Source organism: Cupressus sempervirens, chromosome 4 (genome assembly GCF_028749045.1).
Source record: "Cupressus sempervirens isolate cs-2001-9-10 chromosome 4, ASM2874904v1, whole genome shotgun sequence".
Classification (NCBI taxonomy): domain Eukaryota; kingdom Viridiplantae; phylum Streptophyta; class Pinopsida; order Cupressales; family Cupressaceae; genus Cupressus; species Cupressus sempervirens.
Window position 1 is genome coordinate 491,411,190 of NC_143121.1, and position 72,089 is coordinate 491,483,278.

The window sequence follows — 72,089 nt, forward strand, 5'->3', positions numbered from 1 at the left end:
TCTACAGTTTACTAAAGGCTTGTATGAAGATCTGATAATTAGAAGAATTATGAAGTACAAAAAGTGATCCAATATTCTATGTATATCTATTACTTTGAAGAACTTAACTGTATAGGTGCATGTTAGGGCAGTGGGCTCTTCTTGCACACATTTGTATATGATCTACCAATTCCTAATAGGGACTCAAGATGCTATACATTCTTCATGGACTCCTACCAGGATCAATATCCTTAACCAAATTCTTTATATAGTGAGTCATCTAGTGGGTTTCATCCCCACCAAAGTTTTCTCTTGGCCAAAAATGGTGTTATGAGCTCTCTTTGTGTATGGTTGTTTATATTGTTCAACATTATTGGTTTACTTTCTTATGCATTTGGAAAAGTAATTGTGAACAAATATCTCATTCATTTGGTTTACTTTCTTATGCATTTGGTTTACTTTCACCAAATATTTTATAGTAGAATTGTCAGTGTGAACAAATATCTCATATCTAGTAATATAATGCCTAAACTTATTGAGGGCATAGATGACCACAATTAATTCCTTTTTATTGACTATGTAATTAAATTATGCACCTTGCAAATTCTTATTCATGAATTAAATGGCATGTTCAATAGAGTCTACCTTTTGTCCCAACACAACACCAACAGCACAGTCTGAGGCATCTGTATGAATGTGAAAAAGAAGGCCCCAATTGAGTCCTCTCAAAATAGGCACTGTGGTAAGAACTTCCTTAAGCTACAGGAAGGATGTTGCATAGTTAGAATCTTAGACAAATTTATAATCCTTTTTTGAGCATGTTGTAGAGAGGTGTTGCAAGTTGATTGAAGTTTTTAATAAATCTTCTATAATATCCAACATGTCCCAAAAAATTGCGTACATCCTTCTACTTCTCTAGTGTCGGCAAGGTACTAATAACTTCAATCTTTGCTGGATCTACTTGGATGCCTTTTGATGAAATCTTCCATCATCATAAAACATTTCTCACTATTTAAAGAAAGGTTATAGTCCTGACATCTTTTAAGTACTATTTTTTAAAAATCTTTTGGGGCTATTTGAATTTTATTATAACCACTAAAACCATCCAGAAAAGAAAAAAGATTTTTACTAGCTAGGTTGTCAAGGACTTGGTCTATAAATGGCAATGCAAAATGGTCCTTCTTAGTGGCTGAATTGAGCTCCTTATAATCTTCACAAACTTGCCATTTTCATCCCAACCTGGATACTATGACCAAGGGTGAGACCCATTGACTATTGGAGATGGGGTATATAAAACCAACACTTAATAGTTTTTGTAATTCATTCTTAACTCTCCTCTGAGGTTGTCTAATAGGTTTGGAGTTAGGGCTGATATAGATCTTGTGGGTGTAGAGCATAGGATCTAAACTTTTCATATCCATGTAATCCCAAGCAAAATGCATTTTGATTTTCCTGTAGTAAATGCAACATAGCGATGCAAGAGCATCCAGAGGTATAAGGGCAATCATGTGTCACCCAAAAAATGTACTTAGACTTAGTTTCTGTTTCATGTGTTTTCATTTTTGGACACCCATTTGGGTCAAATAAAGGTTCCAACTCTCACAGTTCCACTATCAGTGTGCTAGAAAATCCTGAAAAAATAGGAGTATGTAATTGGGCCATCATTTTGGTAAACTAGAAGGTGTGAATTGGATAGATGAATGTAATTGTGATTTAGAGCATTCCAGAAAAAGAATCAGGTCAAAAGACCCCACGTTTTGAAAGTTATTACAATTTTTTGGGTTTTGGAGACCTCCTAAGAATGCTTCAAGGTCAAGTTAGGGGCATTAAATGACCTCAAAAAGGGTCAAAAAATGGGGGATGAGTGAAGCTATCCATAGGGCTATAGAACGCTTCGAGAGCTTTCCAAAAATGTAAACGGTTCATCAATCGGAGGTACGGTTCAAAAGTTATGCCTCCCAAAAGTTCGATTACCATTTTTGGATTCTTCTAGATTTGCGCCAACTTCTAACGTAGCTTCTGGAGCCTTCTATTTGGTCGGTGGATGCCTACTAGCACTTTCTAGAATGTATTCCTAGTCCTTAACCCTTTGAGTTTAAGGAGATTCCTGGCATTGTAAAAGACAGTTCGAAGTGGAGTTTGAGAGGAGGTACTGAAAGGAGAAATTATCTCCACATTTATGCTATTGTAAGCCCTTAGTGTTTTGAAGTTTATTTTCTCTGTACTGAATGTACTAGCTTATTTTTCAGTTAATACAATATTCCTTTTCTATTGTGTCCATTCTTTTCTTGGGTTGTGTCCCCATCAAGTGGTATCAGAGCTGGTTTTCTTGAGTGTGTAGACAGAGCACCGACTGTGAGGCAGTTTGCACCGGGACTGTGTGGTTGTGGGTTTGAGTTAAAAAGATGCCTCCACAAAGAGAGCGTGGCAGAAGGGCTAGAGCTATTAATCTTGAGGAGGTTAGAGCCCTCTAAAGGTAGGTACAAGCATTGCAGGAGGAGCTTCGTAGAGGAGCAACTATGGCCGCAGGTGATGAAAGTGAAGATGACAACGAAGAAGATGAAGTTGGACCAGAAGAGGAATTTGACGGGGAAGTTCTGAATCATGCAGAGGAAAGGTTTTTTAGGGCCATTACTAAGTTTGGGAAAAGACCTACAATTGAAGTGGGTGTATTTTCAGGAAATCTGAAACCAGATGAGTTGATCGATTGGATCAATGAACTGGAAGAATACTTTGAGTATGAGGATATCAGGGACCCAGATAGGGTTAAGTTTGCAAAGGCCAAACTGAAAGGCCATGCAAAAATCTGGTGGCAAGAGGTCCAATTGGAAAGAAACAGAAGAGGAAAGGAGAAGATCACAAGGTGGGATCGCATGGTGGACAAATTGAAGAAGCAGTTCATTCTTGTGGACTACGAGCTTGATTTGTTTAAGACGATGCATGGGTTAAAGCAAGCAATAAGATCAGTCCAAGAATATACAAAGGAATTTTACCGACTCTTGATTAGAGTGGGGCATGCAGAAGCAAATAAGGAGAAGGTTGCTCGTTATATCAGTGGGTTGCGACCTAGCATCCAGGAGGAATTAAGTCTGGTAAGAATGACCAGCATTGAAGAGGCATACCAGTTTGCCCTACGAGTTGAAGAGAAGCTGAACAAAAGGTTTGAAGGAAGACAAAGAGGGCACGGTCAAGGAGGAAAGGGAAGCGGTAGATCCTCTGGAGGCCGAAATGAAACCCAAAAGAAAAATGAAGATGTGGGTACTGGCAGGAACCAGAGGAATGAGGGTTTCAATCGCTCTCATGATCAAGACTTTGGAAATCAAAGAGGAAGAGGTAGAGGACATGGACAAGGAAGAGGAGGATTCCGTGGTACCTATTTCCATTGTAATGAAGAAGGTCATCGTGCCTTTGAATGCCCTCAATGCCAAGGAAGGACAGATAGGAGAGCTGAGGGCCAAGCTAGGGTTGCTCATGTGGATGAAGATGCACAATCATCATATTCAAAGGATGCAGAAAGAGGAGAGACCTTGGTAAATGAAAGAGTCCTACTAAGTGGTGAGATTGAAGTAGGACAACGGAGGAGTTTGTTCCGTACCAGATGCAAGTGTGAGGATAAATGTTGTGACGTGATCATTGATGGTGGTAGCACTGATAACTTGGTATCAGAAGAGATGGTCTCTAAGCTGAAGCTCAAGAGGGAGAAACATCCCCAGCCCTATTAGATTGCTTGGGTAAAAGATGATCATAAGGTCATGGTAAGTGAACAATGTTTAGTGAAATTCAAAATTGGGAGTTACCATGATGAAGTTCTTTGTGATGTTATTTCGATGGATGTTATTGTTGGGTAGACCATGGCAGTTTGATAGACATGCAGTACATGATGGACATGCAAACACATACTTTCTGACAAAGGATGGAGTTCGACACAAATTGAAGCCCATGAAAAAGGATGGTGAAAAGGCATGTAGCAGTGCTAGGATTTGTCTTATTGATAGAAGGAAGTTTTTAGATGGCATGAAACATCAGCATATGTGCTATGCTTTGATTCCTAGGAAAGATAAAGAAGGTAGTAGTGAAATACCACTTGAAGTTTCAGATTTACTAGGGGAATTTGGAGATATTATCTCTGATAATGTTCCAGATGGATTGCCACTAGTAAGGCAAATCAGTCATTAGATAGATTTGATTCCAGGAGCTAGTTTGCCTAATAAGGCTGCTCACAGGATGACTCCTACTGAAACAAAGGAGCTAAATAGACAAGTTCAGGAGCTGTTGAGGAAGGGCTTGATTCAAGAGAGCCTGAGTCAATGTGTAATACCTACAGTACTCACACCAAAGAAGGATGGAGAGGGGAGGATGTGTACAGATTCTCGAGCTATAAATAGGATAACCATCAAGTACCAATTTCCTTTGCTAAGGATGGATGATCTTATGGACTACTTGAGTGGAGCTCAGTACTTCACAAAGATAGATCTGAAGAGTGGTTATCACCAGATACGGATTCGGGAAGGAGATGAGTGGAAAACAACCTTCAAGACCAAGGAGGGTCTTTATGAGTGGTTAGTCATGCCCTTTGGATTGATGAACACCCCAAGTACCTTCATGCGGCTCATGAATGAGGTACTTAAGAAGTTCTTGGGAAAATTTGTTATTGTTTATTTGGATGATATTTTAATTTTTAGCAAGACTTTGGAAGAAAATTTATTGCATATTCGTAGTGTCCCTTAAAGGCTAAGGGAAGAGAAACTGTTAATTACTCTAAAGAAGTGTATCTTTGCAAAAAGGGATTTAGTCTATTTGGAGTTTGTTATATCACCTGAAGGTCTCAAAATAGATTCAGAGAAGGTAAAAGCCATCTTGGAATGGCCTACTCCAAGGTCTGCTACTGAGGTAAGATCATTTCATGGTCTGGTTAGTTTTTATAGGAAGTTTATTAAGAATTTCAGTGGCATATGTGCACCCCTAACTGATACAATAAGAGGGGATAGAAAAGAGTTCAAATGGACTGCAACAGCTGTGAGAAGTTTGAATTGCTGAAGAAGAAGGTAACAGAACAACCTGTGTTGGCACTTTTAGATTTTAGAGAAGTGTTCCAGGTGGATTGTGATGCTGGCAGTGCTATTGGGGCTGTATTAAGCCAAGAAGGTAAGCCTTTTTGCATATTTTAGTGAAAAATTGAATGATGCAAAGAAGAAGTATTTTGTTTATGATCAAGAGTTCTATGCAATAGTTCAAGCCTTAAAGAAATGGAGGCATTATTTACTGCCAAAGGAATTTTTTTGTATACTGATCATCAGGCATTACAGTACCTAAATAGCCAAGGTAAATTAGATCAGAGGCATATGAAGTGGGTAGAGTTCTTGCAGAGCTATACATTTGTGTTGAAGCATAGAAGTGGAAAATCTAATAGGGTTGCAGATGCAATAAGTAGGAGACAGTTGTTGCTTACAGTAATACAAGTTGAAGTAGTTGGGTTTGATGAACTCAAAAAATTGTACCCCGAGGATCCTGATTTTACTGAAGCATGGAAAGCTTGTAAAGAACCTGTTGCTATAGATAGAACCAAGTGGTTAGACTATTTGATTCAAGATGGCATGTTGTCCAAGTAGTCAATTGTGCAATCCAAGGAGTTCCATGAGGGAAAATCTGATTAAGGAGAAACACAGTGGAGGGATGGCAGGAAATTTTGGTCGAGATAAGACCATTGCCATTCTTAGAGAACATTATTTTTGGCCTCAAATTTCATAGGATGTGAAGAAGTTTGTACAGAGTTGCCAAGTTTGTCAAGTTGCCAAGGGGTTTAGTCACAATACTGGCCTATATCAGCCATTGCGTGTTCCATCAAGGCCATGGGAGGACATAAGTATGGATTTTGTTCTTGGATTTCCAAGGACACAAAGGGGTAATGACTCAGTATTCGTGGTGGTTGATAGGTTCTCCAAAATGGCACATTTCATTCCATGCCATAAAACTCATGATGTTGTCCATATTGCAGACTTGTTTTTGGTAAGAATACATGGTCTTCCAAGGAGCATAGTTTCTAATAGAGAAGGAGGACATTGTGGAAAAATTTAAAAATCGATTTGAAATTCAGTTCCACGCATCACCCACAAACTGATGGCCAAACAGAAGTCTAGGCAATTTGCTGAGATGTTTAGTTGGGGATAAGCCCAAGGGATGGGATTTGATTCTACCACAAGTAGAGTTTGCTTACAATAAATCTATAAATAGGAGTACTAAAAAATCACCATTCCAAATTGTATATGGGAATAGCCCAAGGACTGCACCAGAATTGAGGAAGATAGAGCAAGGGGAGAGGACAAGTGCTGAAGTGGAAGAATTTGCTGAACATATCAAGCGTCTACATGAGGAGGTTCAAGCACACATTACCAAGATGAATCAAGAGTATAAAGCTAGGGCTGATCAAACAAGAAGACATAAGGAATTCCAAGTAGGGGATCTAGTCATGGTGCACTTACGAAAAGAAAGATTTTCAGTCGATACTTACAACAAGCTGAAAATGAAGAAATTTGGCCCCTGCAAAGTTTTGAAGAAACATGACTCAGGAAATGCATATGAGGTGGAGCTGCCAGATGGTATTCACATTTCTCCCATTTTCAACATTATAGATTTAACAGAGTATCATGATGATGGTGCAGATGAGGAGCTAGTGTTAGAGCCATGTTTGATTCCTACTTCTAAAAAGGAGGAGATAGAAGACATTTTAGATAATCATGTGGGTAGGAGTACCAGAAACAAGCAATATGAAGAGTATTTGGTCAAATGGAAAGGATGAATGACCGAGGACTCAACTTGGATTTCAGCAGCTGAGGTTTCCCATTTGGGATTTCCTCTACCATTCATAAAGTGACAAGGTCACTTTTCAATCTACCCTGGGTGTCTGATGCAGGAGCATCCAGAGGTATAAGGGCAATCTTGTGTCACCCAAAAAATATACTTAGAATTAGTTTCTATTTCATGTGTTTTCATTTTTGGACACCCATTTGGGTCAAATAAAGGTTTCAACTCTCACAGTTCCACTATGAGTGTGCTAGAAAATCTTGAAAAAATAGGAGTATGTAATTGGGGCATCATTTCGGTAAACTAGAAGGTGTGAATTGGCTAGATGAATGTAATTGTGATTTAGAGCATTCTAGAAAAAGAATCAGGTCAAAAGACCCCACAGTTTGAAAGTTATTGCAGTTTTTCGGGTTTTGGAGATCTCCTAAGAATGCTTCAAAGTCAAGTTAAGGGCATTAAATGACCTCAAAAGGGTTGAAAAATGGAGGATGAGTGAAGTTGGTCCATAGGGCTATAGAGCACTTTGAGAGCTTTTCGAAAATGTAAACGGTTCGTCAATCGAAGCTACGATTCAAAAGTTATGCCTCCCGGAAGTTTGGTTACTGTTTCTGGATTCTTCTAGATTTGCGTCGACTTCTAATGCAGCTTCTGGAGCCTTTTTTTTGGTCGATGGATGCCTACTAGCATTTTCTAGAATGTATTCCTAGTCCTTAACCCTCCGGGGTCTATTTAAGGAGATTCCTGGCATTGTAAAAGGCAGTTCAGAGTGGAGTTTGAGAGGAGGTACTGAAAGGAGAAATTATCTCCACATTTATGCTATTGTAAGCCCTTAGGGCATGTTTTGAAGTTTATTTTCTCTGTACTGAATGTACTAGCTTATTTTTTAGTTAATACAATTTCCCTTTTCTGTTGTGTCAATTCTGTTCTTGGGTTGTGTCCCCATCACATAGCTTCTTGTTGGGAATGTGATAAGGCATTGTTTACATTCAGTTCCTTACCTAGACCAATTTCTATCTTAATAACCTTATTTTCCATGAATAATTAAGCAATAGGAGAATAATCCATCTCATGAGGTAATAATGAATGGATAAACTATGAAGCTTTTGAATGATTGAGCGAATACAAAGGTGGTACAATGTTTTCTAAGATGCATTGAACTTTGGGACACATTGGAGATTTTGTTCCATATTCATTCAGAATAATTGATGAAATTATTTCATCTTCTTCTCGAGTAGCTGACCATGGTCTCCCTAAGATTAAAGGATATCCTCCCATATTAGTATTTGGGGAGAGAACAAAAAAATCAACTGGATATCCCCAGGAATTTTTGGGTGACTATAACATCTTCGATCATCCCATCTAGTTTAATTGTAGAGCTATCAACAAGTTTAACGATGGTGGGTGTCTCTCTAAGGCCAACAATATGCAACTGAGATAGTTTCAAACTTGGATGCCATGAATAGAAATTGTAACTACAAGACTCCTAGGGTCAGAGTATTTGGGTACAACTAATTTCTCTTGCATTAAGTTAGATAACTATCCTAGGACATCAATGATTTTTAGATCTTTCCTCTTCGTTCCTGGTTTCTTACTACATGCTTCCTTAATAGCTTTAGTATAGGCAAGGACTTCTTTAATAGCATCCAAAAATGGTATTTTTACTATCATCTGTTTTAGCTAATTAAGCAATTCAATGACTACATGGTTCTCCTTGGACTGGCCTTGTTCTAACAACCTATGGGGAAATGGAGGTTCTTTGGCTATAGGAAAGGTATGCTAATTTGATTCATCTATGCTTAGTTGGAGGATCCTCAACTTTAGTTATTATAAGTCCTTGGGGTGTAGGAAGAGTGGTCTCTAACCTTAGGTGAATATTATTCAATAAGATGGCATAGCTTTGTTGTTTAGTATTGTTCAGATTCGGTTTAGGTTGAACTAGTAGTTGGGTCTACTTGGAAGGAGTATTAGTGGCTATAGGAGGAGGCATTAGAGCTTGCTCCTAAGTTGGTGACAATAAGGTTGGTTGCCTAGATTGGGTACCCATTTCTGAGGTTGCTACCAACCTTGTTGGGGTTGTTGCCAACTATGACTTCCACTAAAACTAGTATTTTAAATTTTTTGCCATTGATTATTATTATGATAACTTTGAAATGGATCTTGTGGCATACCTCATCTTTGAGCCCATGGCCTTCTTTGAGCGACATAGAGTACCTCCTCATTTTCATCAATGGCTTTGAACTTGGTTGGCATTGGTTGTGTATCCATACTTGCAACAGACTTACATCTACGATACATTTTCTTTTCTCTACAATGTGGGCAGTATTTAGTGAACATGGCATCAACTTCATCTTTCTTTCTTTGGGCTTGCATGGTGTCTAGCTGAGTGGCTACATCATTAATTATGTCTTGCATGAAGTTTGATAGCAAATAAGATAACTCCATCATGGATACTCCTGAACTACCATTGGACTTATGTGGGAGGTCTTTAAGTTCCCTACCTTTCTTCATAGTAGCTCTGGAATAATTCAAGCATATACTCTGAATCTCAGTCCAAGTCTTTTGAGTAATGTCCCCTCCCACCATAAGGTCTAGAGCTTCAATGCTTCCTTCATTCACACCTCTCAGACTCCTCATTCAATTGATTTTGTGTGTTATGTTGTAGGTTGAAAATGAACCTAGAAACATAGTCTTCCAAGGTTTCATCATCCTTTTAAGAAATTTTGAAAATGTCATCCCCTTTTAAATCTCGACCCCTACACTATTTCTTACACTTTGTGAGAAATAGATTGCTCATTGCAGGCTAGTCCGCTACAACATTGGCACCCCCATGAACCATCTCAAAGCAACTTCTTTGAGGGTTGAAGGAAGCAACTTTAATTTGTGGGCATTAGTTGTAAAGTCATAACTTCTACATAGTATGTCAAACTCAAAGAGAAATGTTTTAAGGTATTCAGTGATCAAGCCATAAAACTTGGCAAGTGCAGTAGCACGTATGTTTTTCAAATTTTGGTTGCCTTGCTGAGGAGGGATCAAAAAAGGAAAAGTTGGTTGAGGTTGAGGCTGAGCCATTCCTAGAGGAGGTGCTATTAGTGGTGCTTGATATATGACAATCCACTATCTTGGTATTCAGGTTCAGCAAAGAGATCATTCAATTGCAAGGATTCATCAGAGGATGAGGGTATTCATTTTTTAGCATCAACATATGGATTTTCAAAAGGTTCTTCTTCATTCTCACTATGTGGTTCTTCAAGTTCAGGATTAAAATTATCTTCTTGAATATTACGGGGAAGAAATCTCCCAAATAGGTCTCTTCTTCTATGCATGCAAAATAATGCAAAATCTAATCTAACATAATGACTTTAGGGTTGAATTAGATTGACACCTTCCCTAGTAACAGTGCCAAAAATGGTCGGTGAGCTAAATACCTTAGTAATAAAGGATTGGACATCCTTCTACATTGACTCCATGACTAGACAAAATCATGTATTTTTCCTAAGAATTACATACTGACTTCATTTTATTTCTCAACTTGGGAGCATAAGCTTGAGAGGGTGGTTGTAAAGTATATGCTCTAATTCCTCTTTAATTCATTACTACTACAACAGGAAAGAAATGCTGAAAGAAAATAAGCTAAGAACTAAAATGACATTTTCCTTAAAGCTTAGAGTAATGCTGCAAACGATAAATCTATTTATGGACCTATGTTGCAAGAACTATTTAATGATTTTGTTATCAATGGCTATAGGAACAACAGAAGTCTACTTTAAAAAGAAACAAACAAAGGAAGAAAATCTATTCTAACAAAGCAGTTCACTCACCAAGTGGCCCCCCCTGAATGAATGAACTGAAAACAATCAAGTCTAAAGGTGAAAATTTGAACTCAGTATTCTATTCATTCACAATACAAGATTACATTTGAAAACAAGATTATACTCTACTAAATAGAACAATCTAATCTATCTTCCTTCCAGTCAAAACCAAGAAAAGATCAAAAATCCCTTTTCAAGGTTACAACATAAATTATTTAAAGAAAAGCTTTAACAACTTCCTACTCCTATGATCACTCCATCAACAAGGATCACTTACAGATCATAAAGTTTATAATAGAAACACTATAAACTGCATTTTGACTCCTCCAAGAATATAGTAGGTTGAGCAAGCTATCTTTGCATGCTGCCATAACATAATTTGAACCATAATCTGCCTACACAATGATTCATCAATCATCTAGTTGACTTTGACTCAATGCTGAAATGTTGTCTTTAATATGTGCAGCAACACCTACAAAACATTAAATGCAACAACTTCTAATGTTAGAAAAGGTATAATGTTCAAATTATCACTCTTGCAAATCCTATGGCTGTAGGAAGGAACCTACCCAAACATAGCATGGATGAGAAAATATTTATTACCATGTAATATTCCTTTATTAAAAACCATATAAAACCATAGATTCAAGCAAACACAACATATCTAAACAATCTATACTTCAATCTTCATGTCTTAACATATAGATAGTATATTCATAAAACATGAGTTATTTTGCTTAAACCATAGAGTCATAAAATGTTTCTTGCAAGATAATTGTTTAAAATAAGATAAAAGGTTCTCAAAATAATGGCCTTTTAGAGGCTCATCACTTAATCAAATTGCCAACTTGCAATTTCAGCTACATGTTGAAAATGGATTTGCAAGATGAATCAAGTGAACTCCACAAAGTTAAAGCATTTAAAGGACCAACATATGCCTTGTTGGGGGTCTCTGTAGAGGATTTCCAATTGCTACTTGTAGAAGCCGATGCTGGTAAAGAAAATTTTGACGAAGTCATAAATTCTCAATATATTCGATGGACAAAATACTCAAACCATCATTATGACAACCTTTAAAATAGTGTAAGATTTAATAGACCTTTATGTGGTTTACTACAAAGTGTAATGTACAACCTTTATTTTGTCGCAACTATTAAGGGTAATCTAATGTACATAACATTTTATTTGGCTCAATAAAAAAGTTTACATATCTATGTAAATAGGCAACAAAGTATTTTGCTTCTTAATATGTCATTTCAAACTCAAATTTAGAATTACTATATGACATGTTGAATAGCTCATTTTTTTGATACTATACTATGTAAGCAAATCTAATTATGCTTCAAATTAGAAGTCATAATTTTAAAAACATATTTTTTCCCTTCAACTTTCAAGTTATGTTTTCATAGGTGTTTTTTAAGTACCAACATGATTGGGGTCCAATATGTTATTTTAGTTAATATACCATTCTTAAGAATATTGACACACACTTCAATTTTAAACTCATTATTGATAGCTACATTACAATCTAAAGGACAAGAATACAATGGAAGTCTATACTAACAAAGATACCACAAAGAGAGCTCAACACAATGAGATGCAACAAAAAAGGTACCATGCAAAATGCATAATATATCAAAAAAAAAAAGACTAAAAAGACAAACAATGCAATTTGATAATAGCTATCTCAACATCTGAGAATCCCACCATTGTGCCAACATTTCCACCTCAACACCAAAATTCTACAGAAGATAGCAACCCAATGAAAGGGCAACATAATCCATTAATGAATTTTACAAAGTTAGGAAAAACTTTTGTTCAAAGTTAGATCCACTAGAAAACATGTCCACATGTTTAATATGCATGGAAAGATACCCAAGAATAAAAACTAAGGTTGCAGATGGGAAAAAAACATGTTATAGATGTGCAATTGAAAAGGATGGACATTGCTTCTTAAAGTGGAACAACATGGACCCTAAAGAACAACCTCATTGTTTGGAAATACTTACTCAAATTGAAGAGATGTTAATTGCTAGAGTGAGTACTCTACTTCAAGTAACTTATGCACGAGGTCGACAACTCAAATATAGTGGCCACACTATTTCATTCCCTCAAGATATAACATCAATTTCAACACACTTGCCAAGGTACATTGGTGATTTAGATATAATAGTGGTTAATAGGTAAAGCATTGGCCAACAACAATATAACTTCTATGTTAGTAGGGATCAAGTATATGTAGCTTTGAACTACAAGATACATAATGATCCATAATACAAAGATGTACATGTAGATGAACATGTGTTATCTTCTTTACCTATTGTACATATCAACATATCAAACCTTCTATTTCAAACTTCACTAATAGATGATCCTAAAGAATCATAATATTTAGAAACACAAGCTACAAAAGAAGACCTTCTACAAAACATTGTTGATACACAATCCTCCTTTGTGGCTAATCTTCCACCCACTTCTATAGAGGTTTTAGAGGTGTGTTCATTACTACATTTAGGCAAAGAATGTCCCCCAAAAATAGAATGGTGAACTATTTCACTAATCCCCACAAATGAGTATAACACTAAAGGACTATTTGTAATGGCATTTCCAACTCCTTTTCTAAAGGGGATTGCAAACTTCAAGCAACATCATGTGAAGGAAATACAAATGCATGAATATTCTATCCAACTCATTCAATACCATGATAATATATTTGGTCAACACCCACGTTTTAGATACTTCTTATTGAACTTACTTATGAGGCATCGAAGTCAAGTGACAACCTCAACTTTTGTACAATGTCAAATAGATGACTATTTATCCCCACCTCTTGGTGCCCTTAGACAAAGACTAAAGGATTTTCCAGATGACAAGCTAGAAAATTAGCTGATGTGATTCACATTGAAGATACAAGGAGCATGATCCTTTTGGAATGAAAGAAGAATGGAGCTATCAAACATGGTTATTCAACTAGGCTGCTCAACACTATTCTTTACTCTTAGTGCAACAAATACAAAATGGATAGACCTACACAACATAATGCCTTCAAAAACTCCATCAAATCATTCTACAACTAATAAATGGAGGATACAAAATATAATTGAGAATTTGCATCTTACAATACTATACATGCATCATAGATTTACTAAATTTTATGAAGAGGTCCTTGAGAAATTATTGTGAGCAACTAATTTCTACTATTGGTAAATAATTAAATGACATGTTACATATCATTTTAGACCTTCTTAAGTTACATTCTAACTTTTGTATCTATATAGGTATCAATGACAATATAGAGGGTTTGCACACATCCATGACTTTGTTTGGCTAGCTTGCACACTGGATTTTGACAAACTAGACTAGAGAAATGAACAATAAATAGAAAATGCAATTGAATGCATTGATAGGTATGTCTCTACATGGAACCCAAGGAGAACTGACAGTAGGAATCAAACATTCTTTCAAGCAACAATAAAGGACCCTTGCTTAATGGAAACAAATAATATATTGACAAATAACTCTCTCAATGATTACAATGAATTACTCAATTGTGTCCAGTGTCATACTAAATGCACACCTAAAACATCTTCAAAGGAAGGAAACAACTATGGTATGTTGGTATCATGCACTGTGGCCGTTACAAGAAAAATCAAACATCACTTTTGTAGAAAATGGCCAACCCAAACATAACCAAGCTAGAAATGAAAAATGCCTAAACCTACACAACCCATCAATTTTGTCCATTTAAAGAGCCAATGTAGACTACCAACCTGTTCTATCACCCAATGCATTGCTCAAGTATATTTCAAAATATGTTGCAAAAGTAGAGAAAAAGTTTGAAACATACCATTCAATGCTATATCATATTTCCACCACTTTTCCATGTGATACACTAGCAACAAATTCTTTTAGAAAAATGTTAACCGACATGCTCGTTGAATGAGACATCGATGCACAAGAGAGAGCTCCCACCTCCAACTCAAATTGCCCCTTTCCATAGCAACAAGACATTTGTTTCTCTTTTAGTCCACAAAACAATTGCAGATCATATTTCCATCTCCCCTACAACCACAAATATGTGGCCAAACCATATCAACATATACATTGCATGACCTACACATCTTTAAACAATGTCACTTTTTAGAGGCAACTCAAAAATGGTCATACAAATCATCATGCAAAAAAAAATGGAAAGAAAGTCTAAAGAAGGCAATTGTTTGATTCAACACAATCCCAGATATGCATGACAAAGAATATTCTACATTTTTTTGGATAGAAGTAATGTTATACTATCCATTTAAAAATATTGAACAAGATTTGGAGAAGTTTGATGAAGAAATAATGCACAATTGGGAAAGATTTAAAACTATGTATATTCCATGGGATGTCCACTAAGCAAATGTACCAACAATCACAAAAAATGATCCAAAAAGTCCACTTATGGAGACAAACAACATAGAGGAAGACATGTGTGAAGAATGCCAACTTCTTTCTAGTCTACATCTAGGAGAACCTATTCATGTAGATGTCATAGACATGTTAGCTCGATGCCACATGGATATCAACCATGATTGGGGAGAATGTGAAGTCAGCCCATTAGAATAAGTTATAACTACTTCCTTTATTGACAACAAGTACCATTTATTTCATGCTAATAGTGAAGCATTCAAAAATTTGGAAAACACACTAGCACCAGAGCAGAAAAAAGTCAATGACATAGTTGGTTCACATGCAAATGAAAACACATCCAACACTGCGAATAGCTGGAAAAGGAATAGCTAGAAAAGGAAAATCACAATTGATTAGTTGTATCAAGGAAACATTAACAAAATTAAGTCAAAATGGACGGACACCACTTCTTCTCCTTGCACCAACAGGTGTAGCAACATTCAATATTTAGGCTTTCTACTCTTCAAATACCAATCAAAGAAATGCTACCACTGCAAGGGCAAACACTCACAACATTCCAATAATAAATGCAATTCATACGGTATGAATATATGAAATGAGCTTCATTGAGCCAAAGCTAATGGGAAAAAATGATAGACAATCACAGGAAGCATTTCCATGTCAAAACAACATCCCATTTGGGGAGTGATCTATGCTACTTTTTGGTGATTTAGGGAAATTACTACCAATGAAAGACATTCTAATGTATGTGTCAACATCATATGGGGGAACACTATGGCACAACTTCAATATAGTTGTAACTTTGAAGAAAATATTTCCTCAAGATGGATAGGATGCTACTCAAATAAGGTTCCATAACCTTCTCTCAAACCTGCGAAATGCACAACCAACAATTGAAGATTGGAGACTACTTATGAACAATCCTCAATTACCACTAAAGAGCATCATTTTTTTTACAATATACACTTTTATTTTCCACAAATGAAATGGTTTCATTACACAATAAACAAATGCTATTATGTACAACAAAGCCAGTATCCCTTTGCATAGTAGAACAACTAAGAGGTTCAACAATTTCAAATCTAGATGATGAACAACTATAGTCAAAGAGATTTCTATGTATTGGGCAAGAAGTTATGCTATCCTCCAATTTGTGGGTTGACATAGGACTAGTCAATGGTGGACTTGGCTAAGTAACAACAACTGTTTACAAAAAAATGAAACACCACCACAACTTTCCTTTTTTTTGTTGTGCGCTTAAAAAAATATGCTGGCCCACCATGGGACAAGAATCAACCATATGATGTGCTAGTAACTCTATTGATTCATGGAACTCGACATCAAATAGAGTCACTAAGAATGGCATGGGCATTGACCATACAAAAAGCTCAAGGGCTTACTTTGCAATGTGCCACAATTGACATTGGCAACATTGATTGACAAGGAATTATATTCATCACAATTTCAAGAGTTAAAGATATTTCCTACTTGCACATACACCCAATTTTTACATTTGACAGATATGCACGTGTGAGCACAAATCCATTTGTAGCTTAGAGGATAGAGGAGGAGGCACACTTGCAACAACTATCAGATTAAAAAGCATCTACATAAAGATAAAAGATAATTCCAACTATGCCTACATTAATTTCTACAATCTAAACAATTTGTGCAAGCTGAGCAATATTACTTGTAGCTCATGTTATAAGGGCATTTCTAAGGAACCTACCTTCTCTAAATTAACATTCCTTTGCATTCAGTAAGGATTGAGGGTTTTCTTGGTGGTTCTTTCCCTCATGAACCTTGAACCAATGTTATTAATTAATATATCATGACTTCACACTTTTACAAAAATAATATTTCTTATTTAAGAAACAAGCACGAATCTACATCCAATCAAAATAAGAATACACTTTGATGAGTTTCATGTAAACTACATACTATGATTACAAACTACTTTGTTTTGATTTAGATATAGAAAACCTCAATTCTAAACTACTATTTTATATACTTCATCACAAACCAAACATGATTTATTTTTGTTGGGGCAAAAAGAATTTTTTTTTGGGGTAATTTAAGGTTACCATTTCTCTACTATGAACACAACATAGACATACTTTTAACATACAAGCAAACAAATTAGCATACCATCAATTGTGCTTGATTACAAAAACTCATTTATTACCACCTAATTACAATTGAGCCAATATTAATACCAAACTTATTCGGTGTACCTATTGCACCCTTATGGTGTGATTGCTAGTATAGTTAATGTCATGAAAGATCTTTAAAAAAATGAGTTTCATTGTGTTGCATAATCCAGTAGTGAGAATAAGATAAGAAGAACAAAATCTGGAATGAGAAGATGTAAAAGGAAGGCTTCTGCTTGTACCTATTAAAAATCTGGAACAATTCCAATGTGTTAAACAACGGTTGCAAGATGTATGGGAACGAGAAGGTTAGCTTTAATTTGCACTATCAATTTGGAAGGTTCTCTTGTGATTTTCCTACAATTCCTTGCATTTGCAACACCATTATGGATGATAGATTCAGATGTTGTTTGGAAAGTGCCCTACTGATTGCTTGGGGCATGGAAATGATTAAATATTTTCTGCTTGTGCATTCTCAAGGACATTCTATAGATTTATTTTAGTAATTTTATGTGTAAAAAAATAAATTAACTCCTCTGCTAAATTTAGATGGGCCAATAAGAATTTAGAAATTACTTTACACAAATAGATTAAAAAATAGAATAATTTATATTTTAGAACCTCACATTCAATTTTGAAAATAAATAAATAAATAAAGGTCTATTGAAAACATTAGTTTTTGGTAGGGGTAGTTCCTATTCTAGCCAATTATGTATGAAAGAAAGACTCTATGTTAGACTTGAGCACATGACCAAAATGATGAAATAGATTATTTCATTGGGTGGCTAGAGGTGAGATACTTTCACCATGTAATAATAGATTAGAGTGATTCCTTTTACAATTAGTTGTAAGTTAGACATCCTGTCTCTGCAGGTGTCTATGACTAGGTGAACTATTTGAAATTTCCCCACAATAATGAAAACTAAAAAAATTGTGCATTGGGGAGTTGTTTGATGGGAGGAGATAAACTTCAATGATTGAAGGCTAAAAGATAGCTTCAACTTTTCAAAATAATCCATGTCAGCAAATTTTGCAAATGCATCAAAAGTTAAATTTCTCGAAATTGCCTAGATTGTAATAGTGAATTAAAATAATAGTCTAGAACTATACGTGCATCTTTTTTCAATCGTTTGGACACCGACATCGACTTTACCACTTTTCTATCACTCCCTTTGCAATTTTCCCAGCGAGGAGTTGAAAATTGTCGTGAGCTTTTTGCCAATAGACATAACCTATTTGCTGGTGCAATGATTAAGTCAATAGTGAGATATATTATAAGTAACATATCAAAATGTTGCCAAACTCTTTTTATTGTAAACATTCATGTGTTGCACCTTATAAACTTAGAAAATTATTTAAAAATTAAAGATATAAAGCAATAGAAAACATATGCACAACATAACATACTAAAGAGACTGAGTTTGTATTGTTGAGAGAAGAATGAGAAGAATTTGCTTGCATTGAAATGAATATGTTCATTGAGTTGCAATTGTATTTTTCTCAATACAAACTTGTAAATGGAAACATACAAGTACTACCACAACTTTTGTGAAAAATTACATGTTATAATTGTAGATGATAGATGTGATATAGTGAATTATATAGACATATAATTTGATATACAAATATTTACAATTTCTTTGTTCATGTTAGTCATGTATCATCTCATGCATTTGTACAATACTTTGATCGTGTGATCAACTATTTGAATCAACCCTTTTTTAGAGCATAATCATTATTGTGAACATATACATGCTAACAAGAGTAGGAAAAATATGTGTTTAATAGCCCTTTTTCTATAACATAATCATTATTGTGAACATATATATGCTTACATGACTAGGAAAAATATATGCCCTTTTCTATAACATAATTGTTATATATGCTTACATGAATAGGCAAAATATATGTGTAATATATGGTATATGGATATTAGCAAACGATGTGTTACAATGAATAGAATTAACATACAATAAAAATATACAAAATGAGTTGTAGAACTTTGAATGAATAAATAGGAAGGAGACCAAATTAAATTTTACTTTAGCTTTTTAAGTTTAATTGTACTATTTTAATTCTGAATTATTTTAACATTTCATTACCTTAAAACAATAATTCTTCAATTTTCTTTAGTGATTTATATTTTATATTTAATTTTTGTCAAATAAATTTGTTGATTTATCTTATATTAATTTAAATAATAATATAACTTGTTGACATCATAATTATAATTTAAAATTATATATTAATAAAAATCAATAATAAATATATAAATATTTAATATTTATATTATATAATGGAACATATGATACTAATTGTTACTATATATAAGATAAATATGTAAATTCTAATTAAAATTTATAAATTATATTTAATAAATTTAAATACAAAAAACAATTATCAATCATTTTTTAAGGACTAAAGATTTTTTCAACTACTATATTTGAAATTTAGATTATTAAAAATGACTCTAAAATTACATAAGTAAAATTTTAATATATTTAATGAAACTCACAAACTAATATATTTAATTAATAAATATTTAAAGTAAAATTTTTAACTATAAATATGAATCAATTAACATAAAAAATATAATATAATTAATCAAGAATATTAATTTATTTATTAAAACTTAAAATTGAAAACTCAATACAATTAACTTATAGTTTAAAATTCAAAATACAAAACAATAAAGAATCAATATTAATTAGTTAACATGCTTTGCAACTTTATTGTCAAAATATAACTTGTATTTTGTGTAAAACACTTTTCTTATTTTTTCTTAGTTATTTTTTTAAAGAAAGCTTGTAAAAAATCTCACATGAAAATTATGAGAAACGTGAAGTGAAAGGCTGAAAATAATTAAGGTGGAGACAATTTGGAAAAGAAGATAAAGGCTATCATTAATGTATTAATGTATGTCAGTTTACATCTTTTTTTATATTTTTGAAAATATATGTATTTTTGTTAATAAAAAATTATTTTGTTCCTTACAAAAATAGTATCATTCAATGGTATTATTAGATCATGTAAAATAAGAAAAAATATAAACATTTGAATTTAGATTGATTTGTTTTAATAATGTGATTTGATTAGTTAATTTAATTAAATATTATCATAATTTCCATTAAAAAAAAAAACAAGAATAATAATGAATAAGAGATAATATTAAAAAGAATATTAAATATTACGGTTGGAGGCTGCTCAAATGGTCGAGAGCCTGCAATATGGGCGTCATTGGGGTAGGCATGCACTAGCTCATTCTTCCCTCATTGGTTGCATGTTTGCGTGCTCATTAAGGGTCAAGGTTGTCTTAGGTGTTGTTGGGTCTCTATTTTTTCAGGTGGGTTGCAACTTATCTTGGTGTTTTCTATTTGGTGTAGCTACTATGAAGTGGTGAGGGATCACTGGGTTTGGGTTGAGCTATGTTAGTTCTATTATGCATGGTGTGCATTACTAGTGGGTGGATTGTGGCAACATTGGGTCCCTCTCTGCTGATTGGTCATGGGTGGATAGGGCATTTCTTCTTTGCATGTACTGATTGGGGATTTGGAGATGGCTGACCCAACTTAGCTGATCCAAAATGTTGCCAAAGGGCATGAAAGTAACCCTCAATTAGGGGTGGAGAGTTCTTCTAAAGGAATGTTAAGCATTAAAAAAATGAATGGATGCCTCGAGAGATCTGGGGATCGACTGGTCTTGGTCATCTAGCCAAAACACATTTTTGAGGTGTTCAATACTGGGGCAAACATACACTCATATGTAAGCTTTTGGGGCCCCACATTTCTCTCCTAGTTTTGGAATCATGGGCACACCAGATATGGAAGCCAAAGGAGATATGGAGATTCTCTTAGCATCTAACAACTATTTCTTGGCTATTTTCTCAAATATGATGGATAAAAATAAGGTTTTTGAAGGGGCCCCCTACTTCTTCAATCAGGTGGGACTTTTCATCAAACCTTGACATAGAGGGTTTAACATTACAAAAGAGATCCCTTCTTAGGTCCTAGTGTGGGTTCACCTTCCAAGGCTACCACTAGAATTTTGGAGAGAAGATATACTTCACTCAATTTTTATGTTGCTTGGGAAATCAGTTAGTTTCGCTACGTAGACTTAGGATTGTAAGGTAATATCTTATGCGTGCATTTGTGTTGAAGTAGATTTAAATGACCCTTTGTTAGATTCTATGGTCATTTGTTTGGGTTCTACCTTGTGGATTCAACAATTGGACTATGAGACCCTTCCATTTAGATATAGGATCTATCATGGGTATAGACATTTACAGTATGAGCTCCCTAGAAATAAATCTTTACCCTCCTCTGGCCCTTTTGCATCTGCTTCTAGGGAGGATAAGGGTAAGGTCCCTCTGCTTGATGACCTCACAGATAAGGAGGGATTTGTCCCAGTGAGGTCTTGTAATAAGGGAAAAGGGAAAAAGAGGACTTGGATGGATGGACAAGCAAAATGATGACACTTTCAACATGTTCAATGTTCTGGTTGAAATGGTTCAGGAGGAAGGCATTCTAGCTAAACTTTCTTTTGGGTGTGAGGTTCAATAGGAAACACAAGATGATGAGACAAGGGATCTAGCTAAATTGCGTGAAGGTCAACATGGTGGATAGATGATTAGGATTGTGCCACCTTTGGAGTAGGATATTTGTGTTCTTGAAAAGTTTTAGAAATATTAATCTTTCCTTGGATGTATTTAATTTGGGATATTCCAAGGATCACTATATGTAGTTTGTTCTATTGTACACATGTGGAGGACATGTCAATTACTTGTCCTCTAGTCCACATGTGAGGACAACTCATTTTATAATTCTTTCTATTAAAGAAATTAGTTTATCCTCCTTAAGAGGATCTTGACACTTTTTACACACTTATTATGAATGTGACATTCATAGAAATAGGAGTTACACATGTGAACACATGCAACTCCTTTCTCATCTCCATAAAAGAGATGCTTCTTTCTCATTCTTCTTTATGCATCACATTGATGTTATTGTAATAAGCTATTTTGCTCCACCATCTCTCTCTCTCTCTCTCTCTCTCTCTAGGAATTAGGGTAGGTGTGCCCTAGCTCATTGTTCCCTCGTTGGTTGCATGTGTAGAGTGTTGGTTAAGGGTTAGGGTTGTCCAAGTGTTGGGTCTCTATTTTTCAGGTGGGTTGTAGGTTATCTTAGTGTATTCTGTTTGGTGTAGCTACTGCGAAGTGGTGAGGGATCACTGGGTTTGGGTCAAGCTATGTCAGTTCTACTATGCATGGTGTGCATTAACACTGGGTGAAGTGGGGCAGCGTTGGGTCCCTCTCTGCTGATTAATCATGGGTGGACATGGTGTTTCTTCTTTGCATGTATTGGCTGGGGATTTGGAGATGGCTGACCCAACTCAACTGATCCAAAATGTCGCTAAAGGGCATGAAAGTAACCCTCAATCAGGGATGGAAAGCACTTCTTCGAAAGGAATGTTAAGCATTAAAAATAAAAATGGATTCCTCAAGAGATCTAGGGATCAACCTATCTTGGTCATCCAGCAAGAACACATTTTTTGAAGTGTTGAATACTGGGGCAAACATACACTCATATTTAAGCTTTTGGGGATCCACCTTTCTCTCCCAATTTTGGAATCATGGGCACATCAAATATGGAAGCCAAAGGAGATATGTAGATTCTCTTGGTAGCTAACAACTATTTCCTGGTTATTTTCTCAAATATGATAGATAGAAATAAGGTTTTTGAAGGGGGGCCCGAGTACTTCTTCAATTAGGTGGGACTTTTCATCAAACCTTGACATAGAGGGTTTAACACTACAAAAGAGATTCCTTCTTGGGTCCCATGTGGGTTCACCTTCCAAGGCTTCTACTAGAGTTTTCGAGAGAAGATATCCTTTACATAATTTTGTTGTTGCTTGGGAAACTAATTGGTTTGGCTATGCAGACTTAGGATCGTAAGATAATATCTTATGTGTGCATTTGTGTTGAAGTAGATTTAAATGACCCTTTTCTAGATTCTATGGAAATTTGTTTGGGTTCTACCTCATGGATTCGACAATTGGACTATGAAACCCTTCTATTTAGATATAGGATCTATTGTGAGTATAGACATTTACATCTCGGGTTCCCTAGAAATAAATCTTTACCCTCCTCTGACCCTTTTGCATCTACTTCTAGGGAAGATAAGGATAAGGCCCCTCTACTTGATGACCTCATAGATAAGGAGGGATTTGTCCTAGTGAGGTCTTGTAATAAGGGAAAAGGGAAAAAGAGGACTTGGATGGATGGAGAAATAGAATGATGACACTTTCAACATGTTTAATGTTCTAGATGAAATGGTTTAGGAGGAAGGCATTCTAGTTGAACTTTCTTTTGGGTGTGGGGCTCAATAGAAATACAAGATGAGGAGACAAGGTATCTAGCTCAGTCACCTGAAGGTCAATAGGGTGGATAGATGATTAGGATTGCGCCACCTCTGGAGTAGGATATATGTGTTCTTGGGAATTGTTAGAAATATTAATCTTTCCTTGGATGTATTTAATTTGGGATATTCCAAGGATCTCTACATGTAGTTTTTCCTATTGTACACATGTGGAGGACATATCATTTACTTGTCCTCTAGTTTACATGTGAGGACAGCTCATTTTATAATTCCTTTTATTAAGGAAATTAGTTTATCCTCTTTAAGAGGATCTTGATACTTTGCACATAGTTATTATGAATGTGGCATTTATAGAAATAGGAGTTACACATGCGAAAACATACAACTCCTTTCTCATCTCCATAAAAGAGATGCTTCTTTCTCATTCTTCTTTATGCATCACATTGATGTTATTGTAATGAGCTATTTTTCTCCACCATCTCTCTCTCTCTCACTCCCTACCTCCCTCCCTCCCTCTCTCTAGGAATTTTCCTTCATTCATAATACTCACAAGGGGTTTTCTTTGCTTTCCCCTTTCAAATCCTTGTCTCCTTTATTGATCTACTTTGGTGTATGCTCTTTATCTTGGTTATTTCATGGTAACATTATTTCTCGCTTAACTCACTTGAAATTATTTCATTTCCTTGCTCTAGTTTATCTTTTCTTACATGGCATTAGAGCTTGGTTACTAATTCTTGTTTTGAGTTTTAGTGTTGAAGATTGCCATTCATTGGAGCTCACCTTATTTGAAAACATTTTTCAAGAGAAGATTTTTTTGTATGGATCTAGCTCATTCTAATACTTTGTGTGTAGTTTTCATGTTTTATCTTGTGATTTGCATCTAATCCCCTTTGGAAGGCTTGCTGCCAGAGGGTTATTCTCTTGCAAAAAATAAAAATTGATGCTCTTAAAAGTCAATTGATTGGTTTAGGTCTTCAATTAGTTGATATGTGGTTGACTCATATTATTCTTAAAAGGTGCCTTCTTAGACAATTTCAGCAATTTATAATTAATATTCATGCTCAGCTTGCTATTCCTAGTTTATCAACTCAATTGACTTATGTTATTTTTCAAACCTTATTGCGTCAAGAAGAAGCTAAGCTAATTCAATTTGGTACTCTTAAATCAAGTGAAATGCTTTTATGTCTAGGAATCAAATAATAACTTTCATTCAAATAATAATAATCATAATCGTAATAACCTTAATCATAACTATAATAACTCTAATCATTCAAATAATAAATCTAATGTCAAACATAATAATAATAATAATCAAATGAACCATTCAATTTCAAAACATCATTGTACTTATTGTTTAAAAGATGGTCATGTAGTTAGTAAAAAGAAAATTGATAAAAAAACCCAAGAACAACAATAATCACCATCAAAAATTAAATCATAAAAAATGTAATTCTAATGTTCTAATTCTCATCATGCTTTTACGTGTGGTTATAATATTTCTAGACCATTAGAATGGATTGTGGATAATGGCACTTCTCAACACGTTACTTCTCATAAGAAATTTTTTTAATTCTTTGCAACCTAATTTGGCTAACATTCTAATTCAATTAGCTAATAATCATACTTGTAAAGTTGAAGGTTTAGGTGATGCAAGTGTTCCTAATGGAAAATTGCATGATGTTCTTGATTTGAAAACTAATCTTCTTTCCATTGCAAAGCTATGTCAAGACTATAAAGTTAAATTCTATAAGGATATGTGTTACATGACTGATCTTCAAACTAATCAAGTTGTTGGTAATGCTAAATTAGATCATGATAATTTATTTAAATTTTATCAATTTGCTAGTTCAAGGCATTCTTTACATACCTCTATTGATTTCAATATATGACATGGAAGACTTGGCCATTTAAATTTTGATTATATAACTTTGATGCAAAAAGCAAATATGGTTGATGGATTTCCTCAAATCATTCTTTTCAAAATTGTCTCCACTGGTTGCATGAGTGATAAGATGCATAGGGAGCCCTTTCCAAGTGTTAAATCATGGAGGGCAACTCATAAGTTGTTCCCAATCCATAGTGACCTTTTGGGCCCCACAGAGAACAACTCCATCCAAGGTTCTCAGTATGCATTTACTTTTGTTGATGATTTTTCAAGGAGAACTTGGATCTATTTTTTGCATATCAAGGATCAAGTTCTTGATATTTTTATTGAATTTCATTTATACGTTAAAAGAAAATCCAATTTTAAACCTATGATTCTTAGAATGGATAATGGGAAGGAATATGTGAACAATGCTTTGTCATTCTTGTTTAAAATCATGTGGAATTAAACATGAGCTTACCATTCCTTATACACCACAAAAAAATGGTGTGGTAGAAAGAAACCATAGGACCATTGTTGAAATGGCTAGATGTATGTTACATGTTAAGGATATGCATTATAAGTTTTGGGCTGAAGCTATGTCTTGTGCAACTTTCTTATTAATAAGACTCCTACCAAAGCTCTCAAGAATATTACTCCCAAAGAAGCTTGGTTTGGTAGGAAGCCTAATTTAGTTCACTTGAGGATTTTTGGATCTATTGCTTATGTTCATACTTCTAAACAAAACTAGCATAAATTAGATGCTACATCTTCTCCTTATATTTTTGTTGGGTATGATGAAAATACTAAGGGTTATATAGTTTATGATTCTACTACTACTAACAAAGTGAAAGTTGCAAGGGATGTTTTGTATTGTAGACAATGGAGTTCATGATTTCTCTAATGCACCGGATGGATAATTTAGTGGTACTAAAATAGTGATAGTGGAGGACCAACCTCTCTTAACCCTCCTCCTCAAGCACTGATTGTTATTCCCCCTCCTTCTTCTCATGCTAGTAATGATAATCATATTGCTACTAATGATGCTTTTATAAATAATTATTCTTCTTCTAGTGATGACTCTATTACTACTAAGAGAAAACCTAAATGGAATCTAGGCTTACTTAATGAAAGTGATGATTATATTACTAGATTTGGTGGACTTAAACCTCGGAGGATTAATTATTGCAATTATACTTTGATGACTTCTATTATGAATTCTAATGATCCTAAATCTTTTGATCAAGATAACTCTTAGCCTTATTGGCAAAAGGCCATGCGAGAGGGATATGATTCTTTAATTACTAATCAAACTTGAGATTTAGTTACTTTACCTCATGTAAGAATATAGTTTCATGTAAATGGTTATATAAAACCAAGTTGAATGCCAATAATAGAATTAGTAAGTTTAAAGCTAGATTAGTTGCTAGTGGCTTTTCTCAAATTTAAGGCTTAGAATTTAAAGAAAAATTTGCCCCCATTGCTAAATGCCTACTATCAAAATTGTTCTTGCTTTAGCTTCTATAATGAATTGGCCTATCAATTAAAATGGATGTTAAAAGTGCTTTATGAAATGATGATTTACATGGGGAGATCTATATGGCTCAACCCCCCCTAGTTTTGTTAAAAAAGGTAGTGAAAATTTAGTTTTCAAACTAAAAATATCCATTTATGGTCTCAAATAATCACATAGGGAATGATATTCTAAGATAAATTCCTTCTTTATTTCTCAAGGATTCTCTAGAAGTAATAATGATCCTAACTTATACATTAAACATACTCAAGATGATATTGTCATTATTATTCTTTATGCAGATGATTTGATTCTTACTTCAAGTTCAAATGCTTTAATTTATGATATTAAGTTTCAACTTAATCAAAAATTTCAAATGATTGATTTAGAAATTTTACATTACTTCTTAGGCATGCAAATTTGGAAAACTCCTAAGGGTGTTTTTCTTTCTCAAAGCAAATATGTTCATGATCTTTTGGAAAAATATAAGATGAATGATTCTAACCACATTTCCATTCCATGTGAATTAGGAACTAAATTAATGGTTGATGTGAATACTCCTTTTGTTGATGAAACTTTGTATAGGAAACTAGTAGGAAGTTTGAATTATTTATCTCTTACTAGACCTGATATTGCTTATAGTGTTGGTTTAGTTTCAAGATTTATGTCTAAACCTCAACAAAAACATTTCAAAGTTGCTAAAAGAATATTAAGGTATCAAAGGAACAATAAATATGAGATTATTTTATGATGTCAATTATGATATTACTTTACAAAGCTATACTGATTTCGATCTAGGTGGAGATCCTAATGATGGGAAATCTACTTGTGAGTATTATTTCTTTGTTGGTTTAGGTGTAAGTTAGAAAAGTAGAAAAAAACATTCTATTTCACTTTGCTCAACTGAAGTTGAATACAAAGGGTGTACTAATGCATCTAAGGAGGATTTATGGCTTAGAAGGATTCTTGAAGATTTGGGTCTACCTCAATAAGCACCTACTCCATTATATCATGACAATTAAAGTGTCATTGCCTTAGCCAAAAAATCCATTTTTTCATGCAAGGAAAAAACATATTTCTCTTCAACATCACTTCATTAGAGAACAAGTTGAAGACAAGCAAGTCACACTTCTTTATTGCAAGGGTGAAGATCAACTGGTTGATATTTGTACAAAACCACTAAAGAGAGATTTCAATTTCATTGTAAAAATTTGGGTTTACAACCCCTTGATGTAAGCTCCCCAGGAAAAGATTAAGGGCGGGTGGGGGTGGAGGGGTGTTAGAAATATTAACCTTTCCTTGGATGTATTTAATTTGAAATATTCCAAGGATCCCTACATGTAGTTTGTCCTATTGTACACATGTGGAGGACATGTTATTTACTTGTCCTCTAGTCCACATGTGAGGGCAACTCATTTTATAATTCCTTTCATAAAGGAAATTAGTTTATCCTCCTTAAGAGGATCTTGACACTTTGCACACACTTATTATGAATGGGAGTTACACATGCAACTCCTTTCTCATCTCCATAAAAGAGATGCTTCTTTCTCATTCTTCTTTACACATCACGTTGATGTTATTGTAATGAGCTATTTTGCTCCAGCATTCTCTCAGCTCTCTAGGCATTTTCCTTCATTCATAATACTCACAAGGTTTTCTTTGCTTTCCCCTTTCAAATCCTTGTCTCCTTTGTTGATCTACTTTGGTGCATGCTCTTGGATCTTGGTTATTTCATGGTAATTTTATGTCTCGCTTAACTCACTTGGATTGATTTTATTTCCTTTCTCTAGTTTGTCTTTTCTTATAGGAAGGTAATGCCCATGTGGGATACAAGTAATTTTGCTTCTATCCCCCTTAGTCAAAAGGGATGTCAGATATTGTGAGAGGTACCAGAGCTTCACCCACTCTGGGATTGTAGTAGAAGCCTTTTTAAAAATGGCCCTTAAAGAAGTCATCTAGGAATGGAAGCACGATTGATCTGAAGGTCAAGATGATGGGGGAGACTTTAGTTGAGTCAGGGTTTGTTAAGCCCATTGATTCCCATTTTCCCCTACCTCATAAAAGATTATTCTTTCTTGGAATCTAAGGGGGTTGAATAACATCCCCAAAGAAAGGTTGTTCATAGATTAATTGAGTCTCAGTTTCTAGATATTATTTTCATTCAGAAAACCAAGCTTAAGGTTGATGGTCTATCCAAATATGTGGCGATAAGGTATTTGGTAGGAAGTGGATGCCCAAGGTAGCTATGGTGTGATTGCTTGTCTTTGGAATCCAAAGAAGGTATCACCTCTATTGTGGATTTTGCATAGGTCTTCCATCTCTTTGATTGCTTCTCACTTTAAGACTAGAGAAATGTGCATGTTTTCTAATATTTATGCTCCTAATGATTTGGTGGGTAAATCTCTTCTCTAAATTGACATTATTGTTGTGAAAATTCCCTAGATTTGTTTCTTCTATGGATTGTAGTAAGCGATTTTAACATTGTTACTATTCTAGAGGTAAAAAGAGGTGGGGTTGCTCAATTGGATCCTTCTTCAAATATGCTCAAGGAGAATACTAGTATCTTGAATCTTATCAATGTTAAACCAGTTAATGGTATTTTTACCTAGAATAACACAAGGATCAGGGCTGAGGCTATTTCTGAAAGGCTGGATAGGTTCTTAGTTTCTTTTATTGGATGAATGTCAAGTTGTCTACCAGCTTCACCCACTCTGGGATTGTAGCGGAAGCCTTTTTAAAAATGGCCCTTAAAGAAGTCATCTAGGAATGGAAGCACGATTGATTTGAAGGTCAAGATGATGGGGGAGACTTTAGTTGATTCAGGGTTTGTTAAGCCCATTGATTCCCATTTTCCCCTACCTCATAAAAGATTATTCTTTCTTGGAATCTTAGGGGGTTGAATAAAATCCCCAAAGAAAGGTTGTTCACAGATTAATTGAGTTTTAGTTTCTAGATAATATTTTCATTCAGAAAACCAAGCTTACGGTTGATGGTCTATCCAAATATGTGGCGATAAGGTATTTGGTAGGAAGTGGATGCCCAAGGTAGCTATGGCATGATTTCTTGTCTTTGGAATCCAAAGAAGGTATCACCTCTATTGTGGATTTCGCATAGGTCTTCCATCTCTTTGATTGCTTCTCACTTTAAGACTAGAGAAATGTGCATGTTTTCTAATATTTATGCTCCTAATGATTTGGTGGGTAAATCTCTTCTCTAAATTGACATTATTGTTGTGAAAATTCCCTAGATTTGTTTCTTCTATGGATTGTAGCTAGCGATTTTAACATTGTTACTAGTCTAGAGGAAAAAAGAGGTGGGGTTGCTCAATTGGATCCTTCTTCAAATATGCTCAAGGAGAATACTAGTATCTTGAATCTTATCGATGTTAAAACAATTAATGGTATTTTTACCTAGAATAACACGAGGATCAGGGTTGAGGCTATTTCTGAAAGGCTGGATAGGTTCTTAGTTTCTTGTTATTGGATGAATGTCAAGTTGTCTACCAGCTCAAAAATTCATGATTAGAGGAGCTCTAATCATTGGCCCATTAAGTTATATGTCACTTTTTTTAGGGTCACCAAAAATGATTCCTTCATGTTTCAACTAATGTGCTTAAGAGATCACTCCTTGCATGATCTTATGTCATGTTGGTGGTATAAGGCTAGGCTTGCACATGGTACTACCATGTTCACTCTCAAGAAGAGGGTTCAACATGTGAAATTTATGCTTAAAATGTGGAACAAACATTTTTTTGGGAACCTACATACTCAAAAGATTGTCACTCGACAGATTTGGGACCAAGAGATGACCTCTAATTTATGTTCTATTGAGTCTTTGGTGTTGAAGGAGTTGGAGGAATGAGAGCTTCAAGAGGATTATTTTGGAAGCAAAAGTCTCATGTTGATTGGCTGCAAAAAGGAGATATGAACATTGCCTTTTTCCATAACTTGGTGAAGGCTTGGTGGTTTAGAAACTCTATCTCTTCTTATATCTCAACTATTGGAGCTCAACTCTCTTCTTGGGATGATATATTTAGGAAGGATATCAGTTACTTTTCTAGTCTTTTTTCCTGTGATGATCCCATTACTATGACTAAGTCAAGGGTCATTTTGGATTGTATTCCCTAGTTGGTTTATGATAAGATGAATGGAGTCCTCTTAAGGCCCATTTCATTACCTAAGCTGGAGAAGGTAGTGTTTGGTATGAGGAAAGGTAAGGGCCCTAGACTAGATGGGTTCCCTATTGATTTTTTTCAGGAATTTTGGGAGATTATTAAATTTGACCTACTTGAAGTAGTCCATGAATCCCACATAAACAAACAAATTGTCAGATATCTAAATTCAACATTTTTGGCTCTTATACCCAAGATTGATGGAGCCAATAGATTGTGTCAGTTCAAGACTATTGCTTTATGTAATGTTATTTACAAAATTATCACCAAGTTGACTATTGAAAGAATCAAGACTCTTTTGGGTACTTTGATTTTGAGGAACAAGGAGGCTTTATTGGTGGTAGATAAAACCTTGATGGTCGTATCTAAGGAAAAGGCTATGTTTATCAAGTTGGATCAGCTAAAGCATATGATTGGGTAAGTTGGGATTTCCCAATTAGAATTCTTTTAGCTTTTGGTTTTGATACTAGGGTGGGCGAATTGGATTCTCTGTTGTGTGATTTCTCCCTCATTTTCTATTCTTATTAATGGGGAACCTATGAAGTTGTTCTCTACCTTATAGGGACTTCAGTAAGGGGATCCTTTGTCTCCTTATTTGTTCATCATTTTTGGCAGAGGACCTTGGAAAATTTATCAAGTTTTAGGCTAGAGAGGGGATCGTCCAAGGCTAGAAATGGAACAATAATCTTCCATCTTATTCTTATCTTCAATTTGTGGATGAAACTAGTGTATGGAAAATTATGTGACAATGCTCAAACAATAAATCTAAGCCAATAAACTCATACACAATGAAGGATTGCAAATCAAAATAGAATCTTTACCTTTCCTTACCAGTTACAACGTGCCTCCATTATCCTCCTAGTCTTGAGTCTCTTGATTTCATTGAGCCCTCAGATTGTGATCAGCTCTCTTTTTCAAGATGCTTAAAGGTGTTGCAGATTGTGAACTTCAATGCAAGATCTATCAAATGATCCTAGAATGCTAAATGAAGATGATGATGTATGAAGAAGGAATCAATATGCAAATGGATGTTGTAGGAGCAATTATGAAATTGATGGCTAATTGCTTGAAAATACTTCTAATGCTAATTCAAAATTCAAAATTTGAGTGTAATTCTAGATGGTGATATGAGGAGATAGAGGTCCATTTTATAGACTCTAGGCAGACTCTAGCCTAGGTGAAAATATCTGACGATGGAGAGACAATTAAAGACACATGGACGGAAGAGATTGACTTAATTGGGGAGATGGAGAAAATAAAGGGTTAGTTGAGTTGTGAAGAAAAGTTAGGGAGAGGAAAGACACTTCGAAGACTCATTAAGACCTCTTTAGAGGACTCCATGGACAAGTGTCTTATGAGCCCCTATTGACTGTATGAGGTGGATTAACTGACTCCAAGTTGGTAAGGGAAGTGGAAGAGGACTTAGCCACCCAAAGACATGTGTCTCAAAGGTTGAGTTAATCAAGGCCACATCTCCTCTCTTTGCCCCATATAATAGGGCACATGGGTGAGGATCAATAGGATTTCTAATAATTAATTAAAATTAAGTGGCAAAAGAAATTGATTGACTAGGTGGACTAGAAGACTCAATCATTTGAGTGCATGGATAATTAATCAATCTAAATAAATTACTTAATAGGATTCTTTAGAAGACTTAGGATAGTGTAAATGACTTAGATGAATTAGTTTAATAAATAAATTAATTTATTAATACTAATAGAGAAATAATAATAATTAAATATAAAAATATTTAATTAATTTATAGAAGGTGAATTAACTTAATAAATTAAATAATTTATTAAAGTTAATAGAGCAAAATTTATTAGTTAAATATTAAAATAATTAATTATCAAAATGTGAATTAACTTAATAAATTAAATAACTTATTAAAGTTAATAGAGGGAAATTATTAATTAAATATTAAAATATTTAATTAGTTGACTCGACAAAATTTAAGTGTATACATTTTGGCTTTCTTTGAAAAATGGGCGGACAACACATTGTTTCAGCCTAATACTTGATCACATGTACTTGATCACATGTGTTGCTCTTGTCCCAAGGCTTAGAACGATTTAGACTCGATGAGATGCCCCCTCAAAATATTGAGAAAATTAATTTGATCAAACTTTTGAAAAAAGAAATATGTATGGAAAAGGTGGCAAGAGAAGTAAGAAGATGGAGGGTGAAGAGTTAAACTCCCAAGCAATGGATCCCATGGTATATAAATAGGAAAAAGACAAGGTGGATGAGTCAACATTTGTACACTTGGCATTAGGAGATTGAGTGAGCAGAGCAAAGATGCCTTTCTTGATCACAAAGAACCAATTTGAGAGAGTCCAGAGATACGAGTAGCCAACCGACTATGGACAGTATGTAGGTGATCGATCTATCTCAGTCAATTGATAGTTGTAGCTTGAAATTTTAGTAGATTTGATAGATTTGGATAGGTGTTCGATAAGTTAATTAGTTTAAGAAAAATTTGAAATTTTTAATTCACGCGAACATACATAGTTGCGGTGCACAAATATGTAGATATATGACACTATTGCGCATAAGTATGAGATAAAGCAATTGCACATTAGTTTAAAGTAATACCACTTAGTGTGTAGAAAATTGCATTTATATTAAAGTTGTGCTTTAATTTACTAGAGTTGCACAAATGACATGGACCAATATTATTAGTGTGGGTGTTAGAGGAGTGTTGTGATGTGTTTGGGGATGATGAGCTAGAGGATTGTGACATTAGTTAGGACTTCATGGTACAGTGTTAGTGGGTATGATTGTTAGAATTTGAGAGGGGGGGGGGGGGTGAGCAGTGAATCAATTATCCAATTATTATCACAATTATCAACCTTATTAATTTTTAACCATATGACCAATATAGTCAAAAGCCACAACAAAATACTCATGCACAATAACACTAGATATGTTAACTAGGGAAACCCTTGAGTAGAGGGAAAACTCCAGTGGGGATGGTACCCATAAGATAATGTACTCATATAAATATTCCTTGTTAGAGGATAGACCCTGTTAGGAGTCTATGAAATACATTTAGTACATATCAGTCCCTGTTAGGAGACTTTGAATCCCTATTAGGAGATTCCAACCTAGTTAGGAGTTGTAGAAGGTAGATGGACCCATTGTCCAAACAACTTCAAGGAAAATACCAATGAACCCATTGTTCAAATGATCTCTATATTATTCCTTGCAAAGTAATAGAATTGAATTGTACTTCTCCTTCCTCTTTCTTTGTCCTATCAACAAGAATTTTGCTCCTTTTGATCTTAATACTAGATTACAAAATTCACATCCAACAATCCCTTAGATCACTTACTCACATTTATCAAATACTCTACTCTTTTTCACACTTCACATACATCTCAAACAAGGAAAACATCTTTCGTTTATACCAAGTCCTCAAAACAATTCCTTGAGTCAGCCTTGAGGATTTTCCAATTAATTATAATAGGAGCACAATAAGATAATTAATTATTTGATAATTATAATAGCATTATCCGCTCACAATCTATACAACTTCTCACATGTGCGACTTTAGGGCTTATGCACATGTTGATATCATCAATAGACTATCTTCTATGATTGTTTAACTTCACATATCCACATTATATCTCTATTAGAAGATATAATGCAATCATCAGAAAGTACTTCTTAGGTACTCTATTTTTGCACTACTCTATGTAAATCACTTATAACTTCCACATATTTTTGACTTAAGTTACACAAAGTTAATCTTGTTATTAGGACAAAAAGTGGAACATGTTCTTAACTCCATGTCACTTGATCATTAAGACTCCATCCATATGACCATGATTTCTATTTGCTATTCTACCAGTCCTCATAGAATTATTGCTATGTTGACATCAATGACAAACATAGTCATGAATGCAATATATCAATACTACCACACATTCTCCAATGCTTAGGATACTACCCCAAAGGAATACCATCAACATTCATGCTAACAATTTCCCCCTTTGGCATTGATGGAGACATAGATGAAAAACATATAGATTCCAAGAATACCAAACAATACTCTACTGCTACTATTGTTCTCATCTTTTCAAATCCTCTTCATTAATCAAATTTGAAATCCTTTGGAACATTGCTCTATTTTGCATCTTGTTAAGGATTGACATTAGTTGTTCACACACTAAAATAACTCTTAGCCTCTCCCCCATACATCAAAACTCTTCATGTTATCAATCTCCCCCATACAGATATTTCTTTTCCTTTCTTACATGAATCTTTCTAAATCTCCCTAATGAAATAGAGATTTCCATCCACACTTCTATTCTCCCTCATTTAACTATTTCTCCCTCATATAACTAGAGGATATTTATCATATGCATCTCTCCCCATACTTAGAGGATGTTTTTCATACTGATCTCTCCCCCATTGACATTAATGAAAAAGACCTCATTATGCCAATCAATTCCTTCAAGTCTTTAACCAGCTAAAGTTTCCAAAGACAATGTTCAAGATCAATTACCAAGAATCTTTAATGACTCTGCTCATCATAGATACTCTCCCATAGAGGAAGCATCAATATTTAGACTAGTCAAATTTTGCATCATCTACTCTAAAATAGGTAGGGGCATAATCCCAAGCATACCTCTCAAGTACTCAAATGTATCTTTAGGAAAAGGTTTTGTAAAGATATCTACAATCTGGTCTTTAGTACTAACATACTCCAATATGATCTCTTTTTATTCTTCCTTCTCTCTTAAGACATGATATTTAATGGACATACTTACTATACTTAATATTTAATCTTGTCTATTTTATTCTTCCTTCTCTCTTAGACATACTTAATATACTTGTATTATAACAATAAATGATAATAGGTTCAGCATCTACTTCATCCACATAACTTGATTACAATTATTTGTTGTTGCTACATCCTCTGCCTCAGTTGTACTCTATAAATAAAGTCTTGTTTCTTTCTTAGCCAAGAAGCCAATCTTCCTCCAAGAAAGAATACTCCACCACTGGATCTTTTTCTATCATCCATATTGCTTGCCCAATCCACATTAGTATAAGCACATAGAGTGAAATCACTTGATCTATCTTACCATATTCCATAATTAGATGTTCTTTCAAATATCTGAATATCCTCTTTACTGCTGCATAATGATACTCCTTAGGATCAACTTGACATCTAGCCACAACTCCAATTGCATTTGCTATATCTAGACTAGTGTGAGTCAGATATTGCAAACCTCCAACCATGGATTTGCACTTCTTTTGCTCAACTGTAGGTGTCTCATCTTTTCTAGATAACATGTGACCAGCTATCATTGGTGTATCAATGAGCTTAAAATTCTCAAAGCCATATCTTTTTAACAAGTCCTTCAAATACTTAGCTTGTGAAATGAAAATGCCATCACTATTTTGCATAATCGAAAAACCTAACAAGAACTTCATTTCTCCTATCATACTCATCTCAAACTCATTCTTTATTTCTTCAAAAAACTTATCACTTGCTTCATCATTACCTCCAAAAATTATATCATCAAAAAAATCACTTCTTTCAGCAAACCATTCTCAATTTCTTTCAAATACAAGTTACTATTTGACGTACCTTTAGCAAATCCAAGCTTTGCCAAATACTTGTCCAACCTTGCATACTAGGTTCTTGGTGCTTGCTTCAGACCATATAGAGCTTTTCTTAATTTGCATACCATCTCTCTTCTGCCAGAGGTAACCTTTAGGCTACTCAATGTGTACCTTTTCTTCAAGTTCTCCATTTAAGAAGGTTGATTTGACATCCATCTGATACACTTTGAACTTCTTATTCACTGGATAAGCTAAGAAAATTCTCACTACTTCCATTTTGGATATAGGAGAATATGTCTCCTCATAATCTATTCCTTCTTGCTATGATTATCCTTTGCATACAAGTTTGGCATTGTTTTGTACAACTTTGTCTTGTTCATTGATCTTATTTATGAATATCCATTTGGTTCCAATGGCATTTTTGTCTTTAGGTCTAGGAACTAACTCCAATGTGTCATTTTTAACGATCTAATCCAATTCTTCCTTCATTGCTTGAATCCAATGATCATCTTTGCATGCTTCATCTATGCTCTTACATTTAACTTGAGAAATTAAACATGGTTCCTCATTAACTCAATTTTTTCATCACTCCTTTGTCTTTGCTTTTGATTATCTACTTTGGAGGGTGATTCTTTGTCATGTTATTGTTAGAGGTAAGATTTGCTATCCCTATAATGCGACAAGCTATATTGTTACCAACTCTAACAATACCTCCATAATGATTCCTGAATTTCACAAACTTGTTCATATCACTAGTCATGTGATGTGAACATCCACTATTTATTATCCAATCAAATTCTTTTTCAACTTGGGAAACTAGAGCCATTTCTTCTCTAATTTCTTTATCAAGTTCATCTTCTTTAATAGCTACAAATCCTAGCTCATCATCACTTTTAGTCTGAAAAATAGTTTCTAGGTCTTCTAGGTTTAAACTTTTCCTTATACTTTTTCTCTCTTTTAGGACATTTAGATGCATAATGACCAAATTCATTACAAGTACAACATTTAAAGATATTCTTACCATTTGGTTCTCTTGTTACAAGAAGGGCTATACCTTCTTCAACCTTTCTTTCTTCATAAGATCTAGTTCTACTATTGCTACCAAAATCTCCATGAGTGCCGACACTTCTAGATAGGCATGGATGAACACTTAAGGGACTGAAAGTTGTCTCTACTCTTGTCAATTCTAGACTAGACTATCTCAAACCTACTTTTGGTGCTTCCAATCTTCCAAGAAAAGTTTTCTTGGAAAATTTCTTAGTATAGGGTATCAGTATTTCAATCATCTGTGCTACTTGCTTGGATGGTGGTGTCAAAGTTTTCAAGATCTTCCACACATCCTCATCTTCTTCCTTGGATCCACCATATGAATTGATTCTTACAATAATCTCATATATTCTACCAACATAGCTTCTTACATATTCATCTTCCATCATTTTAGCATCTTGAAATAAACATATCCAATTCTACAATCTTATACTTTTTGTATGTGTATCTCCTTTAAAAGTAGATTCTAATGCTTTCTAGATTAGATGGGATGTTGCTAAGGATTTTACCTGACTATATTCATTCTAAACATTAATATGAACAAATCCCTTTCTGCTTCACTCTTCAAACTTTGCTTCTTCCACAATCATTTTGATGTCTTTTGTCAAAATCCAATATCCTAGACCCATACATAGCAAGCGAGTCTTCATCTTCTCTTTCCAACTGTCATAGTTAAGTCCATCAAACTTAGGACTATCCTCTCTGAAATTATTCACCATTGATCTCTCAAAGTTGTTAAACTTTCTCTTCAAGGACCTGATGCTTTGATACAAATTATTACAATATATAGTCTACCAATATAATTGAGGGGGGGGGGGGAGGCTAGGGGGTGAATTAGTTATCCAATTATTATCAAAATTATCAACCTTATTAATTCTTAACCATACACGCAATATAATTAGAGACCACAACAAAATACTCATGTATAATAATGCTAGATATGTTAACTAGGGAAACCATTGATAAGAGGGAAAACCCTATTGGGATGGCACCCATAAGATGATGTACGAATATAAATATTCCTTGTTAGAGGATAGACTATTAGGAATCTGTGAAATACATTCAATACATATTAGTCTATGTTTGGAGACTTTGAATCCCTATTAAGAGTTGTAGAAGGCAAATGGACCCACTGTTATTGGAGAATAGAGTTAATAATATTGATATTATAGTAATACCTTGATTAAATATTATATATAATATTTATAATTAAAATATAAATATTCAATATATTTATAGACCTTCAATATCTTATTAGTTTTATAATAATAACTTTTATATGTTATCAATAATGTATTCTTAGCTAGAATGTTAGCTTTCTCAATTAATAAAACACAATACTTTGAAAATAATATACCTTACATATTGGGCTCCCTACAATTTTGGGATTCAAAGCTACTTGCTATTTAATAATGTGGGCCATTATATCTATTATTTATCCTTCCCAAATATATTCCTGTGGATCTTGTTTAGTTTATTTTCTTTTAAATATGACTTTCTAATAATTTTTGTACATGAGACAAAGAAGACATAGTTACAATGTGTACTAGGTTTTCTTCTTTTTTTAATATTATATTATGTTGATGTGTACTTATGCATTTCTGCAATTGGTCCCTCAGTCTTATTAAATCTTGAAACAACCAATTTCTTGTTTTATTTAACCATTATGTGTCCTTTCAAAACTCTCCTGCCATGTTATTTATATCACCCATATGTAATGGAACATAACTTTTGGCTAGTGGGATTTTCTTAGGATTTAGTTTATAAAGTGATTAATTTGTATTATATTTGTTTATTTAATTAGTTCATCAATTGTAATATTGATTGATATTTTTTAATCATTGATATTATTCTTTTAATCAATATTTTGGTTGATTTTATCATTAGAAACTATTTAATAATTAGTTAGTCATTTCATTTATTATATTCTATATATACATTTTTTAATTTAATTTTAACGATTTACATATTTATTAAATTCAATACTTGGAATATCTATTTAATATTTTTTTCCTTATTAGATGGGGTATTACATATTCCTCATGGGATGCGGATGGGCACTATAGCAGATGATGGAGGAGGGTACCTAATTTTCTTGAGGAGTGTGTTTATTAGCACACTCATGATTTGCATCAAGCAATGTACCATAGAGGAGCATCATTATCAACAAGTGTGACTTTGTTAATGTATCAACATGAGAGCACATAGCAGTGACACAACCTATTCATATGAGATTTAGAGGTGCAGGGTAGCCTTATGTTCACCTATATGCTTCAATATAGTCTCAACCTATGTTGGGACACTTAGAGCACTGTATTAGATACCTTGGATGGTATTACATGGAGACCATACTTGGATTGTGATGCATGGGATGATGAGACAGTTCATTGGGAAGACATCACACATCCTTGAGAGATAATTAGTGGGTCTTATCAAGAGATAGTTTGGATGACTACAGAGGATGCCCCATGACATGAAAAAGTTTTCCCAAAGTCATCAGAAGAGGAGGGACTAGGGACAATGACATCATATGAGGTGGCTAGACATGAGATTTTTTACATATATCATTCCAAGTCTAGATGATGAGGAGGGATTCAGTGGATCCTGACATGATAGGGGAGTATGAGAGGTATCTTTAGAGATACCCAATTCTACAGATATTATCTCTAGATGAGACACCCCTAGTAGAGAGAGCTGACCAAAGAGGATATAAGAGGAGGAGACATGGTAAGAGAGGTGGAGGGAGAGGAGATGGAGGTGATGGGGAGGGGGGGACTGAGGTGAGTCTTAACATGCAGAGGGTTGGCATGAGGTGTAGGAGAGAGACTAGCTCCTTAGCTACATCTAGTACAGGGTGCATGGCCCCATATAGATGCTGAGAGCAACTGGAGAGGGAGAGGAGGCAAAGAGGCCTAGATAGGATGATCTGGTGTAGGGTCAGGATTAGGATGAGGAGATGAGGGGGATGATGTATATGTTTAGGATCTAGGTGAGGAGGATGAGATTGAGAGGGTCGTAGAGGCATTTGAAAATTTTGAGAGGTAGGTAACTAGGGTGCCCCAGCTAGAGCAATAGATAGAGCAATTGGAGGGACAACTGGCAGAGGCTCTAAGGGAGTGAGATAGGGCACTTGAGAAATAATAAAGAGAAGAGAGCCTTCTAGATCATATGGAGAGTACTCATGACTTGGGTCCAAATGTAGAGAGCATGAGGCTTATGTTGAGTGAAGCTAAAGAGATTACTTATTAGAGGGAGGCTTATGAGAGAGTTGTTCCTAAGGATCAACAGATGGGGAGCTTCAGAGAGAGTTTGTATTATGGGAGATCATCAGCCAGGCCGCAAAAGGATAGTGAAGGTGTATCCTCAAGACCATTGAGGCTAGATAGAGATTGGTAGGGAATATTGGTGGAGCAAGGGGTAGAGGGTGACCATCTATTCCTTGACAATGAGATAGACAGACATAGTCAGGTGGTAGTGCCAGTTAGAGTATTTGTATACACCATGGACACACATTTTGTACTTTGATAGATTATATATTTTGAGACATTTTGTTATTATTATGGTATATCATCAACTATTGGACATTGTATATTATTTTTTATCATGCATAGATGTAGTTATTTTTGTGATCTTTATGCATTTTCCATGATGCTTATATATGATATATATTGACACCCTATTATGTAGGATGTGATATGATGTGATTTGACATGATTTTATTTGCAGCTATATAAATGGTTTATGGTGTTCTTATGATGTGACAAAATTGGATTTTCTTATGTTCTAGATGTTTTATTTTGATGCGATGAAAATGTGGTAAATATAATATATATTGTGTAATGTTTCTAAATTGTTAATGATAGATGTTATGTGATTTATGAATGCATTTAATTTTATCATGTATGGATGCCTACAATGAAAATGTTAATGAAAAATGAGTAATAACAAATAATTATAATGACTTAACCTTAAAATGACAAATGGATACACACAAAATGTAAAAAGTGAATGAACCTTGTAAGGATGGAATTCTATATGAAATGCAAATGTTTTGATTAATGTCCAATAGCTTCAATCTGGATAATAACAAAGTCTCACCCTAAAAGACCTAATGGAAGAAAATGAAAGACTTGGAAGAAATGATTTATACTCTATAAAAGGAACCTCACATACTCAAAATGAAATGAATATGGATGAACATGGAAAATAAGAATGGATAGGTAAAATGCAAACTATAAATGCAACACTAAAGCTCACATTCTCTATTTCCTTGTAACATCTTATTTCCAAAGGTATCATGAATTTTTATCATCATTGGGCTCTTTATTATTGTAAGAGAACACAAGCATCATAGTATAATTAAACTAGGATGACTAGAGCATTCCTAACATTAATTTTAATATTGCAACTTGACAAGCATCTAGGTATAATTGAACTGAGATGACCTAAGTTTCATTTGTGTGATCAACATACGAGGAATGTTTTCCCATTCATCATATGAAAAAATATTTGAGCTAAAGATATGTGGGACTCTTCATGATCAACACAATAGTGTAACAATCAAGGTTGTCAGCATCAAATGCTCAATAGATGCATGAAGGTCGTTTGACACATATACCCCAAAATAAATGTTCAACGAGTACAATAGGAAATACCCCACAAACAACAAACAAACAAAAATATCATGTTCCATCCCAACTATTCTAGTCATAATGGTAAATGGGAGGCGATTAACTCATACTAGTGAGACATCCTAGAATAGTATAAGAGCATGATAATAATGAAATCGAAATGATGAAAGCATGTACTCTAATAATCAATCAAAACTGCCACTAAATACACAAATATCTTTCCAAAGATCATGTTATTTTTTGATGTGGTTCATTTAGATTTTTGGATAAGTCAAAGCTTTTATTGTAGGTAATAATTTGATTAAGTATTATGAGCTATGAGTCAACAGTTGGAAGCCACCGATAAGCTTTTATTGTTTATTTGTCCAAACATTGTTAAAACAAAATCCTTTTTCATCCTCTTTTAAGACATGGTTTGTCAAAGATCCACTTCCAAAAATAGGTCGAGGACATGCCCCCAATTAGGTATTGGACTGAATTTGATATGTAAACTCCTTATGAATCACTTATGATTTGAAGATTCACTAGGATATAGATTTAAAATGATGATTGGTACTGATGTTGCCTATGAATTGAGAAAATAATACTTACAAATGTGGAAAATAACTAAGTAGACAAAATCATGCATCAAAAAGAACAAGAGACAAAGGATTTGATTTTGGAGTTCACCAGACTTGGGCTACATCTGTAGGTCTACAAACTCAAAAGATTGATGCCATTATTATGATGCAAAACTCATACATCACCTTAGTCTTCCATGGAGTTACAATCTACTTCCTGCTTCCATACTGTGATGCAAAACTTATATCATGTTCTAATAATTAACCTTAATTAACTAAATTAAGTTAATTATTATTATCTCTTCATTATAATTATTAATCATATTCTTTTAATCTTTTATCTTTACAAAATGATCCATCTATATAAATCATTTTAAATAAAATAATTATTTATAACTATTATACATATACTTATATACATATATATATATTATATATATATACATACATAAATATATATTTATATATTAGTAAATTTTTAAAAAATTATATAAAAATATATCATAATTTATAACCAAAGCCGAAAGAAATTTATATATTTGAATCGCCACCGATGACGTGCGATCATACCCGTCGCGGGTACCCTGCATCCGCAGGTACCCTGTGACCACTACCGTATGGTAGTTCTTTTGTCGCGGGTACACTGCATTGCAGGTACCCTGTGACCTGCCAATATAAATATCGGTGGACAGATAAAGGTGGGGGGGGGGGTACATATACCCGCCCAGACATATTTATTTATTATATATTTTTTTAAACAACATTTTTAAAATTCTTTTCGCAGAGATAAATCGTTATGCAATTTCTTATTTATATATATTATATATATACATATGTATGTATGTATATATATATATATATATATATATATATATATATATATATATATATATATATATATATATATATATATATATATATATATATGTAAAGGTATATGTATGTATGTATGTATGTATGTATGTATGTATGTATGTATGTATGTATGTATGTATGTGTATATATATATATATATATATATACAGAATTAGAAACATCACAGTATATGAACATATATACATATATATATATATACAGAATTAGAAACATCACAGTATATGAACATATATATATATATATATATATATATATATATATATATATATATATATATATATATATATATATATATATATATATATATATATATGTATAAGCAAATTTATGAATACAATCTTCAATTTTCAGAATTTCTTTATAAACCTTTGATTTCCAAAATTTTCAATAATTAATCTAATGGGTTTGACTATGAATTTCAACCCTAGCCCCGTTTTCCTTTTTGATCTATGCATACAAAATTCTCAAATAAATTTAATTGCCCAAATTGAGAATGCATACAATAAAATATGAAATTTCTCAAAAGACATATGGAAGACATGAAGAAGACAGGGAAAGCAAGATGCAGAAATAGCATAAGTAAAATCACAAGAATCTACTCGGATTCTGATGCTAAATCGCTCTTCCTCAGAAAACCTGCAAAGCAAGCTCCCTTCTTCAGAACTCTCGAATCCTCCAATGCTCCAATTGCACTCCAAATGCTATGTCTAAGCTTGTAAGAATGCCTGAATATAAAGAGCTCTCAGGAAACCTCTAGAATGCTTCTAAAAACAGCTAGAAGGTGTCACCAACTAAGCATGGATCTTTTCCAACCTTTTTGATGAGCCATAGGGTTATCTACACCATGTGCTTAATTGATGCACTAACCCCCCGTGTTGTTGACACATGAGAAATAGAAAAGTGCGTTAATTTTCCATGCAAGCTTATAACTCCAATTTACTTTTTAAATAATTTCTATTTAAATTTTATAACTTTCATTTTAATTTTAATAACTTTTATTATTATTATTTTATTTATTACTTTATGATTATTTTATAATTATTATTAATTTTAATTTCTAATTTTCTTTTATTTAATTCTTTTTTCTCAATTAATTCTCATTTAATTAATTATAATCAAAATATCAAAGATCATGATATTTAATATTAATTTTTTCAAATAAATAAATAATTAATTAAATCTATTTATTAAGACTTAATTAATAAACAATTCACCATAGACCTCCAAGATAAAATATGAAAACCCATCATAGAACAAATCATACAAAATCAATCTAAAGGGTTAAAAATCATGAAATATGTCATCCGACACATTCAATGGGTACTCAACTCTGATACTTGTCCTAACTCACTAGGACAAATGGTTTTAGGGTTTGGGATTTGAACTTGAGAATTTATCTCCCTTCTCTTATCATTGAGATAGTATAATAGGGTATGCTCATAGGGTATGCTCATCCTGGCAATTCAGGGAAGTCGATACCCGGTACCTGCAACCTGTAGAAAAACCATGCATGTACATACAATATATAATGCTAAGCTAAACAAACAATGGCAGGAAGTGGTGCATCGTGTAGATCCTGACTAAGTAGGTGACTACGACTCCCTTAACCACATCAGGAAATGACATACAATAAGAAAACACACACACCATACACATGCAAGTATGGGTAAGTATCCATAATAAACACATGAGATAATAAACCATCTAACTAATCATCATTAATAACTGAAAACAATATAATGATCATCATGTATGCATAAAATGTAAAGTCTAAATGATCACATCATATAACCACTGAATCCATAACATAATGTCTGATAGTCTCAAAACAATACCACTAATCCATCAACATAATACTATTCCATCAAAGTCTGATAATAATAGCAACAATGAGTCTAGAAAAGATGTGAACGAGGGTAGGCACTACATCCACCCCCCCTTGGGTTAGGCTTACTCCTGGAAGCCTACAAACAAGTAGGGATATAACTCCCGTAATCTAGCTGCATCCTCCCAAGTAGCTGAAGAATCATCAGTAGGGTCCCATTGGACCCTTACCTGCTCGATGGTTCGACCCCTGAGGGTCAACCCCTGCTGCTCCAGAATATGAACTGGCTCCAAAGCCAGCTGCCCGTCCTCTACCTGCAACGCATTCCAATCAAGAACATGCACAATATCAGGAATATACTGCCTAAGCACTGAAACATAGAAAACATCATGAATGCAAGCTAGGCACCCAGGTAGAGCAAGACGGTAAGCAACCAGGCCAATCCTCTCCAAAACCTCGAATGGTCCCACAAAGCGAGGTGCTAGCTTAGAACCCTTTCCATACCGAATCAGACTCTTTCGCGGATGCACTCTCAAGAAAACCTTATCTCCCACTGCAAACTGCTTATCTGTCCTATAGGCATCAGCATACTTCTTCTGCCTATCCTGTGCCATAGTTAAGTGCTCACGGATACGCACTACCTGTTACTCCATATCACGAAGCATCTCAGGACCCAATAGAATGCGATCCTCGAGGCTGTCCCAACTCAATGGTGTATGACAAGGACGTCCATATAATGCCTAAAAAGGTGCCATGCCAATAGAACTATGATACCCATTGTTGTAAGCAAACTCCACTAAGTAGGGATAGTCCTCCCAACGTGTCTACCTATCCATCACATACATCCGTAACATATCCTCCAAAACCTGGTTCACCCTCTCTGTCTGACCATCAGTCTCTGGATGATATGATGAATTGAACTTTAGCTGCGCTCCAAGCTCATGCTGCAACGATGTCCAAAATGCATATGTGAATACAGGATCCCTATTAGAAATGATCTTTCTAAGAATACCATGTAATCTCATAATGTCATGCATGAAGACATTCGCTACAGAAGCTGCTATGTAGGAAGACCTAATAGGTGAAAAATGTACCACCTTAGTCAATCGATCAATAGTGACCATGATAGCATCATGACGTCGAACTGTCATAGATAATCCTACTATAAAATCCATGGAGATGATATCCCACTTCCAAGAAGGAATGAGATTTGGCTGCAAAAGTCCAGCCGGGTGCTGGTGTTCTGCCTTGACTCTCTGACACTCAAGACACCTAGCCACAAAATCAGCAATGTCTCACTTCATCCCAGACCAAAAGAACAAACGTCTCAAATCAGCATGCATCTTCTTGACACCCAGATGTGCTGAGTAAGGTGTACGATGGGCTTCTACCAGAATCAAGGTGCGAAGCTCATCTAGTAATGGCACATAAATCCTCCCCAAATGTCTCAAAAGACCATCTGATTCTCGAACGTAACTTGCAAACTTACCTTCCAAGGGTCTTCCTGAATCAATCTCTCTGCACACTTCCTAATACCAAGAATCCGTAGGAAGTGCTTGAAGAATTCGACTCCTCAAATCCACACTAAGAGTCACAGATGATACCACATATCTCCTGCGACTCAAAGCATCCGCCACCACATTCTCCTTACCCTGAATGTACTTAACCTCAAAATCATACTCACATAGAAATTCCATCCATTGTCTCTGGCGAGCATTCAAATTAGGCTGAGTAAAAATATACTGAAGACTATGATGATCGCTATGTAGCTCAAACCTGTGCCCCAACAAGAAATGTCTCCATCTTGTCAAAGCATGAACTACCGCTGCTAACTCAAGATCATGCATAGGATAATTTAACTCATGATCCTTGAGCTTGCGTGATTCATATGCAATCACCCGTCCATTTTGCATCAACACTGCCCCAATCCCTTTGAGAGAAGCATCTGTACACACCATGAAATCAACTTCTGGATTAGGTACAACTAAAATCAATGCACTAGTCAAAAGCTCCTCGAGCCTTTGAAAAGCTTCCTCACATTTCTCTGTCCACACAAACTTCTTTCCTTTCCTTTGAAGAGAAGTGATAGGATGTGCTATCCTAGAGAAGTTTTGGACAAATCTGCGATAATAACCAGCTAGGCCCATGAAACTATGAATCTCTGACACATTAGTCGATATAGGCCACTCTATTATCGCCTAAATCTTTGTAGGATCCATTGAAATACCATCACCTGAAATAACATGCCCTAAATACTAAATCTCCGATTTGAAGAATTCACACTTAGCTGCATTAGCATAAAGCTGATTGTCTCTCAAACACTGTAAAACCAATTGCAGGTGTTCCTCATCCTCCTTCTGAGTCTTAGAATATATCAATATGTCATCAAGAAACACAAGAACAAACCTGTCAAGATATGATCAAAACACACCATTCATCAAACTCATGAACACTGATGGAGCGTTAGTCAACCCAAAAGGTACCACTATGAACTCGTAATGCCCATAGCGAGTTCAAAAAGCAATCTTGTGAATGTTTGCTTCCTTAATAAGAAGCTAGTGGTATCCTGACTTAAGGTCAATCTTGGAGAATATTGTAGCTCCCTTGATCTGATCAAATAAGTCATCAATCCTAGGCAAAGGATACCTGTTCTTAATAGTCACCTAATTCAACTGTCTATAGTCAATGCAAAGGTGCAAAGAACCATCTTTCTTCTTCACAAAGAGCACTGGAGCTCCCCATGGTGATACGCTAGGTCAAATGCTCCCTTTGGCCAGAAGTTCCTCTAGCTGAAGATGTAGCTCACCCAATTCCTGAGTAGTCATGCGATAAGGAGCTTTAGAGATAGGCCCCGCTCCTAGAATCAGATCAATACTAAAGTCAATATCCCTCTTCGGAGGCATGCCTAGAATCTCACTTGGAAAAACATCTACGTACTCCTGCAAAATCAGGTGATCTAAAGTCTTCCTCACAGGATCTTCCTCATCAAGATCATTTACCATAACAGCAAATATCTAACATCCCTTATGAAAACTCCACTTCATTTGCATGGCAGATATCATCCGCAAAGATATAGGCCTTGGTATCCCAACTATCTTCACATCATTTCCTTGGTCATCTTGGCACAAAATAATCTTCTTCCTGCAATCTATACTGGCTCTATGAGATCCAAGCCAGTCCATGCCTAAAACCACATCATAGGAACCAAGGGGTATGACTCGAAGATCTACTGCAGTATCAAGGCTTCCTAATCTAAGCCCACACTTATGAACTACAAAATCTGTGGAGACCTTAATCTCTGAGGCTAGTTCCACTTACCAACCATGATCTTACTTCACCACATCCAGCTTACACTTAGAAACTATAGATGGTGAAATAAATGAATCTTTAGCTCCTGAATCAAACAATACTAAAAGAGATATACCTCGAATAGCACCTGTGGTCTCAACCACTGTTCCCTGATGATCTGCCTAATGCTGATCAACTACTACAAATACTCTATGAGCTCTACCTGCATCACCAACTATAGGCTCTAAAACTATAGGCCTAGGTCCTGAAAACTGAGGTGCTCACTGTGGACACTGAGCTGCATAATGTCCAATCTGTCCACATGAAAAACATTATGTATTCTTGCCAGATCCTCTACCCATAGGTGGTACATTAGATTGTTGGCGACTGTTCCTGCTAACAAAAGACTGGCTACTCTGAGCTGGCTGATTGGACTAATTTTTCTTATTATGTTGGGTATTGCGGTTGTTCTTAAAGTTAGAACCTTTGCCACCACCTTGAGCCTAAGAATTTGATCCCTTCTGTTGCTACATCTGCTAAGACTGCTGCTGATACTGTTGTCCCTTAGAAAAGAAAGGCTTCTTGTTACCACCTGAATTGTAGTTGCTTTTAGATCCTGATGCCGTTGGCACTCTTACAAAACCACCTTGACCAAGGTTGACACTTTGCTCAACAAGAATTGCTCGATGCACCACATCCTTGAGGGTTTTTGGCTCAAATATCTTGACACCCCCAATTATACAGTTATTCAAACCCCTAATAAAGTGTTGTGTCAACTGAGCTGAATTTTCACTAAACCCTGAAAAAGACGTGAGCTCATAAAACTTACGCTCATACTTAGTCACTGACATAATGTACTGCTTGAGATTATGAAACTCATCTACCCTTTGCTGCTTCCATTCCTCTGGTAGGAATCGTTCACGAAAACTCTCTAAGAATAGTTCCTATGTGACACTGCTCATATCGATTCCCAGCTTCTTCTCCTCAATCATCCACCAAGTGGCCCCAAAATTCTCCAAATTAGTGATCGCAAATCTTGCCTTAACATTGCTATCGAACTCCTACATAGCAAAAATTTTGTTGAGGGAAATAAGCCACTACTCAACCACATAACCAAAACCTTGCCCATTGAAAGGCTTGACCTTGGATCTTGAAAGATCTTTCATCTGAGTGGACACAATGGACCTCTGACGATCCTTCTGAGGACTCTTAGACCTGGGTCTATGCTCTTGTTCTGTCTGATGCACTTTAGGCTATTCTTGAATAGGAGGTAAATGTTCTAGAATAGTTTGCATCATCAGTCTTAGACTAACCTCATCAGACTCAGCTTGGTCCTCTCTATGGCTCTCTTCCTACTGCCTATTAGAGTGCTCTTCCTTGCTCTCTACATGAGTCGATCCCTCATGGGTAGACTCATGGGCACTGACAGCTCTACCACGACCACAGGGACTTCCACGGCCTCTAACAGAAGACCTAGTCCCAGATACCATCCTACAATTGTACAAAGTACTATTAAAATCAAAAGACGCATGCTTGCAATAGACTGAGTTTAATTCTATGTTTAGGTTTAAGTAAAACTTCCAGTTTTGAAAACTAAGTGTTGAAGTATGAAAAATATTCAAGTAACAGTTCAGGTTCTGTTTCAGTTCACCTAGTTTCAAGTTGAAGAGATACACTTTATAATTCAAAGGTCCAGTTGTTCCAAAATACCCAGAGCTCCCAATGTAGAAACTCGGGGCTCTGATACCAAATGTAATGCCCCGCCAAGGGATCCAAAGAATTAACCTATAATTTCACTAAGTTTGGTAAAAAAATTTTTTTTTTACATGAAAATAAATACCATACATAACTTATTCACAATAACGAAAGCAATAGCAATGTCCATATGAAAGTAAACATAACATACATAACAGATTACATTCTTTAAAGATCCCTTAACATTGAATTACATACAAGAATCCATCTAGTACAACATCCACATGAAATAATAATGATAAGTCCAATATTTAAACATTACATTTCCAAATGCTCAATCATCCTCTGTACATGTCACAGGGTATGACAAGCTCAAAGAATATACATATGTAGAATAAGGTACATCATCTTATTCCAATCCATGATACATCATAATAGAAGACATATACATCCATCATAAAGATCAAACAAAATAAACTAAGTGCACGGTTCCTCCCGACTGTTAATAGCATCATTAGACCATCGTGGGCCCTAGCCATCCCTCCGTGCGTAACATTCCAAATCATCGAAGAGATCATCAGTACTAACATAGTAGGAATGTCACTCCTAATATTTACAACATCATATGTAGAAAGTAATCTAACATGCAAATAAAAGCATAAGATAACATCATCTAACATATGCTAATCATAAATGAAAAAGGATACATATCCACCATCATGAAGGATGCATCAGCCATGATGTCTCAATGAATCTCAAAATGATAAGAGTGGAAAATACACTACCACCCGACCGCGTGGTACCAAAGTGGTCCACTCCCACCGTGCTAAAGAGATAATCTCAAGTCCCAAACAAGCTACCCATAACACATAGCACAAATCTCTATAGTCCAGGAATCTTAAAAATATACTAACTCAAAAGTTCCAAACTCAAAATTTGACATCTAATCCTAGAGGCACACAATGACATGTAGGACCCTACTATGCAAGCGAGAAAGTGTCATCGCATTTATCACGTACAAGTTACCCTGGTAGTTAGCTAAACTCCATGGGTCCATACTGATCTCATGCGGCCACTAGTATCGTCTCATACTGAGAAGGCATACTATGGAATGCAAGGTCGCAACCATGCATCTCACTACTCCCATCCTAGCCTGTACAAGCACTCAAGGCATGGGCAAGAACAAAACACTTATCTTTTTAGGTTCATTCTATTAGTATTAGGTGTGAATGTTATCACTTATTAATCCAACTTACAATGAGTTACCCTAGCAGCCTCTTAGGACCCCGACCCCCATTGCAAGCCACTTCCCTTCACTACATGCAGATATCCTACCCTAATGCTCATGGACTCATAAATCTCAAAATTACAAAAGATAATCCATAAAATCATCAAATATGCATAAAAGCATCAAATCTCCATGAGCAAACATCCATAGAAAATCATGAACACAACAACTCTCTATTGGCAACTGAAGTATCACTGATAATCAAAAGTATCCAATGGTTCTCAATAACCAAAATATATCTCAATCATACTGATTGAAGACTCCAAAAATGGTTGTGTCAAACATGTCACAACATGACATCATCAAGAATAAATCCACATCTCAGTCCCATCATGGCGACTAGAAAATAACCAAGGATAACTGATCGATGACCAAAATTAATAGTTAAGTCAAGTGTCTCATAAATAAAAAATCTCAACTATAACAATCAGTAATCACATCCAATACATAGAGCATTCCATCACAAACCATGGTTGGGTTTATAAAGATCGAGATTAAAACATCATCATAACATCACAATCACAAAACCCCCAAGCCTCTGGTAGACGTCCTATAACTGATCAACACTAGTCAACCCAAAACTCAAAACAATAGCATAAAGAATACACAATGTAGACACATGTTTTGGTTTTGCTAAGTTTTCAAATTTGAATTTAAAATTCTTAGTTTACGTTTTTCCAAACTATATCAAGTGGAGAAATTTCACGTTTTACCTAACCCATGGGTATTTGTTTGATAGATACAAAGTTTCTCCATTAGACTCAATTTTCTAATTGATCTAATAATATTTTATTCATATAAACTTTGTTTGAAAAATGACATTTCCATTGAACAAAATTTGTATATATCAAAACTTATATCACGTTCTAATAATTAACCTTAATTAACTAAATTAAGTTAATTATTATTATCTCTTCATTATAATTATTAATCATATTCTTTTAATCTTTTATCTTTACAAAATGATCCATCTATATAAATCATTTTAAATAAAATAATTATATATACATATATATATATATATATTTATATATTAGTAACTTTTTTTAAAATTATATAAAAATTGATCACAATTTATAACAAAAGCCGAAAGCAATTTATATATTTGAATCGCCGCTGATGATGTGCGATCATACCCGTCGTGGGTACCCTGCAACCACTGTCGTATGGCAGTTCTTTTGTCGTAGGCACACTTCGTTGCAAGTACCCTGCGACCCGCCAATATAAATATTGATGGACAAATAAAAGTGGGGGTGGTACATACCCGCCCAGACATATTTTTTTTTTTATTTTTTTTAAACAACATTTTTAAAATGCTTTTTGCAGAGATAAATTGTGATGCGATTTCTTATTTATATATATTATATATATATATATATATATATATATATATATATATATATATATATATATATATATATATATATATATATATATATATATATATATATATATATATATATATATATATATATATATATATATATATATATATATATATATATATATACAGAATTAAAAATATCACAGTATATGAACACACACACACACACACACATATATATATATATATATATATATATATATATATATATATAATTGCATATATATATATAAGTATGTATAAGCAAATTTATGAATACAATCTTCAATATTCAGAATTTCTTTATAAACCTTTGATTTCCAAAATTTCCAATAATTAATCTAATGAGTTTGATTATGAATTTCAACCGTAGCCTCGTTTTCCTTTTTGATCTATGAATATAAAATTCTCAAATAAATTTAATTGCCCAAATTGAGAATGCACACAATAAAAATATGAAATTCTTCAGAAGACATATGGAAGACACAAAGAAAACAGGGAAAGCAAGATGCAAAAATAGCATAAGTAAAACCACAAGAATCTACCTGGATTCTGATGCTAAACGCTCTTCCTCAGAAAATTCGCAGAGCAAGCTCCCTTCTTCAGAACTCTCGAATCCTCCAATGCTCCAATTGCACTCCAAGCGCTATGTCTAAGCTTTTAGAAATGCCTGAATATAAAGAGCTCTCAAGAAACCTCTAGAATGCTTCTAGAAATAGCTAGAAGGTGTCACCAACTAAGCATGGGTCTTTTCCAACTTTTTTGATGAGCCATAGGGTTGTAGACACCATGTGTTTAATTGATGCACTAATCCCCATGTTGTTGACACATGAGAAATAAAAAAGTGCATTAATTCCCATGCAAGCTTATAACTCCAATTTACTTTTTAAATAATTTCTATTTAAATTTTATAACTTTCATTTTAATTTTTATAACTTTTATTATTATTATTTTATTTATTACTTTATGATTATTTTATAATTATTATTAATTTTAATTTCTAATTTTCTTTTATTTAATTCTTTTTTCTCAATTAATTTTCATTTAATTAATTATAATCAAAATATCAAAGATCATGATATTTAATATTAATTTTTTCAAATAAATAATTTATTAATTAAATCTATTTATTAAGACTTAATTAATAAACAATTCACCATAGGCCTCCAAGATAAAATATGAAAATCCATCATAGAACAAATCATACAAAATCAGTCTAAAGTGTTAAAAATCATGAAATATGTCATCTGACACATTCGGTGGGTACTCAACTCTGATACTTGTCCTAACTCACTAGGACAAATGGTTTTAGGGTTTGGGATTTGAACTTGAGAATTTATCTCCCTTCTCTTATCATTGAGATATTATAATAGGGTATGCTCATCCTGGCAATTCAGGGAAGTCGATATCTGGTACTTGCAACCTGCAAAAAAACCATGCATGTACATACAATATATAATGCTAAGCTAAACAGACAATGGCAGGAAGTGGTGCATCGTGTAGATCCCGACTAAGCAGGTGACTACGACTCCCTTCCTTAACCACATCAGAAACCCCATACAATAAGAAAACACACACACCATACACATGCAAGTATGGGGTAAGTATCCATAATAAACACATGAGATAATAAAACATCTAACTAATCATCATTAATAACTGAAAACAATATAATGATCATCATGTATGCATGAAATGTAAAGTCTAAATGATCACATCATATAACCACTAAATCCATAACATAATGTCTGATAGTCTCAAAACAATACCATTAATCCATCAACATAATACTAGTCCATCAAAGTCTGATAATAATAGCAACAATGAGTCTAGAAAAGATATGAACGAGGGTAGGCACTACAGGTTCATCCAACAAGTCCCTATTCGAAGTTGATAATTGATATGCCCAAATCCAAATACAATAGTGATTAAAAAAGGACCTAGCCAATTGGCTTCAAAATTGCCTTTCTTTTCTCTATCAGCTTGATTCTTTGTATTTTCTATTAGTACTAAGTCACCCACTTGAAATTCAATAGGTTTCACTTTTTTATTGTACTGATAGGACATCCTCTATTGATACACTTTCATTTATGGTCAAAAGATTTCTATCTTTTTTCATCTAGCAATTCCATTTCTTGCAAGCATGATACTATGTAGTCTTCATTTGGAATAAGATCCCTTAAATGTCAATATGAGAGATGGGAACTTGACTATGAAGGGAAGTATAGCTTCATTTCTGAAGACCAGGGAATATGGAGTGGCTCTAGTAGGTGTGTGATAAGCCCACAGTGTTGGACTGAGTTGAACAATCCTTTTGAGGATCTTGACAATGGTTTTATTGGATACCTTAGCTTGACCATTTCCTTGTGGAAAATATATGGAGGAAGAATGATGGGTGATGAGAAACTTCTTGCATAGTCCTTTGATATCCTTATTTTGGAATTGTTTACCATAATCTATGATTATAGATGTTGGAATACCATATTGATATATGAAATAGTTAAGGATGAACATAGAGACTTGTTTTCCTATGGAAGTTATGAGTGGGATGGCCTCAACCCATTCATTAAAATATATTGTTGATGTAATGATAAATCTATGACCATTGGAAGAAGATTGATGAATTTCCCCAACAAGGTCGAGTCCTCACTAGCTGAATGGACAGATTGTTGTAAAAAGGATGAAGCTTCTAAGCTAGTGCATGAATTGGATTCCCATGTATCTAGCACCTTTTGCATTTCTTGGAATATTGAAAGGAATCTGACTCCATTGTAGGCCAATAATAAACCATACAAATAAGTTTCTTAGCCAAAGAAAGACCACTTGAGTGTGACCCACATATACCCTCGTGTACTTCTCATAAACCAGTTTGAGATTCATTAGGTTCAAGATAGTGTAAGAGAGTACCATGAATACCTTTTCAATACAAGGTATAACAAGATATTTGGCAAAGGAAGTTTCTCTTTTGATTTCATGATAGTCTTTTAGATAAGCTAAGATTTTTTTATAAATCGGGGAATCTTGAGTCACCAGATGACATACGATAGAAGAATTAGGATTTCATAAGAAGGATAAGATAAGGGTTCTACTAAGAACTCAAAACAAGCTTGTTTTTTTTCCACATCGAGCAAAGAAGCAAGCGTGACCATGGCATCTGCAGCTTTGTTGTCTTGTTTGGGAATCTATTCAAATGTGATCATTGTGAAATACTATTTGAAGTCATCTTCCATATGCTTATATGGTAATAAATTATTATCTTTGGTTTGGTAATCATCATTAACTTGATTAATGATCAACTGAGAGTCTCTATAAACATGCAACTCTATTATTTTCCATTGAACTACCATTTCAATTATACTTCATATTCAGCCATATTAGTCATACGAGGGAATAAAAATTTGTAGTATTGTGCATCCTTGTGGTCTAACAAAGAATACTCTATCTCTTGAACCATTTTGGGTAAACAAACAATCAAAATATAATTTCTAGGATTGTGTTGATATTTGGATGATTTTGGCATTTGGAAGCTCAGCATGTATTGGATGTTCATTTGATAGTGGAGCATCTGCTAATTGATATGCCATAACTTGTCCCTTTATGGCTTTGAGATCCATATACTCAATGTCAAATTCACTTAGTACCATAACCCACTTTGCTAGTCTACCTGTTAATACTAATTTACTAAGAAAATACTTTAGAGGACCTATCTTTGCAATTAGTGTGACTTTGTGAGATAACATGTAGTGTCACAAATTTTATGAAGTAAAGACTACTGCTAGGAATGCTTTTTCAATTGATGAATAGTTAAGTTCATATCCCACTAGAGTGTGATTGATATAATAAATAGCTTTTTCATTTCCGTCATGGTCTTGTTGTGCCAATAAGGCTCCAAAATAGTTTTTAGTCACTGATATACATAACAAGAGTGGTTTTCCATGAATAGGTGACATCAAAGTTGGTAGATTTGTCAAGTAATGTTTGATCTTGTCAAAATCTTCTTCACATGTGGCATCCCAATAAAATGGCACATTCTTATGTAACAAGTGAGTTAAAGGATGACTTCTATTAGCCAATTGTGATACGAACCTCCTGATGGATTGTAATATTTCTTATAATGATCTCAAATGACTTAAGTTTTTTAGTGGTGGCATCTCCATGATTGGCTTAACTTTATCAAGCTCCACTTTTTTTCCCTTTTGCTAAAACTATATATCCCAACAGTTTTCCAAATTTAACACCAAAAGTGCATTTCTTGGGATTTACTTTGCTATTGTATTTTTCTAGTCTAGTGACTATCCTATCTAATACCTGTAAATGATATATATATATATATATATATTTTTTAATTAAAAAATTTCCTTGGATATCATCAACATAGTCTTCCATTATGGCATGCATCATGTCATGAAAATTTGTAGTCATAGCCCTTTGTGTTAGTTTGTGGTGAATGAAACTTTCTTTGAATGAAGTTATTTCATATCTTTCTCAATCATGTGCCCAAGTCTGTAGTGCCACAATGCTATATCAGAATCTACAACAGTTATTTGTTCTCCTTGCTCAACTACAACAACTATTTCTAAACATTCATTTTTCTCTAAAATAATTAAAGTAGAAAGAATAGCATGACCTATACAAATATATAAGGTGCCTACTTTCACATCTTTTCTTACTACAAGGGAACCTCTTAAAACATTTCAATTTTTCTCATTAAAAGTAACTACGCAACCCTCATCAATGAGTTTCCTATTGAGATTAAATTCCTACTTAGCCTTGGAACATGTCTTACCTCATGTAGTAGCCACAAAAGGATACTTATTTCCTTATAGATAGTCAGAGTGTCATTCATCTTGCAAAGAATTTTGCTCTACATTCAAAGACAAACACATATAGTTGCAATACCATTTCATTCAGTCAGGTTTGGATGATGGATAATTAAAGCTAGCCAAGATACATAGAGATGATAATCCAACAAATATGTTTACAAAGGCAATGACAAGGGAGAAGCTAAATTCCTCTTCAACTTTGATTGGTCTTCTAGACTGAATAGAATAAAATAATAGCAAAGTCCAAGGGGGTGTGATCTCGTGGGAGCCTCATGGAGTAGTGACATAGCTACAGGACTAGTCTCCAAGTGGGAGATTGTTGTGTAGTGTGGATCCTAATAATTCCCCAAGTGGGATATTGTTAGTTTGTGGGAGATTTCTATTTTAATGACATTTTATGGCTGACATGTTGTAACTAATTTTAACCCTAAAATGACAAAAATACATGTATAAAAGGGCTTAGGGTTAGGGATTTTCATAAGGTGTGATGTGAAAATAGCTTCTTGCAGTGGTATTGAGATGTAAGGCATTACAAATTGTAATAAGGTTGTAATCATTGGATCATAATAATATTGGACTCATTGTTTGGTGGGCATAGCCAAAGAATTCAATGAACCATGTTAAATCTTGGTGTCTTGTGTTCTCTTTTGTGTGATTTATTATTTTATGATATTGGTTATATTTGCTTATAATATTTATTTCTGTTTGTGTTTAATTTTATTTTTTTGGTTATCCTCCGCAGGGAAGTCTCATGGTTGAGTGAGAGCAATGGAAAATAAGGGTAAGCTAAAGGTTGACAATTTTAATGGGCCAAATTTTTGGTTATGGATAATGAAAATGGAGGACTATCTTTATCATAAGGATTTATGGAAGCCATTGGAAGGAAAAACCAAGAAACAGGGAACTATGACAAATGAGAACTGAGAGATTTTAGAGAGAAAGACACTTGGAAGAACTAAATTATGCTTGGCACCATCAGTGAAATTTAACATTATAAAAGAGAAGACAAAGAAAGAGTTGATGGAAACCCTAGAATTTTTTTATGAAAAGACCTCCACTTCAAATAAGGTATTTCTCATGAAGCGTTTATTTAATATGAAGATGATAGAAGGTAGATCTATTAAAAATCATTTAAATGAGTTTAATACTGTTACAAGTTAGTTATCTTTTGTGAATGTTAATTTTGATGAAGAAATTAGAGCTCTATTGATTTTTTGTTCTTTGCCTAAAATATAGAATGGCTTGGTAATGGCTATGGGCAATTCTATTTCTGGATCTAATATCAAAAAATATGATGATGTGATTGGTGTTATTCTGAGTGGGGAACTTGAAGGAAAATCTCAGGTGGATCTACATTTGAAAGTGCTTTGAACACACAAAGCAGAGGCATAATGATTAAGAGAGGAAGTAATCTCAAAAATAATGGGAAATCAAGAGGAAAGTCAAAGGGGAAGAGGTTTGAATCCAGAGGATTAAGAGATTGCTATTACTATGTGAAACCAAGGCATGTAAGAAGAAATATTGCTGGACTTGAAAGAACAATGAAGGAGGTAAACCAAAAGCAAACAAGGAGGAAAATATGGTAAGTAACAAACTTAGAGAATACTTTGGTTCTTTCTTTAGAAAGTGTTGATGATTCTTGGGTTTTAGATTCTAGGGTTTCATTTCATGCTACACCCCATAGAGTTTTTTTTATTGATTATGTCCAAGGAGATTTTGGGCTTGTTTATTTGGGGGATAATGAACCTTATCAGATTGTTGGAAAGGAAAAATTTAAGATTAAGTTGCAAAATGGGAATCATTGGCTACTACATGAGGTAAGACATGTTCCACTACAATATTTGGTTGGGGTCAAATTGTGACAATAATTTATGATGATAGTGTAATTTATGGTAATTTTCATGTTTTTTTTTCAATTGTCCCCAATGTCATCACAATACTAATGGCTTTATCCTAATTGCGTCACCCTCGAGAGCATAAAACAAAAAAAGAAAACATGACAATCATTTTCCATTTGTTTTGAATTTGGAGAACTGTGCGCAAAAGAGGTGGAGAGCTCTGAATGAGGGTGGAGAGTTGTGAACATTATCATGACCCTTGTGATTGGTGCATTTGTTGATGTGCCCTCATGATCTCTTCATTTCACTTTTGTGCCCTTGCTCTGCGATTTCATTGTTATGTCATGCCCTTGTGATCTACATGCTCTTGCTCTGTGATTTTCTTCAAAGGCGAGAAAAGGTACATATGTTTAAAAAAATTATTTTCCTTGTGTAACATGTATGTCTTTACATTTCCTTCTAAACATGTATCTCTTTATATATTCAAAGAGAGCTTTTCCAAGGTGCTTATTACATATATAATCTAGTTACATACATATTCTAGAATCCAAATAATAAAACATTAAAACTCACTCAACCTAAGTGACTTACCTCAAGATCCTACACAAAAATAATGTAGACCTTGAAAAATGGGCTGAGTTCGTCAAAAAATTTACAAAAATGTATCATAGAAGATATTTTTAAAAAGAAACAAGTCATAACCAGTTAAATGGGTCTAGTTGCCAAATAGTTGGGTTGATATATACATATATTTAACTAGGTTATGGATTCTGCAAGGGAATGAGCCTCATGATTATGCATATGTGCTTGGTGCATTTTTTTCATGTGATATATTCTTTTTATTTTGTTGTCATTCCCTTGCTTTGCGATTTTACTCTGTGATTTGGTTTCCATGCCCTTGTAATCTTTGTGTTTCATTGTTGTGTCCTTGCTCTATGATTTTGGTTTCGTGCTCTTGCTTTGTGATTTTGTTGCGACGTTGTGCCCTTGCTCTACTATTTCATTGACATGTTGTGCCCTTGCTCTGCAATTTTTTTGCCATGCTCTAGCTTTGTAATTTTCTTCAAGGGTATGTAAATATTGGTGTTTTTTTCCTTCTAAATAGGTATCTCTTTATGCCTCCTTTTGAACACATATATTTAGAGACCTTTTTAAAGGTGCTTATTACATCTTAGCTACACAATAGAAAAATTGATCCAGCTGCATACATATTCTAGAATCCAAATAAATAAATAAATAAACTCACTTGACCCATGCTAAGTGATTTACCTCAAGATCCTCCACAAAAAAATGCAAACTAGGAAAAATGGGCAGATTTCGCAAGAAATTTTATGAAAACATATCATAGAAGATATTTTTAGAAAGAAACTAGCCAAAACAAGTTAAATAGATCTAGTTGCCGATTAGCTAGGTTGATTACAAATTCTTGCAGAACTATCATTAGATTATGTAAAATAAAATGAACAATCGGTTGTTCCCAACTAGCAGGATCAAATATAGTTTCCAAGGTGATAAAATTGCATATGCAAGTAAAGAATAACTTTAGTGAAGATTTGAGTGTAAAGAGTTGGAGAAGCAAGTTCTGCTTCTGTGTAAATGCCATAATCATGAGGCTCATTCCCTTGCAAAAGCCTTTACCACAATGACATTACCTCTAAACCATGCAAAGGATGTTGAAGTGTTTTCCAAGCTTGAAACACTCTTATAAGCATTTGATACTTGGGATCATCATAGGGACACTATGCCAATACTTGAAACACTCTTATAAGCATTTGATACTTGGGATCATCACAGGGAGACTGTGCCAATACTTGAAACACTCTTATAAGCATTTGATATTTGGACTATAAATTCTCAAAGACACTTGCAAGTGATTCCAATGTCATAGTACCTACCACAACACTTTTTTGGATTCTATCCAATGGCTCCCATAATATCCTCTATATTTTCTAGATGTTGTTTCTTCCTTGTAGTTTCTTTCTAAAGCCGATCCTTCTTGTTCTCTTTCTAAAGGTGCTCCTCCTTCGCTCTTGTGCCTTAAATTTTGACTATCAAACTTCTAAATATCTACCTCTACCTTATCTAAAATCAACTTCATAGTGTGTTGTAAATCTAGCATAGGTGTTTGATCACCAATAGCTTTTCATTTCAGTATTCAAGTTTTCAAGATTGGTCAACACCCTCACTTGTAGACCTCTCATGTCATGCACTTTTTGTACTGTTTCAACACCATGTTCTTGCTTCTGAGCTAACCATTCTTCAAATGCATTTTCTTGTAAAACATTAATTTTGTTGAACAAATGTAAACTCTTTGAAAGTGCATTGCTATTTTCATGTATGTATGTATAAATGTATGTATGTATATGTTGTAAGGAAACTCAGGTACAAAAACAACTTCCTACACTAATCCCTTAAGGAAAGTATTGTGAAAATTCAATTTAAATCCTTACAATTTTAGATTCAATATTATGTAAATAACAATATTATAGTCAACCATGAATACAAAAAACAAATAGAGAAAGAAAACACAAATAAAAAGATATGCCAGTGGGGAAAAACCTTTTGGTAAAATAACCCCACCTCTCCAAAACCTACACAATGTATTATCTTCAACACAAAGGTTACAACACACTTGCAATTCAAGTTCTTTTAGGACACAGAAGACAAATCCAGTTGCAACAAATAACACTACCAACAATACACTTTCACTCTCTTATCTGCAATCCTAAAGTCACTTACATGCACTTTCCATTTTTAGGGCAACTTCCAAAGAAGAACTGTATTAGGGTTTTACCATTCTTTGGAAAAGTAGGAACACAATTTTTTTTTTGGGGTAATGCCCCAAACCTTGCATGCTAGATGGAGACTCGAGTGTACTATACTCGATGATCAATTGCCACATGTCTAACCATCCTAACCCATCATCATATCTTCCAAAGATTGATCTTACATGTCATAGAAATCTATCATAACTATTTTATTCATGATCTCCTTACACACAATTCAAGATGCCAACACATGCAAGTGGAGTGACGCATCAACATGCCAACTACACATCTACACTCACACTTAATTACATTATTTGCAAAAAAAATACATTTACAAAATGAATAATAAGAATAAGAATTATCAAAGGTTGAGACACCTTATTCCTAACATTCTCCCACTTGTCAAACACCTTGTAAGATGAATAGGAACATAACCAGAACTAACCGCTATAGGCTGAAAGGCCCATAGACTCCAAACATCATCTAAACTTCTCTATGCCCACTATTTTCATCAATGCATCTGCAACATTCTTTATAGTATCTACCTTCTCCAAATTCACCTTTCCATCTTCTACCATATCTCTCACAAAATGAAGCTACACATCAATGTGCTTCATTCTAGCATGGAAAGTAGGATTCTTTTCAAGGCAAATAACACTCTGACTATCGCAAAAAATAGTAATCTGTCCTGCATCAACACCAATATCAGAACACAATCTCCTAAGAAAATGTCTTTCTTACAAGCATAAGTAGTAGCCATGTACTTGACTTCTGTAGTGGACAAACATCCACAGGTTGTCACTTACTCATCCAACTGATGGCACCACCAAACATAGTGAACACATAAGCACTAGTGGATCTCCTACTATCAATATCACCTACCCAATTTGAATCCATAAACCCATGAATACAAATTGAATGTGGAACTCCAAAAGAGTTACCATGATAAAAAGTGGAGTAATCTAATGTACCCATCAAATATCTAAAAACTCACTTAACTTCATCCCAATGTACCTATCTAGGATTAGCCATAAACTGGCTCAAAAATCCCACTACTTGGGAAATGTCTAGTCTAGTACAAACCATAACATACATAAGACTGCCAACTGCACTATCATAAGGTACTCTACTCATGTCCTCGACCTCACTAGGAGATTTTGGACAATCATCTCTAGATAACTTTGTTCCCATAGAAAAGGAACACACAATGGCCTAAAATCTACCATGTTGAACCTGTCCAACACAGGCTTCACATACTTACTCTAACTCAACCAAAGTTTTTTGTTAGACCTATCTCTACTAATTTTCATACCTATTGCTGCCCCAAGATCTTTCATCTCAAATTGTGCTGACAACTAAGATTTAAAATTAGAAATCATAATCTTTCCCTTCCCAAACAACAACCTATCATCAACATACAATGCAACAATAAGAAGGCAATCATTTTCAACTCTAAAATAAATACAATGATCTGATTTCGATCTTACAACTCCAATTGACAACACAAAGGCATCAAACTTAAGGTACCACATTCTAGTAGATTGTTTCAAACCATACAAAGACTTTTTTAATCTGCAAACCAAAGATTCTTTACCTTTAACTATGTAGTGCTCAGGCTATGACATATAAATCTCTTCCTCCAAATCACCATGAAGGAAAGTTGTCTTCACATCCATTTGTTCTATCTCTAAATCATATGATGCAAGAAGAGATAAAAGAAATCTAATAGATGTCAACTTTGCAACAGGAGAGAATATTTCACCATAATCTATTCCCTCTACCTGTGAATACACCTTTGCAACCAATCTAGCTTTGTATCATTCAACACTACCATCTACACAAAATTTCTTCTTGAACACCCATTTTCTTACAACAAGTTTTCGTCCTCTAGGAAAAGGTACAAGGTCCCAAATTTTGTTTTTATCCAATGAAGCCATCTCATCATCCATGGCCCTTAATCCAAGAACCCACATCTTCCATATCCAAAGCCTCTCTCATAGATCTAGTCTCATTAGTTTAATAATCAAAGCAAAGACACAACTAAAATCTAACATAGAATAACCAAACCTTTCTAGCTACTTTCTTACTCTCGTGGATCTCCTCAAGGGCTGAGGTTGAGGTTGTTCTTCCTCTTCTTCTAAACTATTAGAGCTAATAGATCTCTCCTCATCATTAGACCCAACATGGTCTTTTTGTTCAATCTTGTCAGGCATAGGAGGTAACTGAACAATATATTCTTTTCTTTTTTCATTTGGTTGTAGCAGAATAGGAGAAGATGTTAGATCTCTAAAAATAACATTTTTTCTATACAACACCTTACTAGTCACAGGGTCCCAAAGCTTGTATCCTTTCATACCAACATTGTATCTGATGGAAATACATTGTCAAACTTTGTTTTGCAACTTAGAGCTTTTCTCCTTTGGAATGTGTGCATAAGCTTCACAACCAAAAACACAAAGATGTCTAATTGAAGGCTTCTTACTAGACCACACCTCCATGGGTGTCTTACCAAGAAGAGCTAATGTAGGAGATCTGTTAACTAGATAGCAAGCAGTGGCTACAGCTTCATCCCAAAACTTTTATTCAAGACCAACTCCACTAAGCATATTCCTAGCCTTCTCCATCAATGTCCTATTCATTCTTTTGGCGACTCCATTTTACTATGGGGTATAAGGAGTTGTCTTATGCCTCTCGATACCTCATTCTTTACACAATTTTTTGAACTCTACTGAGCAAAACTCACCACCATTGTCAATTCTCACACACTTAATCTTCTTACTAGTCTAATTCTCTACAAGAGCTTTAAATTCCTTGAACTAATTAAATATTTTTGTCTTACTTTTGAGGAAATAAATCCATGTCTTTCTATTGTAATCATCTATGAAAGATGCAAAAAATACAGACTTGGAGATTGAAAGAACTCTTATAGGACCAAATACATCAGAATGAATAAGATCCAAAACATCAAAAAATTTGTGAGAACTAGAATAAATCTGAACACAATTTTGTTTACCATAGACACAATGTTCACAGAAGTCAAACTCAAGATTACAATCATTTAACCCCTCAACAAGGTTCTTGTTTTTTAGGTTTCTGAGACCCTTCTCACCAATGTGGCCAAATCTCATATGCCACAACATTGTCTTTTTAGCATTAAGATTTCCTTCCAATATGTTTGCACCCTTAGGTACACATGTTGTACTACCATTAGAACCAACAACCACAATTTTTTTTACTGCTCGTTTAGATGGTGGGGATGAAGTGATAGAAACTCTCTTCTTTGAAATACTTCAAAAACTATTGCATTGAGAAATGCATGCATCAAGCTGAAAGAAAGTACCTCTCCTAGTACCCTTAGAAAGCACAATAGCTCCTCTCATTATCTTAGATCCATCTTTAGAAAATACAACTTGCACACCTACATCATTTAGCATACTTATAGATAATAGGTTTCATGCCAAACTAGGGATGTGCATTACCCTTTTGATCCCCTTTACTCATCCATCAAGTAATTTGATAGTGACCCATCCTCATCCAACTATCTTTAGGTGAGAATCATCACCCAAGTACACCTTTCCACAATCAAAAATTTCATACTATCAACCACACATCACTAGATGCATGTGCTGCCAAGGCTGCAACGAAAGCATCACCATCTTCTTGAAATTTTTCTAAACCTGAATTTGAGGCCTTCTTCTTCTTCTTTCACTCTTTACAATCTTTACGAAAGTGCCCAGTCTGATCACAATTCTAGCATTTTTCCTTGGACTTTCCAAGAGTCTTTGATTTTGCACGAGATTTGGATCTACCCTTTCCAGACTTATCATTTTGCTTCGTCTATCATTAGATCTATCGTGAACAACAAGAGCTTCCTTAGTTGAATCTAAAGACTTTCTTTGCATCTCCTTAGATAACAATGCAGACACCACATCATCCATTTTGAAAGTGACTAAAGTACTTCCAAGAGCCATCACAAGATGGTCCCATGAATCTGGCAAGGAACATAACAAGGTCATATATCAATCCTCATCGTCTATCTTGACACCAGATGATGTCAATTGTGCAATCAATAAATTAAAAGCATTTAAATGATCTATAATAGATCCTCCTTCCTCCACTTTTAGAGAATACAATTTCTTCCTCAGGAACAACTTGTTCACCAAATATTTGGCCTAATACGCAGACTCAAGCCGTGTCCACAAACTATTTGCAGTCTTCTCATCAAGAACATTCAAGAGAATTGAATCAGCTTTATAGAGTCTAATGAGACCCTTAGCTTTTTGATCCTTGAGATCCCAATCCTCTTGAGATATTGCTGTGGGTCTCACATCAAGTGAAGCCACCTCCCATAGATCACAATCTTCAAGCAAGTCTTCCATCTTGAGTTTCCACAACTCAAAATTATTGCCATTAAATTTCTCCACCTCCATTTTAGTCATATGATGAACTATAGCCATCTCAATCTACAAATAAGATTTAGAATGCTCTACAAAAAACTCTCACTCAACTCAGGGTTAGCTCAAAAAATCCTACTGAACAACTAAGATCAAAAGTTGATCAAGCTCTGATAATACTCGTAAAGAAACTCAGGTGAAAAAACAACTTCCCACACTAATCCTTTAAGAAAAGTATTGTGCAAATTCTATTTAAATCTTTACAATTTTAGATTTGATATTATGTAAACAACAATATTGCAGTCAAGCATGAATACAAAAAAAAATAGAGAAAGAAAACACAAACACGAAGATATGCTAGTAGGGAAAAATCTTTCGGTAAAATAACCCCACCCCTCCAAAACTTGCACAATATATTATCTTCAACACAAAAGTAAGTTCCAAGGTATTTTTTAGTGGCTAATATTCGTAAATTGGCTAATTTTTTTAAAAAAAAAAAAGTTAGGAATTTGGCTAGTAATTTAGGATCTAATGCAACCTAAATCGCCACATTTTTATTAAATTTATTTCTAAAATATTTAAAATCATTCAATAATTTATTTTATTAAAAAAATTAAACTCAAAGAGTCGCCACAATATTTGATACATGATTATATTTGATTCACCTAAATATTATATATTACCAAAAAAATTAAAATTAATTCACTAGTAATTATCAAAATTATTAGTTACTTGAGGGATATATCACCAATATTTAGTTTTCACTATAAATTTAAAATATAATATAATTATCCTCATAATTTCCATGAGATAAAACATGTTCAATTTTGATTTTGTAATATTCCACAACGATTAGCAAAATTTCTATTATTATTGAGATTCGCCACTATTTTTTACAAAAAAATTATGATTCCAAAATAATCGTCAAATTAAACAATATTTAAAATTTAAAAATTGAGAGATTCGCTGATAAAAATAGTTTGATTTTTCAAAATAATGAAAGATTTGCCAATATTTTATATTTTTTTTGGAGGGGGTTTCTTAAAGTTTACCCTAGTAAGTTCTTTCAAGACATGGAAGACAAATCTAGTCGCAACAAAAAACACTACCAATAATACACTTTTACTTCTCTCTTATCTACAACCATAAAGTCACTTATATCATGCCCTTTTCATTTTTAGGGCAACTTTCAAAGAAGAACTGTATTAGGGTTTTACCATTCTCCAAAAAAGTAGGAACCCAAAATTTTTTTGGGGTGATGTCCTAAACCCTACATGCTAGATGGAGACTCGAGTGTACTACTCAATGATCAATTTTCACATGTCTTACCGTCTTCACCCATCATCATATTTTCCAAAAATAACTCTTACACATCATAGGAATTTTTCATAACTATTTTAGTGATGATTTCCTTACACACAATTCAAGATGCCAACACATGCAAGTAGAGTGACACATCAACATACAAACTAGAAATGTACACTCACACTTAATTACATTATTTGCAAAAAAAAAAATTTACAAAACAAATAATAAGAATAAGAATTATCCAAGGTTGAGACACCTTTTTCCTAACATATGTATGTATGTATGTATGTATACCTCAGATCTTGTGGATTGTGGATTATAGATTTAAAAAAAAAAAAAAAAAAAAAACACAACATTAATCATTCCCCATTTGTTTTAATTGATTGTGGAGAGTTGTGCGCAAAAGAGGGTGGAAATATTTGAACGATGGTGGAGAGCTCTGAACATTGGTGGTGATTAGTGGAGATCTAGAATTTTATTGTGATTCCCTCGTGATCTCCATGCCCTTGCTCTACAATTTTCTTCAAGGGGAGAAGAGGTACCTATGTAAATATTCTTTTCTTTTCTTTCTAAACATGTATCTCTTGTACATATATAATAGCTTTGGTCAGATTCAAGGATAACTTATTATGATGATTGTATGCATGTAAATCAGTTTAGTATGTGAACTTCTTTACATGCATACATACACACTTGCATATTACTTGTGCTAAATTAAATTAATCATTCATGTCTTGAATTCAAACAAGAAAATATTTAGCCTTGCATTCAATCGAATTTATTGATACCAAACTAAGTATGTAGAAATATGAATTTACAAATTATATTATTTCTTGGTGATTGAGTCATAAGTGGATCAAATAGATGATCCATTTATGTTGCTTCATACTTATTTTATTGAACATTTTGTTTAACATAAACAATAATACTAGAATTATACAACTACAACTAGTACTCTTGTTTATTTTATTTAATCATATACATTTAAAACTATTATTTTTCTTGAAATTAAACTATATATTTGTTATCATTGAAACACAAATATAGATCTTTGATAGTTATCTTTTTTAATTTCAAGATCTTCATATTTAACATGAAAAGTTTCCACTATTGGACAGTGGAATAGCCAAAATGTGAAGCCACATAGCTTGTGGCTTTTTCCACCAAATTATATTTTTATTATATTTTTGTTCTTAAAAAATATTATAGGTAAATGTTCTTTTGATTTTCCATATATTTAATAATTTGTCACTTAACATTTGAGCTAATTTTCTATTATGAGATAGAAACATCTATCATGAGGATGGACATGCCAAATTTGATCATCCCGCTTTCAAAGCTGATTCCCTTATCAAATTAATGAAACTACTTGCAATTGACACCCTAATTTTTTGCAACTTGCCTGATCAACCATTCACACAAATGAATCATCCCATATCCATAAACAACATCTAATCTGTAAGTCTCTCTTCTCTAAAGACCTATTATCATCATGAGTAGACTCACGCTCCTCAGTTGAATTCATTCAAAACTATTTATACCAAACTAAGTATGCATAAATCTATACTTACAAATTATATTATCTCTTGGTGATTGAGTAAAGATCAAATATAATTTTTCAAGGTGATAAAATTGTATATGTATGTATGTATGTATATATGTATCTCTATATCTTGTTGTTGTACCCTTGCGATCTCTGTAAATGTATGTTTGTATGTATGTATATACATATATACATATGTATATGTATATATATACATACATACACACATATGTGTGTGTATGCATATATACACATACATATATATAAAGAGAAGCTTCTCTAATCACTTGCTGGAAAAAATATAATGAGATACATGCTTAAAAGAAAATAAAAGAACATTTACATTGGTATATCTTCTACCCTTGAAGAAAATCATTACAATGACACTACTACATTTGGGCCTAAACACTACAATTTACACTGCCATCGTAATTTGACCCCAAATGATGTAGTGTTGCAAAGGGCACAACATGGCAATAAAATCATAGAGCAAGGGCATGGAGATCACAAGGACATGACAAAAAAATTCAAAGATCATAAGGGAATGACAAAAAATGTAGAGATCACAAGGGCATGACAACAAAATCCTAGATCTCTACTGATCTCCACCAAGGGAATGACAACAAAATGCCTTATCATAAGGGCACATCAACAAAATGCAGTGGTCACAAGGGAATGAAAATGAAATCTCCACTAATGTTTAGAGCTCTCCACCCTCATTTGAAACTCTCCACCCTCTTTTGCGTGCAACTCTCCACAATCAAAACAAATGAGGAATGATTTATGTCATTTTAAAAAAAAAAATCTAAAATCAACTTCACAATGTGTTGTAACTCTACCATAGGTGTTTGATCCTTGATAGCTTTCATTTTGAGCATTTCAACATTCAATTTTTCAAGTTTTCTGTTAATTATATAGTCCTTTCCACCCTAAAAACCACTTTGTTACTCCATTCAAATTAGGACTTGAACAAAAGAAATGATAAAAGAAAGCCCATCTTCTAGAATCCAAATAATAAAACAATAAAACTCACTCTCTACCCATGCTAACTGACTTAGCTCAAGATCTTGCACAAAAATAATGCAGACCGGAAAAAATGGGCAAGAAATTTTAGAAAACATATCATAACAGATATTTTTAGAAATAAACAAGCCATAACCTAGTTAAATTGGTCTAGTCATTGATTAGTTGGGTTGACTAAAAATTCTTATAGAATTGTCATCATATTAGGTACAATAAAATGAGCAATCAACTGTTCTAAGCTAGCAGGATCAAATACAATTTTCTAAGGTGATAAAATTGCATATGCAAATGTATGCATGTATGTATGTATGAATGTGTATATATATGTATGTATTATATATAGAGATCTTGTGGATTGTGGAGATCACTAGAGATCTAAGATGTCGTTGTTGTGCCCTTGTAATCGCTACATTTTATTGCCATGCCCTTGTGATCTCTACATTTCATTGCCATGCCCTTATGATCTTAGTACATGTATGTATGTATATACATATATACTTATGTATATGTATATATGTGCATATATTTATGTATATAAACAGAGTGATCTTGGCACAATAAAAAAATAATAAAACTCACTCAACAGTTAGCATGGCCATGAGTATTGTCACAAGCCTTTAAACATAACTACATAAGGAGTAAGTTAAGACATATATAGGTTTACCTTACATTAACTGTAAAATACAACACAAAGGTTGAAGCAGGGTATTACAATACTATAATAATAGAAAATAATTTGATTCGCCTGAGTGGGTGTATGATGGTGTAGAGCTATATTAGGTGAGTAAAGCTCACTAGTGGTTATAGGAATACAACTACATCAAAACAATTAGAAACCATAACTACATATTTGTTAGAGTGAGTAGTTCAAGGGTCTTGATCTTGTGGATATAGGTGTGTAGGCAGCCTGGTAGGTAGAGTATGCCTCCAGTGTGCAGACACCTTGGACATAGTTAGGTAGCACTTAACTATTTTAAGACATTATATGTACCTAGTGTACCTAACTTTTGAAAATAGAAGGCCATTATAACATACTTACTGGTCTATTTAGACCCATTGATTATTGTCACAAGGTTTTAAACATAACTATATAATGAGTGAGTTAGGACGTATATAGGTTAACTTTACATTAACTGTAACCTACAACACAAAGGTTGCACCAAGGTATTAT